General features: G+C 48.9%; 2 protein-coding genes across 3 annotated transcripts; one reads left to right on the top strand and one right to left on the bottom strand.

Annotated features, from left to right (window-relative positions):
• Positions 1-22,668: 22,668 nt before the first annotated feature.
• On the top strand, positions 22,669-24,517 carry LOC118936904 (basic salivary proline-rich protein 3-like). Its single transcript, XM_036934548.1, has 2 exons — positions 22,669-23,648; positions 23,830-24,517. Exons 1-2 carry the CDS (start codon positions 22,669-22,671, stop codon positions 24,515-24,517), a joined length of 1,668 nt encoding a protein of 555 aa, XP_036790443.1.
• Positions 24,518-29,048: 4,531 nt separating this feature from the next.
• Positions 29,049-56,193, bottom strand: smyd4 (SET and MYND domain containing 4). 2 transcript variants are annotated; one of them, XM_036989491.1, is made up of 10 exons: positions 55,845-56,193; positions 50,572-50,716; positions 38,152-38,241; positions 33,789-34,917; positions 32,052-32,345; positions 31,247-31,419; positions 30,854-30,998; positions 30,116-30,232; positions 29,904-30,027; positions 29,049-29,707 (listed from the first exon to the last, which is right to left on the bottom strand). In XM_036989491.1, exons 1-10 carry the CDS (start codon positions 55,976-55,978, stop codon positions 29,578-29,580), a joined length of 2,481 nt encoding a protein of 826 aa, XP_036845386.1. In that variant the 5' UTR covers positions 55,979-56,193; the 3' UTR covers positions 29,049-29,577. The 2 variants fall into 2 exon arrangements, with proteins under 2 accessions (XP_036845386.1, XP_036845385.1); XM_036989490.1 differs by having other exon boundaries at positions 30,854-31,001.
• Between the last annotated feature and the right edge of the window lie 15,896 nt (positions 56,194-72,089).

Below are 72,089 nucleotides of genomic sequence, written 5' to 3' on the forward strand. Positions count from 1 at the left end.
GTTGGGGAGGGGTGGGGATGCTTGGGGAGGGTTGGGGATGCTTGGGGAGGGTTGGGGAAGCTAGGGGTGGGTTGGGGAGGCTTGGGGGTGGTTGGGGATGCTTGGGGAGGGTAGGCTTGGGGATGCTTGGGGAGGGTTGGGGAAGCTAGGGGTGGGTTGGGGATGCTTGGGGAGGGTTGGGGATGCTTGGGGAGGGTTGGTGATGCTTGGAGAGGGTTGGGGATGCTTGGGGAGGGTTGGGGAGGGTAGGGGATGCTTGGGGAGGGTTGGGGAAGCTAGGGGTGGGTTGGGGAGGCTTGGGGATGCTTGGGAAGGGTTGGGGATGCTTGGGGAGGGTTGGGGATGCTTGGGGAGGGTTGGGGATGCTTGGGGAGGGTTGGGGATACTTGGGGAGGGTTGGGGAGGGTTGGGGATACTTGGGGAGGGTTGGGGATACTTGGGGAGGGTTGGGGAAGCTAGGGGTGGGTTGGGGAGGCTTGGGGGTGGTTGGGGATGCTTGGGGAGGGTTGGGGAGGGTAGGCTTGGGGATGCTTGGGGAGGGTTGGGGAAGCTAGGGGTGGGTTGGGGAAGCTAGGGGTGGGTTGGGGAGGGTTGGGGATGCTTGGGGAGGGTTGGTGATGCTTGGAGAGGGTTGGGGATGCTTGGGGAGGGTTGGGGAGGGTAGGGGATGCTTGGGGAGGGTTGGGGAAGCTAGGGGTGGGTTGGGGAGGCTTGGGGATGCTTGGGAAGGGTTGGGGATGCTTGGGGAGGGTTGGGGATGCTTGGGGAGGGTTGGGGATGCTTAGGGAGGGTTGGGGATACTTGGGGAGGGTTGGGGAGGGTTGGGGATACTTGGGGAGGGTTGGGGATGCTAGGGGAGGGTTGGGGATGCTAGGGTTGGGTTGGGGAGGCTTGGGGGTGCTTGGGGAGGGTTGGGGATGCTTGGGGAGGGTTGGGGATGCTTGGGGAGGCTTGGAAATGCTTGGGGAGGGTTGCGGATGCTTGGGGAGGGTTGGGGATGCTTGGGGAGGGTTGGGGATGCTTGGGGAGGGTTGGGGATGCTTGGGGAGGGTTGGGGATGCTTGGGGAGGTTTGGGGATGCTAGAGGTGGGTTGGGGAGGCTTGGGGGTGCTTGGGGAGGGTTGGGGATGCTTGGGGATGGTTGGGGATGCTTGGGGATGGTTGGGGATGCTTGGGGTGGGTTGGGGAGGGTTGGGGATGCTAGGGGAGGGTTGGGAATGCTAGGGGTGGGTTGGGGAGGCTTGGGGATGCTAGGGGAGGGTTGGGGAGGGGTGGGGATGCTTGGGGAGGGTTGGGGATGCTTGGGGAGGGTTGGGGAAGCTAGGGGTGGATTGGGGAGGCTTGGGGGTGGTTGGGGATGCTTGGGGAGGGTTGGGGATGCTTGGGGAGGGTTGGGGAGGGTAGGCTTGGGGATGCTTGGGGAGGGTTGGGGAAGCTAGGGGTGGGTTGGGGATGCTTGGGGAGGGTTGGGGAGGGTTTGGGATGCTTGGGGAGGGTTGGAGATGCTTGGGGAGGGTTGGGGAGGGTAGGGTTGGGGATGCTTGGGGAGGGTTGGGGAAGCTAGGGGTGTGTTGGGGAGGCTTGGGGATGCTTGGGTAGGGTTGGGGATGCTTGGGGAGGGTTGGGGATGCTTGGAGAGGGTTGGGGAGGGTTAGGGATGCTTGGGGAGGGTTGGGGATGCTTGGGGAGGGTTGGGGATGCTTGGGGAGGTTTGGGGATGCTAGGGGTGGGTTGGGGAGGCTTGGGGGTGCTTGGGGAGGGTTGGCGATACTTGGGGATGGTTGGGGATGCTTGGGGATGGTTGGGGATGCTTGGGGAGGGTTGGGGATACTTGGGGAGGGTTGGGGATGCTTGGGGAGGGTTGGGGATGCTAGGGGAGGGTTGGGAATGCTAGGGGTGGGTTGGGGAGGCTTGGGGATGCTTGGGGAGGGGTGGGGATGCTTGGGGAGGGTTGGGGATGCTTGGGGAGGGTTGGGGAGGGTAGGCTTGGGGATGCTTGGGGAGGGTTGGGGAAGCTAGGGGTGGGTTGGGGATGCTTGGCGAGGGTTGGGGATGCTTGGGGAGGGTTGGCGATGCTTGGGGAGGGTTGGGGATGCTTGGGGAGGGTTGGGGAGGGTAGGGTTGGGGATGCTTGGGGAGGGTTGGGGAAGCTAGGGGTGGGTTGGGGAGGCTTGGGGATGCTTGGGAAGGGTTGGGGATGCTTGGGGAGGGTTGGGGATGCTTGGGGATGGTTGGGGATGCTTGGGGAGGGTTGGGGATACTTGGGGAGGGTTGGGGAGGGTTGGGGATACTTGGGGAGGGTTGGGGATGCTAGGGGACGGTTGGGGATGCTAGGGTTGGGTTGGGGAGGCTTGGGGGTGCTTGGGGAGGGTTGGGGATGCTTGGGGAGGGTTGAGGATGCTTGGGGAGGCTTGGAAATGCTTGGGGAGGGTTGGGGATGCTTGGGGAGGGTTGGGGATGCTTGGGGAGGGTTGGGGATGCTTGGGGAGGTTTGGGGATGCTAGAGGTGGGTTGGGGAGGCTTGGGGGTGCTTGGGGAGGGTTGGGGATGCTTGGGGATGGTTGGGGATGCTTGGGGTGGGTTGGGGAGGGTTGGGGATACTTGGGGAGGGTTGGGGATGCTAGGGGAGGGTTGGAAATGCTTAGGGAGGGTTGGGGATGCTTGGGGAGGGTTGGGGAGGGTTGGGGATGCTTGGGGAGGGTTGGGGATGCTTGGGGAGGGTTGGGGATGCTAGATGAGGGTTGGGGATGCTAGGGGTGGGTTGGGGAGGCTTGGGGATGCTTGGGGAGGGGTGGGAATGCTTGGGGAGGGTTGGGGATGCTTGGAGAGTGTTGGGGTAGCTAGGGGTGGGTTGGGGAGGCTTGGGGGTGGTTGGGGATGCTTGGGGAGGGTTGGGGATGCTTGTGGAGGGTTGGGGAGGGTAGGGTTTGGGATGCTTGTGGAGGGTTGGGGAAGCTAGGGGTGGGTTGGGGAGGCTTGGGGATACTTGGGAAGGCTTGGGGATGCTTGGGGAGGGTTGGGGATGCTTGGGGATGCTTGGGGAGGGTTGGGGATGCTTGGGGATGGTTGGGGATGCTAGGGGAGGGTTGGGGAGGATAGGGTTGGGGATGCTTGGGGAGGGTTGGGGAAGCTAGGGGTGGGTTGGGGAGGCTTGGGGATGCTTGGGTAGGGTTGGGGATGCTTGGGGAGGGTTGGGGATGCTTGGAGAGGGTTGGGGAGGGTTGGGGATGCTTGGGGAGGGTTGGGGATGCTTGGGGAGGGTTGGGGATGCTTGGGGGGTTTGGGGATGCTAGGGGTGGGTTGGGGAGGCTTGGGGGTGCTTGGGGAGGGTTGGCGATACTTGGGGATGCTTGGGGATGCTTGGGGATGGTTGGGGATGCTTGGGGATGGTTGGGGATACTTGGGGAGGGTTGGGGATGCTTGGGGAGGGTTGGGGATGCTAGGGGAGGGTTGGGAATGCTAGGGGTGGGTTGGGGAGGCTTGGGGATGCTTGGGGAGGGGTGGGGATGCTTGGGGAGGGTTGGGGATGCTTGGGGAGGGTTGGGGAGGGTAGGCTTGGGGATGCTTGGGGAGGGTTGGGGAAGCTAGGGGTGGGTTGGGGATGCTTGGCGAGGGTTGGGGATGCTTGGGGAGGGTTGGCGATGCTTGGGGAGGGTTGGGGATGCTTGGGGAGGGTTGGGGAGGGTAGGGTTGGGGATGCTTGGGGAGGGTTGGGGAAGCTAGGGGTGGGTTGGGGAGGCTTGGGGATGCTTGGGAAGGGTTGGGGATGCTTGGGGAGGGTTGGGGATGCTTGGGGATGGTTGGGGATGCTTGGGGAGGGTTGGGGATACTTGGGGAGGGTTGGGGAGGGTTGGGGATACTTGGGGAGGGTTGGGGATGCTAGGGGACGGTTGGGGATGCTAGGGTTGGGTTGGGGAGGCTTGGGGGTGCTTGGGGAGGGTTGGGGATGCTTGGGGAGGCTTGGAAATGCTTGGGGAGGGTTGGGGATGCTTGGGGAGGGTTGGGGATGCTTGGGGAGGGTTGGGGATGCTTGGGGAGGTTTGGGGATGCTAGAGGTGGGTTGGGGAGGCTTGGGGGTGCTTGTGGAGGGTTGGGGATGCTTGGGGATGGTTGGGGATGCTTGGGGTGGGTTGGGGAGGGTTGGGGATACTTGGGGAGGGTTGGGGATGCTAGGGGAGGGTTGGAAATGCTTAGGGAGGGTTGGGGATGCTTGGGGAGGGTTGGGGAGGGTTGGGGATGCTTGGGGAGGGTTGGGGATGCTTGGGGAGGGTTGGGGATGCTAGATGAGGGTTGGGGATGCTAGGGGTGGGTTGGGGAGGCTTGGGGATGCTTGGGGAGGGGTGGGAATGCTTGGGGAGGGTTGGGGATGCTTGGAGAGTGTTGGGGTAGCTAGGGGTGGGTTGGGGAGGCTTGGGGGTGGTTGGGGATGCTTGGGGAGGGTTGGGGATGCTTGTGGAGGGTTGGGGAGGGTAGGGTTTGGGATGCTTGTGGAGGGTTGGGGAAGCTAGGGGTGGGTTGGGGAGGCTTGGGGATGCTTGGGAAGGCTTGGGGATGCTTGGGGAGGGTTGGGGATGCTTGGGGATGCTTGGGGAGGGTTGGGGATGCTTGGGGATGGTTGGGGATGCTAGGGGAGGGTTGGGGATGCTAGGGGAGGGTTGGGGATGCTAGGGTTGGGTTGGGGAGGCTTGGGGGTGCTTGGGGAGGCTTGGGGATGCTTGGGGAGGGTTGGGGATGCTTGGGGAGGCTTGGAAATGCTTGGGGAGGGTTGGGGATGGTAGGGTTGGGGATGCTTGGGGAGGGTTGGGGAAGCTAGGGGTGGGTTGGGGAGGCTTGGGGATGCTTGGGAAGGGTTGGGGATGCTTGGGGAGGGTTGGGGATTCTTGGGGATGGTTGGGGATGCTTGGGGAGGGTTGGGGATACTTGGGGAGGGTTGGGGAGGGTTGGGGATACTTGGGGAGGGTTGGGGATGCTAGGGGAGGGTTGGGGATGCTAGGGTTGGGTTGGGGAGGCTTGGGGGTGCTTGGGGAGGGTTGGGGATGCTTGGGGAGGGTTGGGGATGCTTGGGGATGCTTGGGGAGGGTTGGGGATGCTTGGGGAGGCTTGGAAATGCTTGGGGAGGGTTGGGGATGCTTGGGGAGGGTTGGGGATGCTTGGGGAGGGTTGGGGAGGGTTGGGGATGCTTGGGGAGGGTTGGGGAGGGTTGGGGATGCTTGGGGAGGGTTGGGGATGCTAGAGGTGGGTTGGGGAGGCTTGGGGGTGCTTGGGGAGGGTTGGGGATGCTTGGGGATGGTGGGGGATGCTTGGGGAGGCTTGGGGGTGCTTGGGGAGGGTTGGGGAGGCTTGGGGGTGCTTGGGGAGGGTTGGGGAGGCTTGGGGATGCTTGGGGAGGCTTGGGGGTGCTTGGGGAGGCTTGGGGGTGCTTGGGGAGGGTTGGGAATGCTAGGGGTTGGTTGGGGAGGCTTGGGGATGCTTGGGGAGGGGTGGGGATGCTTGGGGAGGGTTGGGGATGCTTGGGGAGGGTTGGGGAGGGTAGGCTTGGGGATGCTTGGGGAGGGTTGGGGAAGCTAGGGGTGGGTTGGGGATGCTTGGCGAGGGTTGGGGATGCTTGGGGAGGGTTGGCGATGCTTGGGGAGGGTTGGGGATGCTTGGGGAGGGTTGGGGAGGGTAGGGTTGGGGATGCTTGGGGAGGGTTGGGGAAGCTAGGGGTGGGTTGGGGAGGCTTGGGGATGCTTGGGAAGGGTTGGGGATGCTTGGGGAGGGTTGGGGATGCTTGGGGATGGTTGGGGATGCTTGGGGAGGGTTGGGGATACTTGGGGAGGGTTGGGGAGGGTTGGGGATACTTGGGGAGGGTTGGGGATGCTAGGGGACGGTTGGGGATGCTAGGGTTGGGTTGGGGAGGCTTGGGGGTGCTTGGGGAGGGTTGGGGATGCTTGGGGAGGCTTGGAAATGCTTGGGGAGGGTTGGGGATGCTTGGGGAGGGTTGGGGATGCTTGGGGAGGGTTGGGGATGCTTGGGGAGGTTTGGGGATGCTAGAGGTGGGTTGGGGAGGCTTGGGGGTGCTTGTGGAGGGTTGGGGATGCTTGGGGATGGTTGGGGATGCTTGGGGTGGGTTGGGGAGGGTTGGGGATACTTGGGGAGGGTTGGGGATGCTAGGGGAGGGTTGGAAATGCTTAGGGAGGGTTGGGGATGCTTGGGGAGGGTTGGGGAGGGTTGGGGATGCTTGGGGAGGGTTGGGGATGCTTGGGGAGGGTTGGGGATGCTAGATGAGGGTTGGGGATGCTAGGGGTGGGTTGGGGAGGCTTGGGGATGCTTGGGGAGGGGTGGGAATGCTTGGGGAGGGTTGGGGATGCTTGGAGAGTGTTGGGGTAGCTAGGGGTGGGTTGGGGAGGCTTGGGGGTGGTTGGGGATGCTTGGGGAGGGTTGGGGATGCTTGTGGAGGGTTGGGGAGGGTAGGGTTTGGGATGCTTGTGGAGGGTTGGGGAAGCTAGGGGTGGGTTGGGGAGGCTTGGGGATGCTTGGGAAGGCTTGGGGATGCTTGGGGAGGGTTGGGGATGCTTGGGGATGCTTGGGGAGGGTTGGGGATGCTTGGGGATGGTTGGGGATGCTAGGGGAGGGTTGGGGATGCTAGGGTTGGGTTGGGGAGGCTTGGGGGTGCTTGGGGAGGCTTGGGGATGCTTGGGGAGGGTTGGGGATGCTTGGGGAGGCTTGGAAATGCTTGGGGAGGGTTGGGGATGGTAGGGTTGGGGATGCTTGGGGAGGGTTGGGGAAGCTAGGGGTGGGTTGGGGAGGCTTGGGGATGCTTGGGAAGGGTTGGGGATGCTTGGGGAGGGTTGGGGATTCTTGGGGATGGTTGGGGATGCTTGGGGAGGGTTGGGGATACTTGGGGAGGGTTGGGGAGGGTTGGGGATACTTGGGGAGGGTTGGGGATGCTAGGGGAGGGTTGGGGATGCTAGGGTTGGGTTGGGGAGGCTTGGGGGTGCTTGGGGAGGGTTGGGGATGCTTGGGGAGGGTTGGGGATGCTTGGGGATGCTTGGGGAGGGTTGGGGATGCTTGGGGAGGCTTGGAAATGCTTGGGGAGGGTTGGGGATGCTTGGGGAGGGTTGGGGATGCTTGGGGAGGGTTGGGGATGCTTGGGGAGGGTTGGGGAGGGTTGGGGATGCTTGGGGAGGGTTGGGGAGGGTTGGGGATGCTTGGGGAGGGTTGGGGATGCTAGAGGTGGGTTGGGGAGGCTTGGGGGTGCTTGGGGAGGGTTGGGGATGCTTGGGGATGGTTGGGGATGCTTGGGGATGGTTGGGGATGCTTGGGGTGGGTTGGGGAGGGTTGAGGGTACTTGGGGAGGGTTGGGGATGCTAGGGGAGGGTTGGAAATGCTTGGGGAGGGTTGGGGATGCTTGGGGAGGGTTGGGGAGGGTTGGGGATGCTTGGGGAGGGTTGGGGATGCTTGGGGAGGGTTGGGGAAGCTAGGGGAGGGTTGGGGATGCTAGGGGTGGGTTGGGGAGGCTTGGGGATGCTTGGGGAGGGGTGGGGATGCTTGGGGAGGGTTGGGGATGCTTGGAGAGGGTTGGGGAAGCTAGGGGTGGGTTGGGGAGGCTTGGGGGTGGTTGGGGATGCTTGGGGAGGGTTGGGGATGCTTTGGGAGGGTTGGGGATGCTTGGGGAGGGTTGGGGATGCTTGGGGAGGGTTGGGGAGGGTAGGGTTTGGGATGCTTGGTGAGGGTTGGGGAGGGTAGGGTTTGGGATGCTTGGGGAGGGTTGGGGAAGCTAGGGGTGGGTTGGGGAGGCTTGGGGATGCTTGGGAAGGCTTGGGGATGCTTGGGGTGGGTTGGGGATGCTTGGGTAGGCTTGGGGATGGTTGGGGATGCTTGGGGATGCTTGGGGAGGGTTGGGGATGCTTGGGGAGGATTGGGGGTGCTTGGGGAGGGCTGGGGATGCTTGGGGATGCTTGGGGAGGCTTGGGAATGCTTGGGGAGGGTTGGGGATGCTTGGGGAGGGTTGGGGAGGGTTGGGGATGCTTGGGGAGGGTTGGGGATGCTAGGGGTGGGTTGGGGAGGCTTGGGTGGGTTGGGGAGGCTTGGGGATGCTTGGGGAGGGTTGGGGATGCTAGGGGTGGGTTGTGGAGGCTTGGGTGGGTTGGGGAGGCTTGGGGATGCTTGGGGAGGGTTGGGGATGCTAGGGGAGGGTTGGAAATGCTTGGGGAGGGTTGGGGATGCTTGGGGATGATTGCGGAGGGTTGGGGATGCTTGGGGAGGGTTGGGGATGCTTGGGGAGGGTTGGGGATGCTAGGGGAGGGTTGGGGATGCTAGGGTTGGGTTGGGGAGGCTTGGGGATGCTTGGGGAGGGGTGGGGATGCTTGGGGAAGGTTGGGGATGCTTGGGGAGGGTTGGGGAAGCTAGGGGTGGGTTGGGGAGGCTTGGGGGTGGTTGGGGATGCTTGGGGAGGGTTGGGGATGCTTGGGGAGGGTTGGGGAGGGTAGGGTTGGGGATGCTTGGGGAGGGTTGGGGAAGCTAGGGGTGGGTTGGGGAGGCTTGGGGATGCTTGGGAAGGCTTGGGGATGCTTGGGGAGGGTTGGGGATGCTTGGGGAGGGTTGGGGATGCTTGGGTATGTTAGGGGATGCTTGGGGAGGCTTGGGGGTGCTTGGGGAGGGTTGGGGAGGCTTGGGGATGCTTGGGGAGGCTTGGGGAGGGTTGGGGAGGGTTGGGGATACTTGGGGAGGGTTGGGGATGCTAGGGGAGGGTTGGGGATGCTAGGGTTGGGTTGGGGAGGCTTGGGGGTGCTTGGGGAGGGTTGGGGATGCTTGGGGAGGGTTGGGGATGCTTGGGGATGCTTGGGGAGGGTTGGGGATGCTTGGGGAGGCTTGGAAATGCTTGGGGAGGGTTGGGGATGCTTGGGGAGGGTTGGGGATGCTTGGGGAGGGTTGGGGATGCTTGGGGAGGGTTGGGGAGGGTTGGGGATGCTTGGGGAGGGTTGGGGAGGGTTGGGGATGCTTGGGGAGGGTTGGGGATGCTAGAGGTGGGTTGGGGAGGCTTGGGGGTGCTTGGGGAGGGTTGGGGATGCTTGGGGATGGTTGGGGATGCTTGGGGATGGTTGGGGATGCTTGGGGTGGGTTGGGGAGGGTTGAGGGTACTTGGGGAGGGTTGGGGATGCTAGGGGAGGGTTGGAAATGCTTGGGGAGGGTTGGGGATGCTTGGGGAGGGTTGGGGAGGGTTGGGGATGCTTGGGGAGGGTTGGGGATGCTTGGGGAGGGTTGGGGAAGCTAGGGGAGGGTTGGGGATGCTAGGGGTGGGTTGGGGAGGCTTGGGGATGCTTGGGGAGGGGTGGGGATGCTTGGGGAGGGTTGGGGATGCTTGGAGAGGGTTGGGGAAGCTAGGGGTGGGTTGGGGAGGCTTGGGGGTGGTTGGGGATGCTTGGGGAGGGTTGGGGATGCTTTGGGAGGGTTGGGGATGCTTGGGGAGGGTTGGGGATGCTTGGGGAGGGTTGGGGAGGGTAGGGTTTGGGATGCTTGGTGAGGGTTGGGGAGGGTAGGGTTTGGGATGCTTGGGGAGGGTTGGGGAAGCTAGGGGTGGGTTGGGGAGGCTTGGGGATGCTTGGGAAGGCTTGGGGATGCTTGGGGTGGGTTGGGGATGCTTGGGTAGGCTTGGGGATGGTTGGGGATGCTTGGGGATGCTTGGGGAGGGTTGGGGATGCTTGGGGAGGATTGGGGGTGCTTGGGGAGGGCTGGGGATGCTTGGGGATGCTTGGGGAGGCTTGGGAATGCTTGGGGAGGGTTGGGGATGCTTGGGGAGGGTTGGGGAGGGTTGGGGATGCTTGGGGAGGGTTGGGGATGCTAGGGGTGGGTTGGGGAGGCTTGGGTGGGTTGGGGAGGCTTGGGGATGCTTGGGGAGGGTTGGGGATGCTAGGGGTGGGTTGTGGAGGCTTGGGTGGGTTGGGGAGGCTTGGGGATGCTTGGGGAGGGTTGGGGATGCTAGGGGAGGGTTGGAAATGCTTGGGGAGGGTTGGGGATGCTTGGGGATGATTGCGGAGGGTTGGGGATGCTTGGGGAGGGTTGGGGATGCTTGGGGAGGGTTGGGGATGCTAGGGGAGGGTTGGGGATGCTAGGGTTGGGTTGGGGAGGCTTGGGGATGCTTGGGGAGGGGTGGGGATGCTTGGGGAAGGTTGGGGATGCTTGGGGAGGGTTGGGGAAGCTAGGGGTGGGTTGGGGAGGCTTGGGGGTGGTTGGGGATGCTTGGGGAGGGTTGGGGATGCTTGGGGAGGGTTGGGGAGGGTAGGGTTGGGGATGCTTGGGGAGGGTTGGGGAAGCTAGGGGTGGGTTGGGGAGGCTTGGGGATGCTTGGGAAGGCTTGGGGATGCTTGGGGAGGGTTGGGGATGCTTGGGGAGGGTTGGGGATGCTTGGGTATGTTAGGGGATGCTTGGGGAGGCTTGGGGGTGCTTGGGGAGGGTTGGGGAGGCTTGGGGATGCTTGGGGAGGCTTGGGGGTGCTTGGGGAGGCTTGGGGGTGCTTGGGGAGGGTTGGGGATGCTTGGGGAGGATTGGGGGTGCTTGGGGAGGGCTGGGGATGCTTGGGGAGGCTTGGGGAGGGTTGGGGATGTTTGGGGAGGCTTGGGAATGCTTGGGGAGGGTTGGGAATGCTTGGGGAGGGTTGGGGATGCTTGGGGAGGGTTGGGGAGGGTTGGGGATGCTTGGGGATGCTAGGGGTGGGTTGGGGAGGCTTGGGTGGGTTGGGGAGGCTTGGGGAGGGTTGGGGATGCTAGGGGTGGGTTGGGGAGGCTTGGGTGGGTTGGGGAGGCTTGGGGATGCTTGGGGAGGGTTGGGGATGCTAAGGGTGGGTTGGGGAGGCTTGGGTGGGTTGGGGAGGCTTGGGGATGCTTGGGGAGGGTTGGGGATACAGTTTGAATCGGACAGCAGCCAATCGAGTCCTTGCCAGCCAATGCCAGCTGAGAGTCCTTGGAAAGATGATCCCCAAATGATTATTTTTGAATATAAAGAATACGCTGTAGTCAACAAAAAACGGATTGCAACTTGCAAAACATGCTGGAAGAAAATGACAGACGGAGGCGCGACAATTTCCAACTTTGTTCGCCATTTGAAGCTGCACAAGGAACGGTAAGTCGTGGCTAATATAGCCGACAGCTATATCATTTATTACTTTACTAGTGTAGCATGTAGGTAACGTTAAATCAATGAGCCTCCACATAGTCAGTCAGTGCGGGGAACGTGATCATTGCACCCAGATTGAGCTACAACTGGCTGGGCAGTTGGTTTCCTAAATCCTGCCTGATGTTACTGCTGTTCCTAAAACCATTGACGTTAGCCTACTGTAACCACACACAGTGTGTGTGTGTTAAGATTGGGCAATTGTGTACGAGCCTACATCGCCTGATTCCGTCCCATTGCAATCCTCGATAGTCGATCACTATTGGGGGGGGGGGGGGGGGGTCGTTCTCATGGCAACCCATGTATTTCCATGGAAATATAACGTTTATTTGGAAAGTAATATATATCTTTTTAAAAGCATTCCTGATTTCCGTAAGTGTAATATACTAACTATTACTGAGATGGAGAGATGTGTGTTGACAGACCAGGACTATAGAGAGGGAGAGATGTGTGTTGCCAGACCAGGACTATAGAGAGGGAGAGATGTGTGTTGACAGACCAGGACTATAGAGATGTGTGTTGACAGACCAGGACTATAGAGAGGGAGAGATGTGTGTTGCCAGACCAGGACTATAGAGATGTGTGTTGACAGACCAGGACTATAGAGAGGGAGAGATGTGTGTTGCCAGACCAGGACTATAGAGATGGAGAGATGTGTGTTGACAGACCAGGACTATAGAGATGTGTGTTGACAGACCAGGACTATAGAGATGGAGAGATGTGTGTTGACAGACCAGGACTATAGAGATGTGTGTTGACAGACCAGGACTACAAGGTGAAAAGAAGGAGAACATGACTGAAATCCGACTTCCGCTCTATCCCGATCCCTCCGACACACACACCGAAGAGGAGAGGTTGGACCAGAGGGCAGCAGTACTGAGGCGTCCACAGAGTTGGCAAGTGTTTTTATTAGGGGGTATAATGCTGAGCGAGAGAGAGAATATTATTAGGGGGTATAATGCTGAGCGAGAGAGAGAATATTATTAGGGGGTATAATGCTGAGCGAGAGAGAGAATATTATTAGGGGGTATAATGCTGAGCGAGAGAGATAATATTTTTTTACCAGGGGATAGCCATCCTTGTTCTCTATCAATCTATCAACAAATCCACTCTGCATTACAGCTGGATGGAAAGACGGAGAGAGAGGAGGAAGAGATGGCTAGATAGACAGAGAGAGAAGATGAAGAGACTGGTAGATAGATGGAGAGAGAGGAGGAAGAGATGGCTAGATAGACAGAGAGAGAAGATGAAGAGATGGGTTTATAGATGGAGAGAGAAGATGAAGAGATGGCTAGATAGATGGAGAGAGAGGAGGAAGAGATGGCTAGATCATTTGTTAAATGTACTTATCTCTGTCACCAGTGATAAAACAAATGGCACTATACTAGACAGCATCCAGGTGGTGTCACCATAGAAAAAAACTGGCAGTTTAAATCTGAGCTTTTTAACTAGAGAGGGGAAGGATAGATGGATTGGTGGACACAGAGAGAGAGGGGAAGTGAGAGATGTATTGATGGACAGAGAGAGAGAGGGGAGATGGACAGAGAGAGAGAGAGGAGAGATGGATGGATGGACACAGAGAGAGAGAGGGGAGATGGATTGATGGACACAGAGAGAGGGGGAGATGGATTGATGGACAGAGAGAGAGAGGGGGAGATGGATTGATGGACAGAGAGAGAGGGGAGATGGATTGATGGACACAGAGAGAGAGGGGGAGATGGATTGATAGACAGAGAGAGAGAGAGGGGGAGATGGACAGAGAGAGAGAGAGAGGAGAGATGGATTGATGGACACAGAGAGAGAGGGGGAGATGGATTGATGGACAGAGAGAGAGAGGGGGAGATGGATTGATGGACACAGAGAGAGGGGGAGATGGATTGATGGACAGAGAGAGAGAGAGTGGGAGATGGATTGATGGACAGAGAGAGAAAGGGGGAGATGGACAGAGAGAGGAGAGATGGATTGATGGACACAGAGAGAGGGGATATGGATTGATGGACAGAGAGAGGGGAGATGGATTGATGGACAGAGAGAGAGAGAGTAGGGAAAGATGAGAGATGAACAGAGAGAGGGGGGGAGATGGATTGATGGACACAGAAAGAGAAGGGGGGATTGATAGATGGACAGAGAGAGATAGGAGAGAGATGGAGAGATTTACAGATGTACAGAGAGAGAGAGGGAAGAGATTTATAGATGGACAGAGAGAGAGAGGGGAGAGATGGAGAGATTTATAGATGGACAGAGAGAGAGGGGGGAGATTTATAGATGGACAGAGAGAGATGGACAGAGAAAGAGGAGGGAGAGTTGGAGAGATGGACAGAGAGAGAGGGGGAAGATTTTATCTACGTTTATTTCAGTACAGTGAATTAAAAAGGGGAAGGTCATTATGTTTTTTCGGCGGGGGACAAGGAGAGGCAGACCTATCCTTAGCAATGACCCATCGGCTGGTAGACATGACAGAAGTAGAGGGGAGACTTCAGCATGACCAGGTTGCAGTCCAAATAGTACCCAATGGGCCCTGGTCTAAAGTAACGCACTATAAAGGGAATAGGGTGCCATGGGGCTCTGGTCAAAAGTAGTGGACTATATAGGGAATAGGGTGCCATTTGGGAGTCCCAGACAGACACTCATTACTGGAGAAGGGAATGATTTAGAATGGCAGATCAGAGGCACGCGGGAAATATTATCATCTCTACTGGAAATATGATATAGATATTACAGGAACAGAATATAAAATGAAGAGAAGCAGAATATAAATAAGTAGAGATCACCAACGGAAATAAGTAGAGATCACCAATAGAAATAAGTAGAGATCACCAACGGAAATAAGTAGAGATCACCAATAGAAATAAGTAGAGATCACCAATAGAAATAAGTAGAGATCACCAACGGAAATAAGTAGATATCACCAATAGAAATAAGTAGAGATCACCAATAGAAATAAGTAGAGGTCACCAATAGACATAAGTAGAGGTCACCAATAGACATAAGTAGAGGTCACCAATAGACATAAGTAGAGATCACCAATATAAATAAGTAGAGGTCACCAATAGAAATAAGTAGAGATCACCAATAGAAATAAGTAGAGGTCACCAATAGAAATAAGTAGAGATCACCAATAGAAATAAGTAGAGGTCACCAATAGAAATCAGTAGAGGTCACCAATAGACATAAGTAGAGATCACCAATATAAATAAGTAGAGGTCACCAATAGAAATAAGTAGAGGTCACCAATAGACATAAGTAGAGATCACCAATATAAATAAGTAGAGGTCACCAATAGAAATAAGTAGAGGTCACCAATAGAAATAAGTAGAGGTCACCAATAGAAATAAGTAGAGATCACCAATATAAATAAGTAGAGATCACCAATGGAAATAAGTAGAGGTCACCAATAGAAATAAGTAGAGGTCACCAATAGAAATAAGTAGAGGTCACCAATAGAAATAAGTAGAGATCACCAATAGAAATAAGTAGAGATCACCAATAGAAATAAGTAGAGATCACCAATAGAAATAAGTAGAGATCACCAACGGAAATAAGTAGAGATCACCAATAGAAATAAGTAGAGATCACCAATAGAAATAAGTAGAGATCACCAATAGAAATAAGTAGAGGTCACCAATAGACATAAGTAGAGGTCACCAATAGACATAAGTAGAGATCACCAATATAAATAAGTAGAGGTCACCAATGGAAATAAGTAGAGGTCACCAATAGAAATAAGTAGAGGTGCTTTGAAAGGCTGGTCATGGTTCACATCAACACCATTATCAGATAAACCCTAGACCCACTCCAATTTGCATACAGATCCACAGAATCTCTATTGCATTCCACACTGCCCTTTCCCACCTGGACAAAAGGAACACCAATGTGAGAATGCTATTCATTGACTGCAGCTCAGCATTCAATACCCTAGTGCCCACGAAGCTCATCACTAAGCTAAGGACCCTGAGACTAAACACCTCCCTCTGCAACTGGATCCTGGACTTCCTGACGGGCCTCCCCCAGGTGGTAAGGGTAAACAACAACACATCCGCCACGCTGATCCTCAACACGGGGGCAACTCATGGGTGTGTACTCAGTCCCCTTCAGTACTCCATGTTCACCCACGACTGTATGGCCAGGCACGACTCCAACACCATCATTAAGTTTGATGACAACACAAGTGGTAGGCCTGAACACTGACAGCGATGAGACAGCCTATAAGGAGGAGGTAAGAGAACTGGCATGTGGTGGACAACAACCTCTCCCTCAATGTGATCAAGACAAAGGAGCTGATCGTGGACTAGAGGAAACGGCGTGCCAAACAGGCCCCCATTAACGTCAACAGGGCTGAAATGGAGCGGGTCGAGAGTTTCAAGTTCTATCATGGTCCAAACACACCAAGACAGTGGTGAAGAGGGCACGACAAAACCTTTTCCCTCTCAGGAAACTAAAAAGATTTGGCATGGGTCCTCAGATCCTCAAAAAGTTCTACAACTGCACCATCGAGAGCATCCTGACCGGTTGCATCACCGCCTGGTATGGCAACTGCTCGGCATCTGACCGTAAGGCGCTACAGAGGGTAGTGCGTATGGCCCAATACATCACTGGGGCCAAGCTACCTGCCATCCAGGACCTCTATACCAGGTGGTGTCAGAGGAAGGCCCTAAAAATTGTCAAGGACTCCAGCCACCCAAGTCATAGACTGTTCTCTCTGCAACCGCACGGCAAGCGGTACCGGAGCACCAAGTCTAGGTCCAAGATGCTTCTAGACAGCTTCTACCCCCAAGCCATAAGACTCCTGAACATCTAAATCAAATGGCCACCCAGACTATTACATTAACCCCCCCCCCCTGCCCTCTTTTACAACACTGCTACTCCTACTACTTACTACTACTGTTTATCATCTATGCATAGTCACTTCACCCTTACCTACATTTATAAATAACCTCTAATCTGTACCCCCTGCACACTGACTCGGTACCGGTACCCCCTGTATATAGCCTCCACATTGACTCTGTACCGGTTCCCCCTGTATATAGCCTCCACATTGACTCTGTACCGGTACCCCCTGTATATAGCCTCCACATTGACTCTGTACCGGTACCCCCTGTATATAGCCTCCACATTGACTCTGTACCGGTACCCCCTGTATATAGCCTCCACATTTACTCTGTACCGGTACCCCCTGTATATAGCCTCCACATTGACTCTGTACCGGTACCCCCTGTATATAGCCTCCACATTGACTCTGTACCGTAACACCCTGTATATAGCCTCCACATTGACTCTGTACCGGTACCCCCTGTATATAGCCTCCACATTGACTCTGTACCGTAACACCCTGTATATAGCCTCCACATTGACTCTGTACCGTAATACCCTGTATATAGCCTCCACATTGACTCTGTACCGGTACCCCCTGTATATAGCCTCCACATTTACTCTGTACCGGTACCCCCTGTATATAGCCTCCACATTGACTCTGTACCGGTAACCCCTGTATATAGCCTCCACATTGACTCTGTACCGTAATACCCTGTATATAGCCTCCACATTGACTCTGTACCAGTACTCCCCTGTATATAGTCTCCACATTGACTCTGTACCGTAATACCCTGTATATAGTCTCCACATTGACTCTGTACCAGTACTCCCCTGTATATAGTCTCCACATTGACTCTGTACCATAATACCCTGTATATAGCCTCCACATTGACTCTGTACCGTAATACCCTGTATATAGTCTCCACATTGACTCTGTACCAGTACTCCCCTGTATATAGTCTCCACATTGACTCTGTACCGGTACCCCCTGTATATGGTCTCCACATTGACTCTGTACCGTAATACCCTGTATATAGTCTCCACATTGACTCTGTACCAGTACTCCCCTGTATATAGTCTCCACATTGACTCTGTACCAGTGCTCCCCTGTATATAGCCTCCACATTGACTCTGTACCAGTACCCCCCTGTATATAGCCTCCACATTGACTCTATACCGTAATACCCTGTATATAGCCTCCACATTGACTCTATACCGTAATACCCTGTATATAGCCTCCACATTGACTCTATACCGTAATACCCTGTATATAGCCTCCACATTGACTCTGTACTGGTACCCCCTGTATATAGCCTCCACATTGACTCTGTACCGTAATACCCTGTATATAGCCTCCACATTGACTCTGTATCGTAATACCCTGTATATAGCCTCCACATTGACTCTGTACCGTAATACCCTGTATATAACCTCCACATTGACTCTATACCGTAATACCCTGTATATAACCTCCACATTGACTCTATACCGTAATACCCTGTATATAACCTCCACATTGACTCTATACCGTAATACCCTGTATATAACCTCCACATTGACTCTATACCGTAATACCCTGTATATAACCTCCACATTGACTCTATACCGTAATACCCTGTATATAGCCTCCACATTGACTCTGTACCGTAACACCCTGTATATAGCCTCCACATTGACTCGGTACCAGTACTCCCCTGTATGTAGCCTCGTTATTGTCATTGTGTTACTTTTTATTTTAGTCTACTTGGTAAATATTTTCTTCTTCTTGAACAGCACTGTTGGTTAAGGGCTGGTCAGTAAAGCATTTCACGGTAAAGTCAACACTTGTGGTATTCGGCGCATATTGATTTGATTTGACTCCAGCACATTTTCAGTTTCATGCGACAACCTCAACTCAAGACTATTTCATTAAATATCTTATTGAAACGGCAGTGAAGTAGAGGAATATTTTCAGCAGCGTCTGACTTCTCTCTCCTGGATGCTCTCCTGATCAAACTGTCCCGTTGTGCGTTTCACTGCCTCTGAACCCCCTCACCCCAAATAGATTGGAGTGTGTGTGCGGCGTGGAAGAGCCATGGACAGTGTGTGTGTGTGTGTGTCAGAGGAAGAGTGTGTGTGTCAGAGGGAGTTTTTTTTTGGTTTTAAAGGGCAGAGGGGCTATTAAAATTATCAGTGGGTGGGGTGTGATTACCAAGTCCTTCTCAAGCAATGGTATCCTCCCTAAGGGATGGGAAACGAAGCCACCAATAGTGGGTAAGACAGGACAAAACCCACCAATAGAGGGTAAGACAGGACAAAACCCACCAATAGAGGGTAAGACAGGACAAAACTCACCAATAGAGGGTAAGACAGGACAAAAGTATGTTCTGCCCCCAAGAACCACAACACCCAGGCAAAGGACTATAGTCCACCTACCTCAGAGTCCAGGACCTATAGAGACTATAGTCCCTACCTAACTCAGAGCCCATGTTAGCCCCTAGAGACTATAGTCTCTACCTAACTCAGAGCCCAGGTTAGCCCCTAGAGACTATAGTCCCTACCTAACTCAGAGCCCATGTTAGCCCCTAGAGACTATAGTCTCTACCTAACTCAGAGCCCAGGTTAGCCCCTAGAGACTATAGTCCCTACCTAACTCAGAGCCCATGTTAGCCCCTAGAGACTATAGTCTACCTAACTCAGAGTCCAGGTTAGCCCCTAGAGACTATAGTCTACCTAATTCAGAGCCCAGGTTAGCCCCTAGATACTATAGTCTACCTAACTCAGAGCCCATGTTAGCCCCTAGAGACTATAGTCTACCTAACTAAGAATCATGGCCCTATAGATACTATGGTCTACCTAACTCGGATTCCAGGACCTATAGATACTATAGTCTACCTAACTCAGAATCATGGCCCTATAGATACTATGGTCTATCTAACTCAGAGCCCAGGACCTATAGATACTATAGTCTACCTAACTCAGAGCCCAGGTTAGCCCCTAGAGACTATAGTCTACCTACCTCAGAGCCCAGGACCTATAGAGACTACAGCCCTAAAGACCAGAGCTCAGGACCTATAGAGACTACAGCCCTAAAGACCAGAGCTCAGGACCAATAGAGACTACACCCCCTAAAGACCAGAGCTCAGGACCTATAGACACTACAGCCCTAAAGACCAGAGCTCAGGACCTATAGAGAATACAGCCCTAAAGACCAGAGCTTAGGACCTATAGAGACTACAGCCCTAAAGACCAGAGCCCAGGATCTATAGAGACTACAGACCTAAAGACCAGAGCTCAGGACCTATAGAGACTACAGCCCTAAAGACCAGAGCTTAGGACCTATAGACTACAGCCCTAAAAGACAAGAGCCCAGAACCATCACAACCTTTTGGATAAGTAAGGCAAGACAAGATTTCATACAAATAACTCATCATTGATCTCTGTCATTCAATTGAGCATCCCATATTGCACCCTAATCCCTATGTAGTGCACTATAGATCGCTGCAGCTGTACATAGTCCATCTGCAAATAGCCCACCCACTCTACCTACCTCATCCCCATACTGTTTTTATTTACTTTTCTGCTCTTTTGCACACCAGTATCTCTACTTGCACATCATCATCTGCTCATGTATCACTCCAGTGTTAATCTGCTAAATTGTAATTATTCACTCCTATGACCTATTTATTCCCTACCTCCTCATGCCATTTGCACACACTGTATATAGACTTTATTTTTTCTACTGTGTCATCGGCTTGTTTATTGTGTTATTGGCCTGATTATTGTTTATTCCACGTGTAACTCTGTGTTGTTGTCTGTTCACACTGCTTTGCTTTAATCTTGCCCAGGTCACAGTTGTGAATGAGAACTTGTTCTCAACTGGCCTACCTGGTTAAATAAAGGTGTTCTCAACTGGCCTACCTGGTTAAATAAAGGTGTTCTCAACTGGCCTACCTGGTTAAATAAAGGTGTTCTCAACTGGCCTACCTGGTTAAATAAAGGTGTTCTCAACTGGCCTACCTGGTTAAATAAAGGTGTTCTCAACTAGCCTACCTGGTTAAATAAAGGTGAAATAAATGTTTTTTTTTTTTTTTTAAACTAGTTTTGACCAGGGCCCATATGGCTTTGTAATGTACCATATAAGGAATAAGGACACAGACCAGGAGATTCACCTCTCCAGGTGAACTCTGTGTCCAACCTTAGAAGGGTCAAAGTTTGTCGCCGAGCACCCGTATCTATAATGCATGGGTGTCATTAGGGAATGTTACAACGTGGCATTTTGGCGCAGTGATTGACAGGTGGAGGTCTGAGTCAGGATTGTCGTTAGTAACCATACCTGTCTATGTTACCGACGGTGACGCACGTGGGGTTATAGAATACACAGGTGTTACGGAACTGATCATTTAATTCACTATGTACAGGGTCACGTTAGCTTTTTCACAACGCAGGACCATCGAAGAAAGATACATCGCTAATTGACATTTACTGTAATTGAATCTGGCCCTGGAGGCAGCTCTGCAGAGGGGTCACTAGCTGGCACAGTCACAAAGTCATACAATCTGATTTTAAACCTAACCCACTAGGCTACCTGCCACAAAATGCAACATATTTGGCAGAATATGGCTGTGTTTTCATCAGATGATAACAGACGTGGAACAATATTTGGCTAGCAGCCTCACATACTATATACCTGGGTAAATGTACTGTACAGGTCAGTATCACTGAGAGTGACCTAGCTTAGCTCTAGACAGTCAGATATATACCTAGGTAAAGGTACTGTACAGGTCAGTATCACTGAGAGTGACCTAGCTTAGCTCTAGACAGTCAGATATATACCTGGGTAAAGGTACTGTACAGGTCAGTATCACTGAGAGTGACCTAGCTTAGCTCTAGACAGTCGTATTCTACCATTTACCCAGGTACATGTCTATGTCAATTCTCTCCTGGTTCTGTCTCTCACACCTGATGCACAAACACACACACATTCACGTACAGACATATCGACTCCTTCTCCCAACTCACACTCTTCTCACTCTACCTTCAACCCTCACCCTATCTCCCCAATCCCACTCCCAACCCTCACCCTGTCTCCCCCAATCCCACTCCCTCTCTTCCTGTCTCCCCCAATCCCACTCCCTCTCTTCCTGTCTCCCCCAATCCCACTCTTCCTGTCTCCCAACCCTCACCCTGTCTCCCCCAATCCCACTCCCTCTCTTCCTGTCTCCCCCAATCCCACTCCCTCTCTTCCTGTCTCCCCCAATCCCACTCCCTCTCTTCCTGTCTCCCCCAATCCCACTCCCTCTCTTCCTGTCTCCCCCAATCCCACTCTTCCTGTCTCCCAACCCTCACCCTGTCTCCCCCAATCCCACTCCCTCTCTTCCTGTCTCCCCCAATCCCACTCCCTCTCTTCCTGTCTCCCCCAATCACACTCCCTCTCTTCCTATCTCCCCCAATCCCACTCCCTCTCTTCCTGTCTCCCCCAATCACACTCCCTCTCTTCCTGTCTCCCCCAATCCCACTCTTTCACACTACAGATCTCCAGGTTTGTCACTCCCACACATGAACTGGCTTTTTCCACTTGGTTAAACATTTGTTACACACACACATTTTTACACAGTACGTGTGAGAATTAATCTCCATCGCTTTTAAACCCTCTGAGTCTCTACCATTGCCTCCCTCTTTCCCATTCCCCTCCAGTCCCTCTTTCTCCCCCCCCCTCTCTCATTCCTTCCCTCCCTTTCTCCCTCCCCCTCTTCCCCCCCCCATTCCCTCCCTCCCCCTCTCCCCCCCATTCTCTCCCTCCCCCATTCTCTCCCTCCCTCGCCTGGCTGGTATCCTTCTCACCAGCTGATTTGACTCATTTTCCTCTCTGACCTTGACCTCCCCAGCCCTCTGATTGGCAGCTCTCCATCCGCTCATCTCGGATTGGCAGGTGTCCCAGGAAACCATGCCCCTTTTTAAATAATCGTCAGGTTGTCTTCCTCGCCTCAGTGAATCGGCACCGTTTGCTCACTCTTCCTCTTCCTCTGACAGTTGTGATGACAGACTGAAACACAGACTTCAGCAGAGTCCCATACTTGTGTCATTTCAGACAAAGAGATCGCTGATGAGGTCATAAAGCCAAGGGAAGATATTATATTTACACTTTAATACATAAACAACGTTTAGAAACTACCATCAACACTATGTACATTTCTGGTCATTTAGCAGATACTCTCATCATCCAGAGAAACTGACAGTCAGTACATTCAACTGAGTTTAGTAGGAGAAAACAATGACGTCACAGCAACTAGATCCTACTGTATGACACTTTATTTGATTGAGACTTATCAGGGTTTGGGGTCAATTCCATTTCAATTCAGAAAAGTAGACCAAATTCCAATTCCACGTGTTCTTTAATTGAAAAGCATTGGAAGATAAATTGGACAACAAGAAAACAAAATGGTCTTGAGGGGAGGGGAGGAGAGGAGAGGAGAGGAGAGGAGAGGGGGGGGGAGGGGAGGAGAGGGGGGAGGGGAGGAGAGGGGGGGGGAGGGGAGGAGAGGGGGGGGGGGAGGGGAGGAGAGGGGGGGGGGGAGGGGAGGAGAGGGGAGGGGAGGAGGGGGGGGGAGGGGAGGGGAGGAGGGGGGGGAGGGGAGGAGAGGGGGGGGGGGGGGAGGAGAGGGGGGGGGGAGGGGAGGAGATGGATGAACCTGGAAAATTAAATATTGGTTCCAGTCAACAGCAATGGAGTCAAGAGGAGCACCCCCCAACACCCAGTCAAGAGGAGCACCCCCACCACCCAGTCAAGAGGAGCACCCCCCAACACTCAGTCAAGAAGAGCACCCCCAACACCCAGTCAAGAGAGAGCACCCCCCAACACCCAGTCAAGAGGAGCACCCCCCAACACCCAGTCAAGAGGGAGCACCCCCCAACACCCAGTCAAGAGGGAGCACCCCCCAACACCCAGTCAAGAGGGAGCACCCCCCACCACCCAGTCAAGAGGAGCACCCCCAACACCCAGTCAAGAGGAGCACCCCCCAACACCCAGTCAAGAGGAGCACCCCCCAACACCCAGTCAAGAGGGGGCACCCCCCAACACCCAGTCAAGAGGGGGCACCCCCCAACACCCAGTCAAGAGGGAGCACCCCCCAACACCCAGTCAAGAGGAGCACCCCCCAACACCCAGTCAAGAGGAGCACCCCCACTACCCAGTCAAGAGGGAGCACCCCCACTACCCAGTCAAGAGGGAGCACCCCCAATACCCAGTCAAGAGGGGGCACCCCCCAACACCCAGTCAAGAGGGAGCACCCCCCAACACCCAGTCAAGAGGAGCACCCCCCCCAACACCAAGTCAAGAGGAGCACCCCCCACCACCCAGTCAAGAGGAGCACCCCCCACCACCCAGTCAAGAGGAGCACCCCCCCCCACCCAGTCAAGAGGGGGAACCCCCCCCCACCCAGTCAAGAGGGGGAACCCCCCCCCACCCAGTCAAGAGGGGGAACCCCCAACACCCAGTCAAGAGGAGCACCCCCCCCAACACCCAGTCAAGAGGGGGCACCCCCCCCAACACCCAGTCAAGAGGGGGCACCCCCAACACCCAGTCAAGAGGGGGCACCCCCACCACCCAGTCAAGAGGGGGCACCCCCACCACCCAGTCAAGAGGGGGCACCCCCCTCACCACCCAGTCAAGAGGAGCACCCCCCTCACCACCCAGTCAAGAGGGGGCACCCCCCCCCCCCCCCCACCACCCAGTCAAGAGGAGCACACCCCCCCCACCACCCAGTCAAGAGGGAGCACCCCCCCCCCCCCACCACCCAGTCAAGAGGAGCACCCCCACCACCCAGTCAAGAGGGAGCACCCCCCACCACCCAGTCAAGAGGGAGCACCCCCCCCCCCAACACCCAGTCAAGAGGGAGCACCCCCCACCACCCAGTCAAGAGGAGCACCCCCACTACCCAGTCCAGAGGGAGCACCCCCACTACCCAGTCAAGAGGGAGCACCCCCACTACCCAGTCAAGAGGGAGCACCCCCAATACCCAGTCAAGAGGGAGCACCCCCAATACCCAGTCAAGAGGGAGCACCCCCCACCACCCAGTCAAGAGGGAGCACCCCCCACCACCCAGTCAAGAGGGAGCACCCCCCACCACCCAGTCAAGAGGAGCACCCCCACCACCCAGTCAAGAGGGAGCACCCCCACTACCCAGTCAAGAGGGAGCACCCCCACTACCCAGTCAAGAGGGAGCACCCCCCACCACCCAGTCAAGAGGAGCACCCCCCACCACCCAGTCAAGAGGAGCACCCCCCACCACCCAGTCAAGAGGAGCACCCCCACCACCTAGTCAAGAGGGACACCCCCACTACCCAGTCAAGAGGGACACCCCCCCACCACCCAGTCAAGAGGAGCACCCCCCCACCACCCAGTCAAGAGGAGCACCCCCCCACCACCCATTCAAGAGGGACACCCCCCCACCACCCATTCAAGAGGGACACCCCCCCACCACCCATTCAAGAGGGACACCCCCCCACCACCCATTCAAGAGGGACACCCCCCCACCACCCATTCAAGAGGGACACCCCCCACTTAGCCGTGTGAAGAAAATCATGGAGGACTCTTCACATGGGAAAAGTTCAACCCCATTGATTTGGAGGTAATCAGTGGCGTAGCACAGGTCCGCTCTCCACTCGTGTCTGAGCTAATCTCATGCTATTCTGCACATTTTGCTACGAGGCAGAGAGAAAACCATGTCGTTTTAAAGCCAACTTCCTGTGGTTCTAAACAGTTTGCCGTGGTTTGCATTGGGACCTGCTCTGGCTACGTTGTTGTTGTTGTGGTGTAACTGAGGGAGAGATTGCTAGCCTACCTGATGCTGTCGGTTGTTTCATCAACTCTAGGACTGTAATATATATAACATGAGAGCTGAAACAAATTTACTGATTTTATCTTTAACTTAACTTTTGTATAGACATTCTCTTTCTCTAAGCTCATCTAAAAAGGAGAGAGACCACCCCAAACAAACTTGATCTTATTAAACAAGCACCATTCGTCACAGTAGCCTGGTTCTCTACAAGTAGAGCAGAGGCAGTGTAATGTTCTCTACAAGTAGAGCAGAGGCAGTGTAATGTTCTCTACAAGTAGAGCAGAGGCAGTGTAATGTTCTCTACAAGTAGAGCAGAGGCAGGGTAATGTTCTCTACAAGTAGAGCAGAGGCAGTGTAATGTTCTCTACAAGTAGAGCAGAGGCAGTGTAATGTTCTCTACAAGTAGAGCAGATGCAGTGTAATGTTCTCTACAAGTAGAGCAGAGGCAGGGTAATGTTCTCTACAAGTAGAGCAGAGGCAGTGTAATGTTCTCTACAAGTAGAGCAGAGGCAGGGTAATGTTCTCTACAAGTAGAGCAGAGGCAGGGTAATGTTCTCTACAAGTAGAGCAGAGGCAGGGTAATGTTCTCTACAAGTAGAGCAGAGGCAGTGTAATGTTCTCTACAAGTAGAGCAGAGGCAGTGTAATGTTCTCTACAAGTAGAGCAGAGGCAGGGTAATGTTCTCTACAAGTAGAGCAGAGGCAGTGTAATGTTCTCTATAAGTAGAGCAGAGGCAGTGTAATGTTCTCTACAAGTAGAGCAGAGGCAGTGTAATGTTCTCTACAAGTAGAGCAGAGGCAGTGTAATGTTCTCTACAAGTAGAGCAGAGGCAGGGTAATGTTCTCTACAAGTAGAGCAGAGGCTGTGTAATGTTCTCTACAAGTAGAGCAGAGGCAGTGTAATATTCTCTACACGTAGAGCAGAGGCAGGGTAATGTTCTCTACAAGTAGAGCAGAGGCAGTGTAATGTTCTGTACAAGTAGAGCAGAGGCAGTGTAATATTCTCTACACGTAGAGCAGAGGCAGGGTAATGTTCTCTACAAGTAGAGCAGAGGCAGTGTAATATTCTCTACACGTAGAGCAGAGGCAGGGTAATGTTCTCTACACGTAGAGCAGAGGCAGTGTAATGTTCTGTACAAGTAGAGCAGAGGCAGGGTAATGTTCTCTACACGTAGAGCAGAGGCAGTGTAATGTTCTCTACAAGTAGAGCAGAGGCTGTGTAATGTTCTCTACAAGTAGAGCAGAGGCAGTGTAATGTTCTCTACAAGTAGAGCAGAGGCAGTGTAATGTTCTCTACAAGTAGAGCAGAGGCAGGGTAATGTTCTCTACAAGTAGAGCAGAGGCAGTGTAATGTTCTCTACAAGTAGAGCAGAGGCAGTGTAATGTTCTCTACAAGTAGAGCAGAGGCAGTGTAATGTTCTCTACAAGTAGAGCAGAGGCTGTGTAATGTTCTCTACAAGTAGAGCAGAGGCAGGGTAATGTTCTCTACAAGTAGAGCAGAGGCTGTGTAATGTTCTCTACAAGTAGAGCAGAGGCAGTGTAATGTTCTCTACAAGTAGAGCAGAGGCTGTGTAATGTTCTCTACAAGTAGAGCAGAGGCAGTGTAATGTTCTCTACAAGTAGAGCAGAGGCAGGGTAATGTTCTCTACACGTAGAGCAGAGGCAGTGTAATGTTCTCTACACGTAGAGCAGAGGCAGGGTAATGTTCTCTACAAGTAGAGCAGAGGCAGTGTAATGTTCTCTACAAGTAGAGCAGAGGCAGTGTAATGTTCTCTACAAGTAGAGCAGAGGCAGTGTAAAGTAGTGAATGAACATGTGTAGAATATCCCTGCTGAGAAAAACAAAACGGCATCGCTGGTGACCATCTGATACATACCTCTGTTTACGGGCTGGGGCTTGGGGAAGTGTATTAGTGGGGCTTGGGGAAGTGTATTAGTGGGGCTTGGGGAAGTGTATTAGTGGGGCTTGGGGAAGTGTATTAGTGGGGCTTGGGGAAGTGTATTAGTGGGGCTTGGGGAAGTGTAGTAGTGGGGCTTGGGGAAGTGTAGTAGTGGGGCTTGGGGAAGTGTATTAGTGGGGCTTGGGGAAGTGTATTAGTGGGGCTTGGGGAAGTGTATTAGTGGGGCTTGGGGAAGTGTATTAGTGGGGCTTGGGGAAGTGTATTAGTGGGGCTTGGGGCTGTGTATTAGTGGGGCTTGGGGAAGTGTATTAGTGGGGCTTGGGGAAGTGTATTAGTGGGGCTTGGGGAAGTGTATTAGTGGGGCTTGGGGAAGTGTATTAGTGGGGCTTGGGGAAGTGTATTAGTGGGGCTTGGGGAAGTGTATTAGTGGGGCTTGGGGAAGTGTATTAGTGGGGCTTGGGGAAGTGTATTAGTGGGGCTTGGGGAAGTGTATTAGTGGGGCTTGGGGAAGTGTATTAGTGGGGCTTGGGGAAGTGTATTAGTGGGGCTTGGGGAAGTGTATTAGTGGGGCTTGGGGCTGTGTATTAGTGGGGCTTGGGGAAGTGTATTAGTGGGGCTTGGGGAAGTGTATTAGTGGGGCTTGGGGAAGTGTGTTAGTGGGGCTTGGGGCTGTGTGTTAGTGGGGCTTGGGGCTGTGTATTAGTGGGGCTTGGGGAAGTGTATTAGTGGGGCTTGGGGAAGTGTATTAGTGGGGCTTGGGGAAGTGTATTAGTGGGGCTTGGGGAAGTGTATTAGTGGGGCTTGGGGAAGTGTATTAGTGGGGCTTGGGGCTGTGTATTAGTGGGGCTTGGGGAAGTGTATTAGTGGGGCTTGGGGAAGTGTATTAGTGGGGCTTGGGGAAGTGTATTAGTGGGGCTTGGGGAAGTGTAGTAGTGGGGCTTGGGGAAGTGTATTAGTGGGGCTTGGGGAAGTGTATTAGTGGGGCTTGGGGAAGTGTATTAGTGGGGCTTGGGGAAGTGTATTAGTGGGGCTTGGGGAAGTGTATTAGTGGGGCTTGGGGCTGTATATTAGTGGGGCTTGGGGAAGTGTATTAGTGGGGCTTGGGGAAGTGTAGTAGTGGGGCTTGGGGAAGTGTAGTAGTGGGGCTTGGGGAAGTGTAGTAGTGGGGCTTGGGGAAGTGTAGTAGTGGGGCTTGGGGAAGTGTATTAGTGGGGCTTGGGGAAGTGTATTAGTGGGGCTTGGGGAAGTGTATTAGTGGGGCTTGGGGAAGTGTATTAGTGGGGCTTGGGGAAGTGTAGTAGTGGGGCTTGGGGAAGTGTATTAGTGGGGCTTGGGGAAGTGTATTAGTGGGGCTTGGGGAAGTGTATTAGTGGGGCTTGGGGAAGTGTATTAGTGGGGCTTGGGGAAGTGTATTAGTGGGGCTTGGGGAAGTGTATTAGTGGGGCTTGGGGCTGTATATTAGTGGGGCTTGGGGAAGTGTATTAGTGGGGCTTGGGGAAGTGTAGTAGTGGGGCTTGGGGAAGTGTAGTAGTGGGGCTTGGGGAAGTGTAGTAGTGGGGCTTGGGGAAGTGTAGTAGTGGGGCTTGGGGAAGTGTATTAGTGGGGCTTGGGGAAGTGTATTAGTGGGGCTTGGGGAAGTGTATTAGTGGGGCTTGGGGAAGTGTATTAGTGGGGCTTGGGGAAGTGTATTAGTGGGGCTTGGGGCTGTGTATTAGTGGGGCTGATGAAAATTACAGGCCTCTCTCATCTTTTTAAGTGGGAGAACTTGCACAATTGGTGGCTGACTAAATACTTTTTTTGCCCCACTGTATATATAGATAGCAATATTGGGCCTATATGAATTGTAGCTACTTTTGAGGCACATGTTGTACTCTATTAACCCTGTAAAGACCATCTTTTTATTCAAAAAAATCTAAATGTATATACTTCTGCCTTCTCAAAAGGTCAACAGGTCACTGTGCAATAACGAGCAGTAATTTTCTCGAATGTCTAGCTAGCGATCTTTTGTTGTAGGCTAGTTTGCAGCAGCAGGTGTTATCGAAGAGGATGTTGTTGCTAATTTGTTAGCTTCTCCCTTTTTAAGAATAACTTTCAACAAGAAGTTCACCTTTTACTGCAGTGGGCTAAATCAGGGTCACAGAGTATTGATCTTAAATCTACTTTGAAACAAAAGTATACACACACACAAGTTTAAAACAAAACAAAGAAATTACACCTCTACCATGTCAGATATAAAGTTGAAATAAAAATTGTTGAGAAAATAAAAAAGAGCTGAAATTAAAATTGCATCCCGATATTACACCTTATATTCATCACAGAAAACGGAAATATAATTACAAAAATTAACAAACAAAAAACAAGACATATAAACACCGGAATTTCATTTATTTTTTATAAACTTCATTAATTAGGAACAATATGAAAAACATTCCACCCAGGAGGCTAAAGAGGGCACTTCTGATCATGGACTGCAGCAAAGGGCCCAGGTTCACCAGGTTCACCACTGTGTCTAGAACAGATTTAAAGGCTGTTCAGGTATTAGATGTTTCAACGAAGGAGTGGATATATTTGTCCTGGCCAAGCGGTTTTATTCACTTATTGATTGGAGGCTGATAATGTTTTTTTTTTACTCTGCTGGTCTTGGCAGGTCTCAGGAAGAAATGAAGAGTCCTCACAGTCTGAGACCGAGTCAAGACAGAGGACAAATGTGTCCTACACAGAGACAAGATTGAGAGACTCAAAGAGACCGGTCTCAAGTACTACAACACTCAATCAATCACTCACTCACTCCCTGCCTGTCTTACAACACCCCCTGTAGACAGTCCTACAACACCCCCTGTAGACAGTCCTACAACACCCCCTGTAGACAGTCCTACAACACCCCCTGTAGACAGTCCTACAACACCCCCTGTAGACAGTCCTCCATGGACTGTAGTTCCTGTACCTCAGGACAGTGGGGTCCACAGTGGAGGGACAGGAGTCTTCTGGCCCTGGAGATCACAGAGAGAGCTGGACCTGGGGAACCTCTGAGACAGAGGGAGAGAGGGGTAGAGAGGGGATGAGAGGTGAGGGGGGGAGATGGAGAGGTGGGTGGGGGGGCGGGGGGGGAGAGAGAAGAGCAATAAGGGGGAAGAGAGGTGGTGAGGCGGAGCCAGAAACACACAGCTGTATATGATTGGCCCTCTTCTCTGCCTCAGCCCATTCAGCGGGAGTTGTTCTCACCCATTGAAGTGTAGCTGTGCCAGTTTGAAGAGCTGACGTCCCAGTTCAATACTGTCCTGTCCGTACTGGGAACGGATGGCTAAAACACTACGCTCCAACTGGCACGCTGCCCCTCGCCACTCACCTACACAGAGACACAGAACACAGTCACTACAAGAACGACGAGAGCGCAGGTACGCACACACACACACACACACACCTGTCCTCCTCACCCATAGTGGAATATGCTCTGGCCATGGTATCAGCCAGTTGTCCCTGTAGAGAATGAGTCTCTTTCAGGAAGACACCAGCCTGAGACACTGCTCTCTGTAACAACATGACAGACTGGTCTAGAGCGAGTGAGGGGGAGGGGGAAGGAGGGTGGGGGGAGACAGGGAAGGGGAGGGAGGTTGGGGGGGGACAGGGAAGGGGAGGGAGGGTGGGGGGGGACAGGGAAGGGGAGGGAGGGTGGGGGGGGACAGGGAAGGGGAGGGAGGTTGGGGGGGACAGGGAAGGGGAGGGAGGGTGGGGGGGACAGGGAAGGGGAGGGAGGGTGGGGGGGGGGACAGGGAAGGGGAGGGAGGGTGGGGGGGGACAGGGAAGGGGACGGAGGTTGGGGGGGGACAGGGAATGGGAGGGAGGGTGGGGGGAGACAGGGAAGGGGAGGGAGGGTGGGGGGAGACAGGGAAGGGGAGGGAGGGTGGGGGGAGACAGGGAAGGGGAGGGAGGGTGGGGGGGGACAGGGAAGGGGAGGGAGGGTGGGGGGGGACAGGGAAGGGGAGGGAGGGTGGGGGGGGACAGAAGTGATAGGAGAGAGAGAGAGGTGAGGTTAGGAGGGCAGTAAGAGTTTCCCACCTTGTTCATCACATAAACAACATTGATCTCATGGGGAACACAAAACACATGTCCCAAGGAAAATGACATGACCAACATCTCCAACCACAGCCAGTCATATTCCATATCACACACACCTGGTCTGTCTGTCTCCAGGAGGTCCACTGCCTGCTCCAGCTGAACTCTGACCTCCTGCAGTCTGAGGTCCATTTCAGAGCGTGACACACGATGACCGCAAGACAACCGCACACACACGAACCACCCTGCACTGTCCACGCTGCACTGCTGAAACACACACACACACACACACACACACACACACACACACACACACACACACACACACACACGTGTTGATTGATTCATGAGGAATGGGATAGTTAGGCACCATCTACTCTGACTAGATTTTGGGGATGAATTACTAGTCTAAGTAAAAACAGAAGTGGGCAGATGAAATGTTTTACAAAATAGAAACATTTACTGAGAAGAAGATGGAGAAATGTATGTAATTAAAGATGAGAAACTCCCACCTTTACAGGTCCCTCGCACTTCCCACACTGCAGATGTGTTTCTGGCCCTGCCCCTCCGCCCTCTGGCCCCTCCCCCTGCTCCAGACTGCAGGCCTGACAGAGACACAGGAAGTGGTACTGCTCCTGTAGGAGTCGCCGACGCTCACACAACACCATCCTGCTGCTGTGAGGACCTGAGAGGGGGAGGAGGGGAGTGGGGAAATGGGGGAGGGTGGAGGTAGGCAGAGAATGAGATGGGGGGAGGGGTGTAGGGAAGTGATGGTGAGAGGTTGGGGGGGGGGGTTGGGGAGAGGTTGGGGGGGAAGTAAGGGAGGAAGTTGGGGAGAGGTTGGGAGGAGGTTGGGGAGGAGGTTGGGGAGGAGGTTGGGGAGGAGGTTGGGGAGGAGGTAGGGGAGGAGGTAGGGGGAGGTGAAGGGAGGAGGTGAGGGAGGAGGTAAGGGAGGTTAGGGAGGAGGTAAGGGAGAGGTTAGGGAGGAGATAAGGGGAGAGGTGTATAATGTTTAGGAGTATAAACATTGAAAAAGGAGATTCAGAAACTGAATCAGGAAACAGACAGAGGAAAAGAAACTGACGAAAGACTTGTCAGACAGACAGACAGACGAGAGACATACAGATGAGAGTGGTACAGACAGACAGACAGACGAGACAGACAGACAGATGAGAGACAGACAGATGAGAGACAGACAGATGAGAGAGGTACAGAAAGACAGAGACGAGAGACAGACAGAGGAGAGAGAGGTACAGAAAGACAGACAGATGAGAGAGACCGACAGATAGGAGGGAGACAGACGGATCTCTTCTTCACCGTAACAGTGGAGGACTTCCTGTCCAGGACAGATGTCTCTGGATGCTCTGATAGAGACAGCTACTCCAGCTGAGACGGAGACAGGAGCAGAACAGGCCTCAGGACCAGTAGAAACAGGCTCAGTGGAAACCAGAACATCAGTAGAGCCTCGGTCTGGTTGAGGTGAGACCAAGTGAGAGGTCCTGAAGTTGAGGCTTGTGTTGGGGCAGCAGGAGTGGTTTAGGATACTCAGTGTGGGGAATATTGCCGTGGCAATGCGCACTTCCTGGGTGGACTGCACCGCAGTAAAATCACCTGTAAAGGTCATGGGAAGGTCAAAAGGTCATTTTAAGGTCAGACAGGAAATGTTCTCTCCTATGCGTTTATAGAGTAGGTCTACCTCCAAAATGGCACCCTAATCCCTACATAACGCACTTGCGTTGAGTCCCATGGGCCTTTGCAGTAAAAAAAAACAGTGTGCGATATAGAGAATAGGGGCCCATGTAGAACACATCCACCAGACTAAGTAAGACAAAGACTCTAAACTGAAACAAAGGTTATCCATTATATTGACAAGATATTGTACTGTCTGTCTGAATGTCCATGAAAAGGCAGAAGGCAGGCGGGAACATTCTAACCAATGAGAAGGCAGGCGGGAACATTCTATCCAATGAGAAGGCAGGCGGGAACATTCTAACCAATGAGAAGGCAGGCGGGAACATTCTAACCAATGAGAAGGCAGATGCGCATGTGAACAGCAGCACAACTCAAGATATAAACCTGTTTTTCCTCAAAGTTGCAGCGGGGGTTGCCGCGGGGGAAGCCGCGGGGGAAGGCAACTTATATCAGTATATACGTAACAACCTAAACATTACGAAACTTCTATTAGATCACATAACAACGCACCGGTCACGTCGCGGGCGCCAGTGTTGCGAATTAAATTTAAACATACATGTTTTTATTCAAAAATTTGCACCCACACTGCATCTGCGTTGCTAAGCGCTGAAACCAGTTCTATTTGTGACACTGAGCAAGTCCTGCCTCTCCCATCTCCTCATTGGTTATACCCACGTGGGTGACTGAAAGATGAACTGAGTTCGGTCGGTCGTCATGGTAACTATGAGATGCCAATCGCCATATAAAGTCCAAAGAAGAAAAAGCCTGGAAGGAGGAGAGATGACTAGAAACGATTCGGTTGACCGTTTTATGTGTGGATTAATTGTCGGAGTAGAGGACCTTGTGCATTTCAGGTAAAATAACAACAATGTTTATATCCAAGGACAAATTAGCTAGCAACAGCAAGCTAGCTAAATAGGACAAATTAGCTAGCAACAGCAAGCTAGCTAAATAGGACAAATTAGCTAGCAACAGCAAGCTAGCTAAATAGGACAAATTAGCTAGCAAATGCAAAAAAGCTAGCAAGTGCAAGCTAACTAGCTAAATTGCCATAAATGTTTAATGCTTTTCGACCTGTCCCCAAATTAACATAATTGGTTCAGAGTTTGTTTTGATATTTGTGTGGGAGGGGGGGGGGCAAATCAATTTGAGCACGATAGTGCACCCGGTTTGGGTGTCAGAATTTAATTGCTAATTTGCTAGGTGAGGCTATGTTGACCAGATTCAACACCCTCTCATTGACCTCCATACAAAAACAATCTCCAGTCGGTCTGCTTCACACTTTATTATTGTGAGGACAGATTTTGGGGTGGAGTCAGGCCTCTCAGTTCACCTCTTCCTCTCTGACTGACTCACACTCACCTGTGTCTCTGAGCAGGCTCACTGCCTGGGCATTACATCTCAGCTGCAGCATGTGCCTCAGAGCTACACTTCCCAGCAGGCTTAGCTCCGGAGCCCAGCCCTCTCCATCCTCGGGGGCCCGCGATTGGTTACTGCACGTCATGCTTTCTGAGGCTCCTCCCCTCTCCCAGGACACAGGTGGAGGTCCCGCCTGGCGCAGCCGCAGGTAGAGCGTTGCTATGGTGACAGAGCACAAGAAGCACAGGCTGGGGGCGTGGCCATTCAGGTGAGGCAGCAGGTGGTAGACGCTCAGGTAGGAATCACCATGGTAATAAGCAGAGGGGTCGTTGACCTCCGGCTCAGTTGAGGTGGCTTCACTGGACCCAGAATTCTTCATCTTTGGGCGGATCTTTTCTGTGATTGGCTTAGAACTGGAATTATTGGCGCTAATCTTCTCTCTGATTAGTTTAGAATCATTATCTGCGTCTCTGATTGGTTCCCGTGCCTTCAGTACCTCCTTCACCCCCGCTTTTAACGCCACCCTCAGCGCCAGCTGTGACATCACTCCCGCAGTACTCAGCTCGGCTCCGATTGGACACTCCCAGCGATGATGCCACTCCCACGCGCCCCTCCGACACCCCTCTGAGCAGTAGCGGGCGTAGCTGCACCCCTCACATGGCACAGGGCTCACCGTCTCCCTCAAACACTGATGACAGTACCTCACCTCGGTCCCAAACACTCTTCCTGCTTCCTCAGTCTCCTCTCTTCTCCCTCCCCCCACCCCTGGTATAAGCACACAGCTGTAAGCCCTGTCCTCCAATATCACCTCTCCGGCCGCGATTCCCTTGGTGGCCACCAGGTGTCGCCCTTTTTCAGGGCTGAAGCACACGGACAAGCCAGGTGAGAGACACGACACGGAGGCACTCCCATTCTGCTGCTGGGAGTTTGGGGACTTTGGGTTGGGCTTTGTTGAGTTGGTCCTGCTACACACCCCCTCTGCCTGGTGCCCCGCCCCCTGCTTGGCGGTGGTTATCCCCTCTGTCCCGTTGGGGAAGTGGTTGAGGCACTGTGCCTGTCTGTCCTGTAGTTTGTGCTTCAGGTGACTTGGGTAGCCATGGTTCAGGGCTCTGTCGATGTCCTCGAGGCACTCCTGAGGAGAAGAAATACAATACAAAGATGGAACACACACGTTCACACGCAAGAACGAGGGCCCGCACGTAGTCACACACACACACACACACACACACACACGCAAGAACGAGGGCCCACGCGTGTAGTCACACACACACACACACACACACACACACACACACACGCAAGAACGAGGGCCCACGCGTGTAGTCACACACACACACACACACACACACACGCAAGAACGAGGGCCCACGCGTGTAGTCACACACACACACACACACACACACACGCAAGAACGAGGGCCCACGCGTGTAGTCACACACACACACACACACACACGCAAGAACGAGGGCCCACGCGTGTAGTCACACACACACACACACACACACACACACACACACGCAAGAACTAGGGCCCACGCGTGTAGTCACACACACACACACACACACACGCACGCAAGAACGAGGGCCCACGCGTGTAGTCACACACACACACACACACACACACACACACGCACGCACGCAAGAATGAGGGCACGCACGTAGTCACACACACACACACGTTCACACGCAAGAACGAGGGCACGCACGTAGTCACACACACACACACACACGTTCACACGCAAGAACGAGGGCCCACGCGTGTAGTCACACACACACACACACACACGCACACACGCAAGAACGAGGGCCCACGCGTGTAGTCACACACACACACACACATGCAAGAACGAGGGCCCACGCGTGTAGTCACACACACACACACACACACACACACACGCAAGAACGAGGGCCCACGCGTGTAGTCACACACACACACACACACGCACGCAAGAACGAGGGCCCACGCGTGTAGTCACACACACACACACACACACACACACACACACACACACACACGCAAGAACGAGGGCCCACGCGTGTAGTCACACACACACACACACACACACACACACGCAAGAACGAGGGCCCACGCGTGTAGTCACACACACACACACACACGCACGCAAGAACGAGGGCCCACGCGTGTAGTCACACACACACACACACACACACACACACGCACGCACGCAAGAACGAGGGCACGCACGTAGTCACACACACACACACACACACACGTTCACACGCAAGAACGAGGGCCCACGCGTGTAGTCACACACACACACACACACACACACACGCACGCAAGAACGAGGGCACGCGTGTAGTCACACACACACACACACACACACGCACGCAAGAACGAGGGCCCACGCGTGTAGTCACACACACACACACACACACACGCAAGAACGAGGGCACGCACGTAGTCACACACACACACACACACGTTCACACGCAAGAACGAGGGCCCACGCGTGTAGTCACACACACACACACACACACGCACGCAAGAACGAGGGCACGCGTGTAGTCACACACACACACACACACACACGCACGCAAGAACGAGGGCCCACGCGTGTAGTCACACACACACACACACACACACACGCAAGAACGAGGGCCCACGCGTGTAGTCACACACACACACACACACACACACGCACGCAAGAACGAGGGCACGCGTGTAGTCACACACACACACACACGCACGCAAGAACGAGGGCCCACGCGTGTAGTCACACACACACACACACACGCACGCAAGAACGAGGGCACGCACGTAGTCACACACACACACACACACACACGCACGCAAGAACGAGGGCACGCGTGTAGTCACACACACACACACACACACACACACGCAAGAACGAGGGCCCACGCGTGTAGTCACACACACACACACACACGCAAGAACGAGGGCCCACGCGTGTAGTCACACACACACACACACACACACACACGCAAGAACGAGGGCCCACGCGTGTAGTCACACACACACACACACACACGCAAGAACGAGGGCCCACGCGTGTAGTCACACACACACACACACACACACGCAAGAACGAGGGCCCACGCGTGTAGTCACACACACACACACACACACACACGCAAGAACGAGGGCCCACGCGTGTAGTCACACACACACACACACACACACACGCAAGAACGAGGGCCCACGCGTGTAGTCACACACACACACACACACACACGCACGCAAGAACGAGGGCACGCACGTAGTCACACACACACACACACACACGCACGCAAGAACGAGGGCCCACGCGTGTAGTCACACACACACACACACACACGCACACACGCACGCACGCAAGAACGAGGGCACGCACGTAGTCACACACACACACACACGTTCACACGCAAGAACGAGGGCACGCACGTAGTCACACACACACACACACACACACGCACGCAAGAACGAGGGCACGCACGTAGTCACACACACACACACACACACACGCACGCAAGAACGAGGGCACGCACGTAGTCACACACACACACACACACACGCACGCAAGAACGAGGGCCCACGCGTGTAGTCACACACACACACACACACACACGCACGCAAGAACGAGGGCACGCGTGTAGTCACACACACACACACACACACACACGCACGCAAGAACGAGGGCACGCGTGTAGTCACACACACACACACACACCTCAAAAAACAATATCTGAAATGGAAGTTAAGCAGTGTAATACTGAAGATGATATAAACTACTGAGAAGACACAGACTACTGAGAAGACGCAGACTACTGAGAAGACGCAGACTACTGAGAAGACGCAGACTACTGAGAAGACGCAGACTACGCAGACTACTGAGAAGACGCAGACTACTGAGAAGACGCAGACTACTGAGAAGACGCAGACTACTGAGAAGACGCAGACTACTGAGAAGACAGACTACTGAGAAGACAGACTACTGAGAAGACAGACTACTGAGAAGACGCAGACTACTGAGAAGACGCAGACTACTGAGAAGACTGGACGTAAGACAGACTACTGAGAAGACGGGACGACAGATATAAACTACTGAGAAGACTGGACGACAGATATAAACTACTGAGAAGACTGGACGACAGATATAAACTACTGAGAAGACAGATATAAACTACTGAGAAGACTGGACGACAGATATAAACTACTGAGAAGACAGATATAAACTACTGAGAAGACAGATATAAACTACTGAGAAGACTGGACGACAGATATAAACTACTGAGAAGACTGGACGACAGATATAAACTACTGAGAAGACAGATATAAACTAGTGAGAAGACTGGACGGAAGACAAGTTAGTGAGAAGTACTCATGTTCACCATGTTCCACTCACCCTGTAGCGCTGGAGGTGGAATAGCGCTGCAGAACGGTTGGCATAGCACAGAGAGAGCTGCTCCGAGCTCAGAGACGCATGACACACACCCTGCAGGAGAGAGGGGAGACAGGGAGGGGAGAGAGGGGAGAGAGGGGGGAGACAGGAAGGAGAGAGAGGGGGGGAGACAGGGAGTGGAGAGACAGGGAGGAGAGAGAGGGGGGGAGACAGGGAGTGGAGAGAGGGGGGGAGACAGGGAGTGGAGAGAGGGGGGAGACAGGGAGTGGAGAGAGGGGGGGAGACAGGGAGTGGAGAGAGGGGGGGAGACAGGGAGTGGAGAGAGGGGGGGAGACAGGGAGTGGAGAGAGGGGGGGAGACAGGGAGTGGAGAGAGGGGGGAGACAGGGAGTGGAGAGAGGGGGGAGACAGGGAGTGGAGAGAGGGGGGAGACAGGGAGGAGAGAGAGGGGGGAGACAGGGAGTGGAGAGAGGAGAGACAGGGAGTGGAGAGAGGAGGGAGACAGGGAGTGGAGAGAGGGGGGAGACAGGGAGTGGAGAGAGGGGGGAGACAGGGAGTGGAGAGACAGGGAGGAGAGAGAGGGGGGAGACAGGGAGTGGAGAGAGGGGGGGAGACAGGGAGTGGAGAGAGGGGGGAGACAGGGAGTGGAGAGAGGGGGGAGACAGGGAGTGGAGAGAGGGGGGAGACAGGGAGTGGAGAGAGGGGGGAGACAGGGAGTGGAGAGAGGGGGAGACAGGGAGTGGAGAGAGGGGGGAGACAGGGAGTGGAGAGAGGGGGGAGACAGGGAGTGGAGAGACAGGGAGGAGAGAGAGGGGGGAGACAGGGAGTGGAGAGAGGGGGGGAGACAGGGAGTGGAGAGAGGGGGGAGACAGGGAGTGGAGAGAGGGGGGAGACAGGGAGTGGAGAGAGGGGGGAGACAGGGAGTGGAGAGAGGGGGGAGACAGGGAGTGGAGAGAGGGGGGAGACAGGGAGGAGAGAGAGGGGGGAGACAGGGAGTGGAGAGAGGAGAGACAGGGAGTGGAGAGAGGAGGGAGACAGGGAGTGGAGAGAGGGGGGAGACAGGGAGTGGAGAGAGGGGGGAGACAGGGGGTGGAGAGAGGGGGGAGTCGAGAGAGGGGGGAGACAGGGAGTGGAGAGAGGGGGGAGACAGGGAGTGGAGAGAGGGGGGAGACAGGGAGTGGACAGATGGGGGAGTGGAGAGAGGGGGGAGACAGGGAGTGGAGAGAGGGGGGAGACAGGGAGTGGAGAGACGGGGGAGTGGAGAGAGGGGGGAGTGGAGAGAGGGGGGAGACAGGGAGTGGAGAGAGGGGGGAGACAGGGAGTGGAGAGAGGGGGGAGACAGGGAGTGGAGAGAGGGGGGAGACAGGGAGTGGAGAGAGGGGGGAGACAGGGAGTAGAGAGAGGGGGGAGACAGGGAGGAGAGAGAGGGGGGAGACAGGGAGGAGAGAGAGGGGGGAGACAGGGAGGAGAGAGGGGGAGACAGGGAGGAGAGAGAGGGGAGACAGGGAGGGGAGAGAGGGGGAGACAGGGAGTGGAGAGAGGGGGGAGACAGGGAGTGGAGAGACAGGGAGTGGAGAGAGTGGGGGAGACAGGGAGTGGAGAGACAGGGAGTGGAGAGAGGGGGGAGACAGGGAGTGGAGAGAGGGAGTGGAGAGAGGGGGGAGACAGGGAGTGGAGAGACAGGGAGTGGAGAGACAGGGAGTGGAGAGACAGGGAGTGGGGAGACAGGGAGTGGGGAGACAGGGAGTGGGGAGACAGGGAGTGGGGAGACAGGGAGTGGGGAGACAGGGAGTGGGGAGACAGGGAGTGGGGAGACAGGGAGTGGAGAGAGGGAGTGGAGAGAGGGAGTGGAGAGAGGGAGTGGAGAGAGGGAGTGGAGAGAGGGAGTGGAGACAGAGAGTGGAGAGACAGAGAGTGGAGAGACAGGGAGTGGAGAGACAGGGAATGGAGAGAGGGAGTGGAGAGAGGGGGGGAGACAGGGAGAGAGCATTATTTTTTTTTTTAAGGGGGTAGATCAGTTCTAATATTGCAGATTGTAGCTTCCATCAACGTAATTGTCTGCATCATTTCCAGTCCCCCATTTATTATGGGGTAAATATAAAAAATATATATATTACACACAAATATATATATTATATATATTACACACAAAATATATATATATATATATATATATATATATATATATATATATATATATATATATATATATATATATATATATATATATATATACACACACACACTACCGTTCAAAGGATTGGGGTTTGAAATCTCCTTGTTTTTGAAAGAAAAGCACTTTTTTTGTCCAATAAAATAACATGAAATTGATCAGAAATACAGTGTAGACATTGTTCATGTTGTAAATGACTATTGTAGCTGGAAACGGCTGATTTTTAATGGAATGTCTACATAGGTGTACAGAGGCCTATTATCAGCAACCATCACTCCTGTGTTCCAATGGCACGTTGTGTTACCTAATCCAAGTTCATCATTTTAAAAGGCTAATTGAACATTAGAAAACCCTTTTGCAAGTATGTTAGCACAGCTGAAAATGGTTGTCCTGATTAAAGAAGCAAAAAACTGGCCTTCTTTAGACTAGTTGAGTATCTGGAGCATCAGCATTTGTGGGTTCGATTAAAGGCTCAAAATGGCCAGAAACAAAGACCTTTCTCCTGAAACTCATGACTCTATTCTTGTTCTGAAAACTGAAGGCTATTCCATGTGAGAATAGCCTCCAAGAAACTGAAGATCTCGTACAACACTGTGTACTACTCCCTTCCCAGAACAGCACAAACTGCCTCTCACCAGAATAGAAAGGGGCGTGGGAGGCCCCGGTGCACAACTGAGTACATTAGAGTGAGACTGGTGTTTTGCGGGTACTATTTAATGAAGCTGCCAGTTGAGGACTTGTGAGGCGTCTGTTTCCAGCATCCCGGAGTCGCCTCTTCACTGTTGACATTGAGACTGGTGTCAAAAACAAGGACATTTCTAAGTGACTCCAAACTTTTGAACGGTAGTGATACCCAGACTATTTGCATTGCCCCCCCCCTCCCCCCCTTTCACACCACTGCTACTCTCTGTTATCATCTATGCATAGTCACTTTAATAACTCTACCTACATGTACATATTACCTCGATTATCTTGACTAACCTGTGCCCCCACAAATTGACTGTACCGGTACCCCCTGTATATAGTCTCCACATTGACTCTGTACCGGTACCCCCTGTATATAGCCTCCACATTGACTCTGTACCGGTACCCCCTGTATATAGCCTCCACATTGACTCTGTACCGTAATACCCTGTATATAGTCTCCACATTGACTCTGTACCGTAACACCCTGTATATAGCCTCCACACTGACTCTGTACCGTAATACCCTGTATATAGTCTCCACATTGACTCTGTACCGTAATACCCTGTATATAGTCTCCACATTGACTCTGTACCGGTACCCCCTGTATATAGCCTCCACATTGACTCTGTACCGTAACACCCTGTATATAGCCTCCACATTGACTCTGTACCGTAATACCCTGTATATAGCCTCCACATTGACTCTGTACCGGTATCCCCTGTATATAGCCTCCACATTGACTCTGTACCGTAATACCCTGTATATAGCCTCCACATTGACTCTGTACCGTAATACCCTGTATATAGCCTCCACATTGTCTCTGTACCGTAATACCCTGTATATAGCCTCCACATTGACTCTGTACCAGTAGCCCCTGTATATAGTCTCCACATTGACTCTGTACCGGGCCCCCTGTATATAGCCTCCACATTGACTCTGTACCGTAATACCCTGTATATAGCCTCCACATTGACTCTGTACCAGTACCCCCTGTATATAGCCTCCACATTGACTCTGTACCGGTATCCCCTGTATATAGCCTCCACATTGACTCTGTACCGTAATACCCTGTATATAGCCTCCACCTTGACTCTGTACCGTAATACCCTGTATATAGCCTCCACATTGACTCTGTACCGGTATCCCCTGTATATAGCCTCCACATTGACTCTGTACCGTAATACCCTGTATATAGCCTCCACATTGACTCTGTACCGGTACCCCCTGTATATAGCCTCCACATTGACTCTGTACCGGTACCCCCTGTATATAGCCTCCACATTGACTCTGTACCGTAATACCCTGTATATAGCCTCCACATTGACTCTGTACCGGTACCCCCTGTATATAGCCTCCACATTGACTATGTACCGGTACCCCCTGTATATAGCCTCCACATTGACTCTGTACCGTAATACCCTGTATATAGCCTCCACATTGACTCTGTACCGTAATACCCTGTATATAGCCTCCACATTGACTCTGTACCGGTACCCCCTGTATATAGCCTCCACATTGACTCTGTACCGTAATACCCTGTATATAGCCTCCACATTGACTCTGTACCGTAATACCCTGTATATAGCCTCCACATTGACTCTGTACCGTAATACCCTGTATATAGCCTCCACATAGACTCTGTACCGTAATACCCTGTATATAGCCTCCACATTGACTCTGTACCGGTACCCCCTGTATATAGCCTCCACATTGACTCTGTACCGGTACCCCCTGTATATAGCCTCCACATTGACTCTGTACCGTAATACCCTGTATATAGCCTCCACATTGACTCTGTACCGGTACCCCCTGTATATAGCCTCCACATTGACTATGTACCGGTACCCCCTGTATATAGCCTCCACATTGACTCTGTACCGTAATACCCTGTATATAGCCTCCACATTGACTCTGTACCGTAATACCCTGTATATAGCCTCCACATTGACTCTGTACCGGTACCCCCTGTATATAGCCTCCACATTGACTCTGTACCGTAATACCCTGTATATAGCCTCCACATAGACTCTGTACCGTAATACCCTGTATATAGCCTCCACATTGACTCTGTACCGTAATACCCTGTATATAGCCTCCACATTGACTCTGTACCGGTACCCCCTGTATATAGCCTCCACATTGACTCTGTACCGTAATACCCTGTATATAGCCTCCACATAGACTCTGTACCGTAATACCCCCTGTATATAGCCTCCACATTGACTCTGTACCGTAATACCCTGTATATAGCCTCCACATAGACTCTGTACCGTAATACCCTGTATATAGCCTCCACATTGACTCTGTACCGGTACCCCCTGTATATAGCCTCCACATTGACTCTGTACCGGTACCCCCTGTATATAGCCTCCACATTGACTCTGTACCGTAATACCCTGTATATAGCCTCCACATTGACTCTGTACCGGTACCCCCTGTATATAGCCTCCACATTGACTATGTACCGGTACCCCCTGTATATAGCCTCCACATTGACTCTGTACCGTAATACCCTGTATATAGCCTCCACATTGACTCTGTACCGTAATACCCTGTATATAGCCTCCACATTGACTCTGTACCGGTACCCCCTGTATATATCCTCCACATTGACTCTGTACCGTAATACCCTGTATATAGCCTCCACATTGACTCTGTACCGTAATACCCTGTATATAGCCTCCACATTGACTCTGTACCGTAATACCCTGTATATAGCCTCCACATTGACTCTGTACCGTAATACCCTGTATATAGTCTCCACATTGACTCTGTACCGTAATACCCTGTATATAACCTCCACATTGACTCTGTACCGTAATACCCTGTATATAGCCTCCACATTGACTCTGTACCGTAATACCCTGTATATAGCCTCCACATTGACTCTGTACCGTAATACCCTGTATATAACCTCCACATTGACTCTGTACCGTAATACCCTGTATATAGCCTCCACATTGACTCTGTACCGTAATCCCCTGTATATAGCCTCCACATTGACTCTGTACCGGTACCCCCTGTATATAGCCTCCACATTGACTCTGTACCGTAATACCCTGTATATAGTCTCCACATTGACTCTGTACCGTAATACCCTGTATATAGCCTCCACATTGACTCTGTACCGTAATCCCCTGTATATAGCCTCCACATTGACTCTGTACCGTAATCCCCTGTATATAGCCTCCACATTGACTCTGTACCGTAATACCCTGTATATAGCCTCCACATTGACTATGTACCGGTACCCCCTGTATATAGCCTCCACATTGACTCTGTACCGTAATACCCTGTATATAGCCTCCACATTGACTCTGTACCGTAATACCCTGTATATAGCCTCCACATTGACTCTATACCGTAATACCCTGTATATAGCCTCCACATTGACTCTGTACCGTAATACCCTGTATATAGCCTCCACATTGACTCTGTACCGTAATACCCTGTATATAGCCTCCACATTGACTCTGTACCGTAATACCCTGTATATAGCCTCCACATTGACTCTGTACCGTAATACCCTGTATATAGCCTCCACATTGACTCTGTACCGTAATACCCTGTATATAGCCTCCACATTGACTCTGTACCGGTACCCCCTGTATATAGCCTCCACATTGACTCTGTACCGTAATACCCTGTATATAGCCTCCACATTGACTCTGTACCGTAATACCCTGTATATAGCCTCCACATTGACTCTGTACCGTAATACCCTGTATATAGCCTCCACATTGACTCTGTACCGTAATACCCTGTATATAGCCTCCACATAGACTCTGTACCGTAATACCCTGTATATAGCCTCCACATTGACTCTGTACCGGTACCCCCTGTATATAGCCTCCACATTGACTCTGTACCAGTACCCCCTGTATATAGCCTCCACATTGACTCTGTACCGTAATACCCTGTATATAGCCTCCACATTGACTCTGTACCGGTACCCCCTGTATATAGCCTCCACATTGACTATGTACCGGTACCCCCTGTATATAGCCTCCACATTGACTCTGTACCGTAATACCCTGTATATAGCCTCCACATTGACTCTGTACCGTAATACCCTGTATATAGCCTCCACATTGACTCTGTACCGGTACCCCCTGTATATAGCCTCCACATTGACTCTGTACCGTAATACCCTGTATATAGCCTCCACATAGACTCTGTACCGTAATACCCTGTATATAGCCTCCACATTGACTCTGTACCGTAATACCCTGTATATAGCCTCCACATTGACTCTGTACCGGTACCCCCTGTATATAGCCTCCACATTGACTCTGTACCGTAATACCCTGTATATAGCCTCCACATAGACTCTGTACCGTAATACCCCCTGTATATAGCCTCCACATTGACTCTGTACCGTAATACCCTGTATATAGCCTCCACATAGACTCTGTACCGTAATACCCTGTATATAGCCTCCACATTGACTCTGTACCGGTACCCCCTGTATATAGCCTCCACATTGACTCTGTACCGGTACCCCCTGTATATAGCCTCCACATTGACTCTGTACCGTAATACCCTGTATATAGCCTCCACATTGACTCTGTACCGGTACCCCCTGTATATAGCCTCCACATTGACTATGTACCGGTACCCCCTGTATATAGCCTCCACATTGACTCTGTACCGTAATACCCTGTATATAGCCTCCACATTGACTCTGTACCGTAATACCCTGTATATAGCCTCCACATTGACTCTGTACCGGTACCCCCTGTATATATCCTCCACATTGACTCTGTACCGTAATACCCTGTATATAGCCTCCACATTGACTCTGTACCGTAATACCCTGTATATAGCCTCCACATTGACTCTGTACCGTAATACCCTGTATATAGCCTCCACATTGACTCTGTACCGTAATACCCTGTATATAGTCTCCACATTGACTCTGTACCGTAATACCCTGTATATAACCTCCACATTGACTCTGTACCGTAATACCCTGTATATAGCCTCCACATTGACTCTGTACCGTAATACCCTGTATATAGCCTCCACATTGACTCTGTACCGTAATACCCTGTATATAACCTCCACATTGACTCTGTACCGTAATACCCTGTATATAGCCTCCACATTGACTCTGTACCGTAATCCCCTGTATATAGCCTCCACATTGACTCTGTACCGGTACCCCCTGTATATAGCCTCCACATTGACTCTGTACCGTAATACCCTGTATATAGTCTCCACATTGACTCTGTACCGTAATACCCTGTATATAGCCTCCACATTGACTCTGTACCGTAATCCCCTGTATATAGCCTCCACATTGACTCTGTACCGTAATCCCCTGTATATAGCCTCCACATTGACTCTGTACCGTAATACCCTGTATATAGCCTCCACATTGACTATGTACCGGTACCCCCTGTATATAGCCTCCACATTGACTCTGTACCGTAATACCCTGTATATAGCCTCCACATTGACTCTGTACCGTAATACCCTGTATATAGCCTCCACATTGACTCTATACCGTAATACCCTGTATATAGCCTCCACATTGACTCTGTACCGTAATACCCTGTATATAGCCTCCACATTGACTCTGTACCGTAATACCCTGTATATAGCCTCCACATTGACTCTGTACCGTAATACCCTGTATATAGCCTCCACATTGACTCTGTACCGTAATACCCTGTATATAGCCTCCACATTGACTCTGTACCGTAATACCCTGTATATAGCCTCCACATTGACTCTGTACCGGTACCCCCTGTATATAGCCTCCACATTGACTCTGTACCGTAATACCCTGTATATAGCCTCCACATTGACTCTGTACCGTAATACCCTGTATATAGCCTCCACATTGACTCTGTACCGTAATACCCTGTATATAGCCTCCACATTGACTCTGTACCGTAATACCCTGTATATAGCCTCCACATTGACTCTGTACCGTAATACCCTGTATATAGCCTCCACATTGACTCTGTACCGTAATACCCTGTATATAGTCTCCACATTGACTCTGTACCGTAATACCCTGTATATAGCCTCCACATTGACTCTGTACCGTAATACCCTGTATATAGTCTCCACATTGACTCTGTACCGTAATACCCTGTATATAGCCTCCACATTGACTCTGTACCGTAATACCCTGTATATAGCCTCCACATTGACTATGTACCGGTACCCCCTGTATATAGCCTCCACATTGACTCTGTACCGTAATACCCTGTATATAGCCTCCACATTGACTCTGTACCGTAATACCCTGTATATAGCCTCCACATTGACTCTATACCGTAATACCCTGTATATAGCCTCCACATTGACTCTGTACCGTAATACCCTGTATATAGCCTCCACATTGACTCTGTACCGTAATACCCTGTATATAGCCTCCACATTGACTCTGTACCGTAATACCCTGTATATAGCCTCCACATTGACTCTGTACCGTAATACCCTGTATATAGCCTCCACATTGACTCTGTACCGTAATACCCTGTATATAGCCTCCACATTGACTCTGTACCGGTACCCCCTGTATATAGCCTCCACATTGACTCTGTACCGTAATACCCTGTATATAGCCTCCACATTGACTCTGTACCGTAATACCCTGTATATAGCCTCCACATTGACTCTGTACCGTAATACCCTGTATATAGCCTCCACATTGACTCTGTACCGTAATACCCTGTATATAGCCTCCACATTGACTCTGTACCGTAATACCCTGTATATAGCCTCCACATTGACTCTGTACCGTAATACCCTGTATATAGTCTCCACATTGACTCTGTACCGTAATACCCTGTATATAGCCTCCACATTGACTCTGTACCGTAATACCCTGTATATAGTCTCCACATTGACTCTGTACCGTAATACCCTGTATATAGCCTCCACATTGACTCTGTACCGTAATACCCTGTATATAGTCTCCACATTGACTCTGTACCGTAATACCCTGTATATAGCCTCCACATTGACTCTGTACCGTAATACCCTGTATATAGTCTCCACATTGACTCTGTACCGGTACCCCCTGTATATAGCCTCCACAATGACTCTGTACCGGTACCCCCTGTATATAGCCTCCACATTGACTCTGTACCGGTACCCCCTGTATATAGCCTCCACATTGACTCTGTACCGGTACCCCCTGTATATAGCCTCCACATTGACTCTGTACCGGTACCCCCTGTATATAGCCTCCACATTGACTCTGTACCGTAATCCCCTGTATATAGCCTCCACATTGACTCTGTACCGGTACCCCCTGTATATAGCCTCCACATTGACTCTGTACCGTAATACCCTGTATATAGCCTCCACATTGACTATGTACCGGTACCCCCTGTATATAGCCTCCACATTGACTCTGTACCGTAATACCCTGTATATAGCCTCCACATTGACTCTGTACCGTAATACCCTGTATATAGCCTCCACATTGACTCTATACCGTAATACCCTGTATATAGCCTCCACATTGACTCTGTACCGTAATACCCTGTATATAGCCTCCACATTGACTCTGTACCGTAATACCCTGTATATAGCCTCCACATTGACTCTGTACCGTAATACCCTGTATATAGCCTCCACATTGACTCTGTACCGTAATACCCTGTATATAGCCTCCACATTGACTCTGTACCGTAATACCCTGTATATAGCCTCCACATTGACTCTGTACCGGTACCCCCTGTATATAGCCTCCACATTGACTCTGTACCGTAATACCCTGTATATAGCCTCCACATTGACTCTGTACCGTAATACCCTGTATATAGCCTCCACATTGACTCTGTACCGTAATACCCTGTATATAGCCTCCACATTGACTCTGTACCGTAATACCCTGTATATAGCCTCCACATTGACTCTGTACCGTAATACCCTGTATATAGCCTCCACATTGACTCTGTACCGTAATACCCTGTATATAGTCTCCACATTGACTCTGTACCGTAATACCCTGTATATAGCCTCCACATTGACTCTGTACCGTAATACCCTGTATATAGTCTCCACATTGACTCTGTACCGTAATACCCTGTATATAGCCTCCACATTGACTCTGTACCGTAATACCCTGTATATAGCCTCCACATTGACTATGTACCGGTACCCCCTGTATATAGCCTCCACATTGACTCTGTACCGTAATACCCTGTATATAGCCTCCACATTGACTCTGTACCGTAATACCCTGTATATAGCCTCCACATTGACTCTATACCGTAATACCCTGTATATAGCCTCCACATTGACTCTGTACCGTAATACCCTGTATATAGCCTCCACATTGACTCTGTACCGTAATACCCTGTATATAGCCTCCACATTGACTCTGTACCGTAATACCCTGTATATAGCCTCCACATTGACTCTGTACCGTAATACCCTGTATATAGCCTCCACATTGACTCTGTACCGTAATACCCTGTATATAGCCTCCACATTGACTCTGTACCGGTACCCCCTGTATATAGCCTCCACATTGACTCTGTACCGTAATACCCTGTATATAGCCTCCACATTGACTCTGTACCGTAATACCCTGTATATAGCCTCCACATTGACTCTGTACCGTAATACCCTGTATATAGCCTCCACATTGACTCTGTACCGTAATACCCTGTATATAGCCTCCACATTGACTCTGTACCGTAATACCCTGTATATAGCCTCCACATTGACTCTGTACCGTAATACCCTGTATATAGTCTCCACATTGACTCTGTACCGTAATACCCTGTATATAGCCTCCACATTGACTCTGTACCGTAATACCCTGTATATAGTCTCCACATTGACTCTGTACCGTAATACCCTGTATATAGCCTCCACATTGACTCTGTACCGTAATACCCTGTATATAGTCTCCACATTGACTCTGTACCGTAATACCCTGTATATAGCCTCCACATTGACTCTGTACCGTAATACCCTGTATATAGTCTCCACATTGACTCTGTACCGGTACCCCCTGTATATAGCCTCCACATTGACTCTGTACCGGTACCCCCTGTATATAGCCTCCACAATGACTCTGTACCGGTACCCCCTGTATATAGCCTCCACATTGACTCTGTACCGGTACCCCCTGTATATAGCCTCCACATTGACTCTGTACCGGTACCCCCTGTATATAGCCTCCACATTGACTCTGTACCGGTACCCCCTGTATATAGCCTCCACATTGACTCTGTACCGTAATACCCTGTATATAGCCTCCACATTGACTCTGTACCGGTACCCCCTGTATATAGCCTCCACATTGACTCTGTACCGTAATACCCTGTATATAGCCTCCACATTGACTCTGTACCGTAATACCCTGTATATAGCCTCCACATTGTTATTTTACTGCTCTTTAATTATTTGTTTATTTTATTTCTTATTTTGTACTTAACACTTTTCCCCTTAAAACTGCATTGTTGGTTAAGGGCTTGTAAGTAAGCAGTTCACTTTGAGGTCTGTTGTATTCGGTGTCAATTCATAACCATGTCAATCGGTACATTGGGGGAAAAAAAGAGTGTTGATGAGAACACACACACACACCTGTGAGTAGTGCAGGACAGCCGCAGTGTAGTCCCTGGTTTTAAAGCTGCAGTTGCCCTCCTTCCGGCATCTGGCAGCTCGCTCCAGGTCCTTCTGGACAGGATCGTCCTTGGAAATGCCCGACAGAAAGTCCACGTCCTCTTGGCTGAAAGACAGTCAATGAAAAAAAGGGTGTCGTTGGACCTCATGTTTTCCATGTGTTTGACACCATTCAAACCCGTTCCAGACATTATTATAAGCCTCCCCTCAGCAGCCTCCTTGTGTTGCTACAGTAAGTGTACTTTTTTTTTTTTTAGGGATTCTTTGTCACTGATTAAAGGGCCATATGTTTGAAAAGTCATATTGTGATGATGCTAAGCTAAAAACACAGCGACGGGATTGTAGTTCACGTGTGATGGTCCTGGGCAAAGTTAATGGCTGAACACTTAGGGAGACGGGTCATAGCTAGAAGGGATCCGAGAAACCATACAGTAAACCCTTTCCTAACTTTAACCTACTGCGCAAGTTATCCTAACCCGCTGCCTAAATTAGTTATCCTAACCCACTGCCTAAATTAATTCCCCTAACCCTCTGACTAAATTAATTATCCTAACCCGCTGCCTAAATTCATTCTCCTAACCCGCTGCCTAAGTTAATTATCCTAACCCTCTGACTAAATTAATTATCCTAACCCTCTGCCTAAATTAATTCTCCTAACCCGCTGCCTAAATTAATTCTCCTAACCCGCTGCCTAAATTAATTCTCCTAACCCGCTGCCTAAATGAATTATCCTAACCCGCTGCCTAAATTAATTCTCCTAACCCGCTGCCTGTGTTAATTCTCCTAACCCTCTGCCTAAATTAATTCTCCTAACCCGCTGCCTAAATTAATTCTCCTAACCCGCTGCCTAAATTAATTATCCTAACCCGCTGCCTAAATTAATTCCCCTAACCCGCTGCCTAAATTAATTCTCCTAACCCGCTGCCTAAATTAATTCTCCTAACCCGCTGCCTAAATTAATTCTCCTAACCCGCTGCCTAAATTAATTCCCCTAACCCGCTGCCTAAATTAATTATCCTAACCCGCTGCCTAAATTAATTATCCTAACGCGCTGCCTAAATTAATTATCCTAACCCGCTGCCTAAATTAATTCTCCTAACCCGCTGCCTAAATTAATTATCCTAACCCGCTGCCTAAATTAATTCTCCTAACCCGCTGCCTAAATTAATTATCCTAACCCGCTGCCTAAATTAATTATCCTAACGCGCTGCCTAAATTAATTATCCTAACCCGCTGCCTGTGTTAATTCTCCTAACCCTCTGCCTAAATTAATTATCCTAACCCGCTGCCTAAATTAATTCTCCTAACCCGCTGCCTAAATTAATTCTCCTAACCCGCTGCCTAAATTAATTCCCCTAACCCCCTGCCTAAATTAATTCTCCTAACCCGCTGCCTAAATTAATTCTCCTAACCCGCTGCCTAAATTAATTCTCCTAACCCGCTGCCTAAATTAATTCCCCTAACCCGCTGCCTAAATTAATTATCCTAACCCGCTGCCTAAATTAATTATCCTAACGCGCTGCCTAAATTAATTATCCTAACCCGCTGCCTAAATTAATTCTCCTAACCCGCTGCCTAAATTAATTCTCCTAACCCGCTGCCTAAATTAATTCTCCTAACCCGCTGCCTAAATTAATTATCCTAACCCGCTGCCTAAATTAATTATCCTAACGCGCTGCCTAAATTAATTATCCTAACCCGCTGCCTGTGTTAATTCTCCTAACCCGCTGCCTAAATTAATTATCCTAACCCGCTGCCTAAATTAATTATCCTAACGCGCTGCCTAAATTAATTATCCTAACCCGCTGCCTGTGTTAATTCTCCTAACCCGCTGCCTAAATTAATTCTCCTAACCCGCTGCCTAAATTAATTCTCCTAACGCGCTGCCTGTGTTAATTATCCTAACCCGCTGCCTAAATTAATTATCCTAACGCGCTGCCTAAATTAATTATCCTAACCCGCTGCCTGTGTTAATTCTCCTAACCCGCTGCCTAAATTAATTATCCTAACCCACTGCCTAAATTAATTCCCCTAACCCGCTGCCTAAATTAATTCTCCTAACCCGCTGCCTAAATTAATTCTCCTAACCCGCTGCCTAAATTAATTCTCCTAAACCGCTGCCTAAATTAATTCCCCTAACCCGCTGCCTAAATTAATTCTCCTAACCCGCTGCCTAAATTAATTCTCCTAACCCGCTGCCTAAATTAATTCTCCTAACCCGCTGCCTAAATTAATTCCCCTAACCCGCTGCCTAAATTAATTCTCCTAACCCGCTGCCTGTGTTAATTCTCCTAACCTGCTGCCTGTGTTAATTCTCCTAACCTGCTGCCTGTGTAAATTCTCCTAACCTGCTGCCTGTGTAAATTCTCCTAACCTGCTGCCTGTGTAAATTCTCCTAATCTGCTGCCTGTGTAAATTCTCCTAAACCGGCTGCCTGTGTTAATTCTCCTAATCTGCTGCCTGTGTAAATTCTCCTAAACCGGCTGCCTGTGTTAATTCTCCTAACCCGCTGCCTGTGTTAATTCTCCTAACCCTCTGCCTAAATTAATTCTCCTAACCCGCTGCCTAAATTAATTCTCCTAACCCGCTGCCTAAATTAATTATCCTAACCCGCTGCCTAAATTAATTCCCCTAACCCGCAGCCTAAATTAATTCTCCTAACCCGCTGCCTAAATTAATTCTCCTAACCCGCTGCCTAAATTAATTCTCCTAACCCGCTGCCTAAATTAATTCCCCTAACCCGCTGCCTAAATTAATTATCCTAACCCGCTGCCTAAATTAATTATCCTAACGCGCTGCCTAAATTAATTATCCTAACCCGCTGCCTAAATTAATTCTCCTAACCCGCTGCCTAAATTAATTCTCCTAACCCGCTGCCTAAATTAATTCTCCTAACCCGCTGCCTAAATTAATTATCCTAACCCGCTGCCTAAATTAATTATCCTAACGCGCTGCCTAAATTAATTATCCTAACCCGCTGCCTGTGTTAATTCTCCTAACCCTCTGCCTAAATTAATTCTCCTAACCCGCTGCCTAAATTAATTCTCCTAACCCGCTGCCTAAATTAATTCTCCTAACCCGCTGCCTAAATTAATTCCCCTAACCTCCTGCCTAAATTAATTCTCCTAACCCGCTGCCTAAATTAATTCTCCTAACCCGCTGCCTAAATTAATTCTCCTAACCCGCTGCCTAAATTAATTCCCCTAACCCGCTGCCTAAATTAATTATCCTAACCCGCTGCCTAAATTAATTATCCTAACGCGCTGCCTAAATTAATTATCCTAACCCGCTGCCTAAATTAATTCTCCTAACCCGCTGCCTAAATTAATTCTCCTAACCCGCTGCCTAAATTAATTCTCCTAACCCGCTGCCTAAATTAATTATCCTAACCCGCTGCCTAAATTAATTATCCTAACGCGCTGCCTAAATTAATTATCCTAACCCGCTGCCTGTGTTAATTCTCCTAACCCGCTGCCTAAATTAATTATCCTAACCCGCTGCCTAAATTAATTATCCTAACGCGCTGCCTAAATTAATTATCCTAACCCGCTGCCTGTGTTAATTCTCCTAACCCGCTGCCTAAATTAATTCTCCTAACCCGCTGCCTAAATTAATTCTCCTAACGCGCTGCCTGTGTTAATTATCCTAACCCGCTGCCTAAATTAATTATCCTAACGCGCTGCCTAAATTAATTATCCTAACCCGCTGCCTGTGTTAATTCTCCTAACCCGCTGCCTAAATTAATTATCCTAACCCACTGCCTAAATTAATTCCCCTAACCCGCTGCCTAAATTAATTCTCCTAACCCGCTGCCTAAATTAATTCTCCTAACCCGCTGCCTAAATTAATTCTCCTAACCCGCTGCCTAAATTAATTCCCCTAACCCGCTGCCTAAATTAATTCTCCTAACCCGCTGCCTAAATTAATTCTCCTAACCCGCTGCCTAAATTAATTCTCCTAAACCGCTGCCTAAATTAATTCCCCTAACCCGCTGCCTAAATTAATTCTCCTAACCCGCTGCCTGTGTTAATTCTCCTAACCTGCTGCCTGTGTTAATTCTCCTAACCTGCTGCCTGTGTAAATTCTCCTAACCTGCTGCCTGTGTAAATTCTCCTAACCTGCTGCCTGTGTAAATTCTCCTAATCTGCTGCCTGTGTAAATTCTCCTAAACCGGCTGCCTGTGTTAATTCTCCTAATCTGCTGCCTGTGTAAATTCTCCTAAACCGGCTGCCTGTGTTAATTCTCCTAACCTGCTGCCTGTGTAAATTCTCCTAATCTGCTGCCTGTGTAAATTCTCCTAATCTGCTGCCTGTGTAAATTCTCCTAAACCGGCTGCCTGTGTTAATTCTCCTAATCTGCTGCCTGTGTAAATTCTCCTAAACCGGCTGCCTGTGTAAATTCTCCTAACCGGCTGCCTGTGTTAATTCTCCTAACCTGCTGCCTGTGTAAATTCTCCTAATCTGCTGCCTGTGTAAATTCTCCTAAACCGGCTGCCTGTGTTAATTCTCCTAACCTGCTGCCTGTGTACATTCTCCTAACCTGCTGCCTGTGTAAATTCTCCTAACCAGTTGTGTAAATTCCCCTAACCTGCTGCCTGTGTAAATTCTCCTAATCTGCTGCCTGTGTAAATTCTCCTAAACCGGCTGCCTGTGTTAATTCTCCTAACCTGCTGCCTGTGTAAATTCTCCTAATCTGCTGCCTGTGTTAGATCTCCTAACCAGTTGTGTAAATTCCCCTAACCTGCTGCCTGTGTAAATTCTCCTAAACCGGCTGCCTGTGTTAATTCTCCTAACCTGCTGCCTGTGTAAATTCTCCTAACCTGCTGCCTGTGTAAATTCTCCTAACCTGCTGCCTGTGTAAGTTCTCCTAACCTGCTGCCTGTTTAAATTCTCCTAACCTGCTGCCTGTGTAAATTCTCCTAACGTGCTGCGTGTGTAAATTCTCCTAACCTGCTGCCTGTGTAAATTCTCCTAACCTGCTGCTTGTGTAAATTATCCTAACCTGCTGCCTGTGTAAATTCTCCTAATCTGCTGCCTGTGTTAGATCTCCTAACCAGCTGTGTAAATTCCCCTAACCTGCTCCGTAATTTGCGTAAATTACCCGAACCTTTCCCGAAACAAAAACAGGATTCCTTCAAGCCATGGTCTGGAAGAAAGTAGAATGCCGCCTGGTGTTATTTTGCTAGCCAATGACATGCTGTATGCTAGAGAGACGTGCACGTATAGGCTACTCACTTTACTTGAGACAGGCCAAAATCAAAGACCTCATCTATGTCCAACAGGGACGAGAAGCATTTCTTCTCATCAAGAGTTAGTCGGCTCCACTTCTGTTCCACATGCTTTTGCCACTCGACACACGGCAGGTCCATTATGTGAAACTAACGTTACACTGTAGTTGGAGAGAAACTCATGTGCGCTTCGGTGGTATTTTCAGAAACTGCGTATCCATTTTGGTTATACAGACTGCTAGATCTCAATGTAAATTGGTAGTTGAGGCTCAAAATCAGCGCGCAGTTTCTCTTCTAACGGCAGTCATCGAGAATCCGGAAGTCGCGATGTGTTGACGTCACCGAAATTGAAAGCTCTCTCCTGGATTCTGCACACCGCGCCACGCACCGCAAGACCGGAAAATGAACTAAAGTTCCATGAAATCAGTGACAGTAACGGATCCGAATAGGTTTCCACTAGTTATCACAGCCACAAAGTTCTACCGTAACATTTCAGAAAACAGAAATTATATGTTTGGTCTTCATTTAAGGTTAGGATTAGTCATAAGGTTAGCAGTGTGAATAAGGGTAGGGTTAGTTTTTAAAATCACATTTTTAAGACTCCAAATATGAATGTCTATGGTCCAAATCGCGCAAAAAGCTTCAAAATAAAAGTCATCCGTTTCCTTACTTTGAACACAATTGGCCACAATGGTCCAAATCGCGCAAAAAGCTTCAAAATAAAAGTCATCCGTTTCCTTACTTTGAACACAATTGGCCACAATTTGTAGTATATTGTTTCTGCTTCAAAGATGCGTTCTGATTATCTGATCCTACCCTCCCATTTTCATGCAATTTTAGGAGGTACTGAGACTTATTGTTGAGTTGTGGGGTTATTTGGATGGCTACCGACTTGCCCTGGCTATTGATACAGAGATGTCTTAGCATCTATGTTATTTAAAATCAAATACAAAAATGACGTAGCTGCTGCCCACTCTACTCATTGACATGGAGGGAGACTTAATGTTGAACACTAAAGATATGATCGACATGTTAGAACTACACATTACATTGCCTCAAGAGCAATTTCATCTTCTGAGGTCTCTAACCCACAGATACTGGCTCAGACCAGTCATGAGGTCTCTAACCCACAGATACCGGTTCAGACCAGTCATGAGGTCTCTAACCCACAGATACTGGTTCAGACCAGTCATGAGGTCTCTAGTACACAGATACTGACTCAGACCAGTCATGAGGTCTCTAGTACGGTTCAGACCAGTCATGAGGTCTCTAACACACAGATCCTGGTTCAGACCAGTCATGAGGTCTCTAGTACACAGATACTGACTCAGACCAGTCATGAGGTCTCTAGTACACAGATACTGGTTCAGACCAGTCATGAGGTCTCTAGTACACAGATACCGGTTCAGACCAGTCATGAGGTCTCTAACACACAGATACTGGTTCAGACCAGTCATGAGGTCTCTAACACACAGATCCTGGTTCAGACCAGTCATGAGGTCTATAGTACACAGATACTGGTTCAGACCAGTCATGAGGTCTCTAGTACACAGATACTGACTCAGACCAGTCATGAGATCTCTAGTACACAGATACCGGTTCAGACCAGTCATGAGATCTCTAGTACACAGATCCTGGTTCAGACCAGTCATGAGATCTCTAGTACACAGATACTGGTTCAGACCATTCAGGAGGTCTATAAAACACACAGATACTGGTTCAGACCAGTCATGAGGTTTCTAATACACAGATACCGGTTCAGACCAGTCATGAGGTCTCTAACACAGATACTGGTTCAGACCATTCAGGAGGTCTATAAAACACACAGATCCTGGTTCAGACCAGTCATGAGGTCTCTAACACAGATACCGGTTCAGACCAGTCATGAGGTCTCTAACACACAGATCCTGGTTCAGACCAGTCATGAGGTCTCTATCACACATACCGGTTCAGACCAGTCATGAGGTCTCTAGTACACAGATCCTGGTTCAGACCAGTCATGAGGTCTCTAGTACACAGATACTGGTTCAGAACAGTCATGAGGTCTCTAACACACAGATCCTGGTTCAGACCAGTCATGAGGTCTCTATCACACATACCGGTTCAGACCAGTCATGAGGTCTCTAGAACACAGATACCGGTTCAGACCATTCATGAGGTCTCTAGAACACATACCGGTTCAGACCAGTCATGAGGTCTCTAGAACACAGATACCGGTTCAGACCAGTCATGAGGTCTCTAGAACACAGATACTGGTTCAGACCATTCAGGAGGTCTATAAAACACACAGATCCTGGTTCAGACCAGTCATGAGGTCTCTAACACAGATACCGGTTCAGACCATTCATGAGGTCTCTAGAACACAGATACTGGTTCAGACCAGTCATGAGGTCTCTAACACAGATACCGGTTCAGACCAGTCATGAGGTCTCTAGTACACAGATACCGGTTCAGACCAGTCATGAGGTCTCTAACACAGATACCGGTTCAGACCAGTCATGAGGTCTCTAACACACAGATACCGGTTCAGACCAGTCATGATGTCTCTAGTACACAGATACTGGTTCAGACCAGTCATGAGGTCTCTATAACACAGATCCTGGTTCAGACCAGTCATGAGGTCTCTATCACACATACCGGTTCAGACCAGTCATGAGGTCTCTAGTACACAGATACTGGTTCAGACCAGTCATGAGGTCTCTAACCCACAGATACCGGTTCAGACCAGTCATGAGGTCTCTAGTACACAGATACCGGTTCAGACCAGTCATGAGGTCTCTAACACACAGATACTGGTTCAGACCAGTCATGAGGTCTCTAGTACACAGATACCGGTTCAGACCAGTCATGAGGTCTCTAACACAAAGATCCTGGTTCAGACCAGTCATGAGGTCTCTAACCCACAGATACTGGTTCAGACCAGTCATGAGGTCTCTGGTACACAGATACTGGTTCAGACCAGTCATGAGGTCTCTAGTACACAGATACTGGTTCAGACCAGTCATGAGGTCTCTAGTACACAGATACCGGTTCAGACCAGTCATGAGGTCTCTAAACCCACAGATACTGGTTCAGACCAGTCATGAGGTCTTTAGTACACAGATACTGACTCAGACCAGTCATGAGGTCTCTAGTACACAGATACTGACTCAGACCAGTCATGAGGTCTCTAGTACACAGACACTGGTTCAGACCAGTCATGAGGTCTCTAACCCACAGATCCTGGTTCAGACCAGTCATGAGGTCTCTGGTACACAGATACTGGTTCAGACCAGTCATGAGGTCTCTAACCCACAGATACCGGTTCAGACCAGTCATGAGGTCTCTAACATAGATACCGGTTCAGACCAGTCATGAGGTCTCTAGTACACAGATACCGGTTCAGACCAGTCATGAGGTCTCTAACATAGATACCGGTTCAGACCAGTCATGAGGTCTCTAACACAGATACCGGTTCAGACCAGTCAGTGCTTTCAGGGTGTGTTCATTGTCATTGTCATAGGGACAATTGCAAATAATACTTCAAGGTACATTTAGGCCTAATTAAAAATACTACCGTGTTTGTTGATCAATTGATACATTTAAATAATAGTTACAATTGATCAACAAACACGGTTTAGCCTGCGCATCTTTTAGGCCTAAACTCATTGCCTCATTGCTAAAATGTCTTCTTATGGTTGTACATTCCTTTGGATCTTCTCTTTCACTGTGCTCAGTTGGGTCTTCATTTCCCCCGACATTAATTCTCTATGCTGTAGGCCTGTTTTACATTCAGTAATTAGCAAGAGCAAGACTGATTATTTTCCCCTAATAGGCCATTAGGCATAGTATAAAACAATTATCAAAATTAATGTCCTATAGCTTTTGTAGCCTATAGCTTTTCCAGGGATTTTTTTATGAGAAGAGGAATGGCCAATTTGGGAGAGGCTTGAGGAATGGCTTATTGCTGAGAGGCTTGTGTACCTGTTGGGAACGGGAACAGCTGGAAGAGAGGCTAGTGATGTGAAGCAGAAGTAAGAAGCTAAATACACTGTTAGCTAGATATTAGGACATTCATTAGATTACACCTCTGCTGTCTTCAACCAAGATCTCAGCGATCACTGCCTCATTGCCTGCATCCGTAATGGGTCAGCGGTCAAACAACCTCCTCTCATCACTCTAAAACGCTCCCTGAAACACTTCAGCGAGCAGACCTTTCTAATCGACCTGGCCGGGGTATCCTGGAAGGATATTGACCTCATCCCGTCAGTAGAGGATGCCTGGATATTTTTTAAAAATGCCTTCCTAACCATCTTAAATAAACATGCCCCATTCAAGAAATTTAGAACCAGGAACAGTTATAGCCCTTGGTTCTCCCCAGACCTGACTGCCCTTAACCAACACAAAAACATCCTATGGCGTTCTGCATTAGCATCGAACAGCCCCCGTGATATGCAGCTGTTCAGGGAAGATAGAAACCATTACACACAGGCAGTTAGAAAAGCCAAGGCTAGCTTTTTCAAGCAGAAATGTGCTTCTTGCAACACTAACTCAAAAAAGTTCTGGGACACTGTAAAGTCCATGGAGAATAAGAACACCTCCTCCCAGCTGCCCACTGCACTGAAGATAGGAAACACTGTCACCACTGATAAATCCACCATAATTGAAAATTTCAATAAGCATTTTTCTACTGCTGGCCATGCTTTCCACCTGGCTACTCCTACCCCTGTCAACAGCACTGCACCCCCAACAGCAACTCGTCCAAGCCTTCCCCATTTCTCCTACTCCCAAATCCATTCAGCTGATGTTCTGAAAGAGCTGCAAAATCTGGACCCCTACAAATCAGCCGGGCTAGACAATCTGGACCCTTTCTTTCTAAAATTATCTGCCGAAATTGTTGCCACCCCTATTACTAGCCTGTTCAACCTCTCTTTCGTGTCGTCTGAGATTCTCAAAGATTGGAAAGCAGCTGCGGTCATCCCCCTCTTCAAAGGGGGGGACACTCTTGACCCAAACTGCTACAGACCTATATCTATCCTACCATGCCTTTCTAAGGTCTTCGAAAGCCAAGTCAACAAACAGATTACCGACCATTTCGAATCTCACCATACCTTCTCTGCTATGCAATCTGGTTTCAGAGCTGGTCATGGGTGCACCTCAGCCACGCTCAAGGTCCTAAACGATATCTTAACCGCCATCGATAAGAAACATTACTGTGCAGCCGTATTCATTGATCTGGCCAAGGCTTTCGACTCTGTCAATCACCACATCCTCATCGGCAGACTCAACAGCCTTGGTTTCTTAAATGATTGCCTCGCCTGGTTCACCAACTACTTCTCTGATAGAGTTCAGTGTGTCAAATCGGAGGGTCTGTTGTCCGGACCTCTGGCAGTCTCTATGGGGGTGCCACAGGGTTCAATTCTTGGACCGACTCTCTTCTCTGTAGACATCAATGAGGTCGCTCTTGCTGCTGGTGAGTCTCTGATCCACCTCTACGCAGACGACACCATTCTGTATACTTCCGGCCCTTCTTTGGACACTGTGTTAACAACCCTCCAGGCAAGCTTCAATGCCATACAACTCTCCTTCCGTGGCCTCCAATTGCTCTTAAATACAAGTAAAACTAAATGCATGCTCTTCAACCGATCGCTACCTGCACCTACCCGCCTGTCCAACATCACTACTCTGGACGGCTCTGACTTAGAATACGTGGACAACTACAAATACTTAGGTGTCTGGTTAGACTGTAAACTATCCTTCCAGACCCATATCAAACATCTCCAATCCAAAGTTAAATCTAGAATTGGCTTCCTATTTCGCAACAAAGCATCCTTCACTCATGCTGCCATACATACCCTTGTAAAACTGACCATCCTACCAATCCTCGACTTTGGCGATGTCATTTACAAAATAGCCTCCAATACCCTACTCAACAAATTGGATGCAGTCTATCACAGTGCAATCCGTTTTGTCACCAAAGCCCCATATACTACCCACCATTGCGACCTGTACGCTCTCGTCGGCTGGCCCTCGCTTCATACTTGTCGCCAAACCCACTGGCTCCATGTCATCTACAAGACCCTGCTAGGTAAAGTCCCCCCTTATCTCAGCTCGCTGGTCACCATAGCATCTCCCACCTGTAGCACACGCTCCAGCAGGTATATCTCTCTAGTCACCCCCAAAACCAATTCTTTCTTTGGCCGCCTCTCTTTCCAGTTCTCTGCTGCCAATGACTGGAACGAACTACAAAAATCTCTGAAACTGGAAACACTTATCTCCCTCACTAGCTTTAAGCACCAACTGTCAGAGCAGCTCACAGATTACTGCACCTGTACATAGCCCACCTATAATTTAGCCCAAACAACTACCTCTTTCCCAACTGTATTGAATTTATTTATTTATTTTGCTCCTTTGCACCCCATTATTTTTATTTCTACTTTGCACATTCTTCCATTGCAAAACTACCATTCCAGTGTTTTACTTGCTATATTGTATTTACCTTGCCACCATGGCCTTTTTGCCTTTACCTCCCTTCTCACCTCATTTGCTCACATTGTATATAGACTTGTTTATACTGTATTATTGACTGTATGTTTGTTTTACTCCATGTGTAACTCTGTGTCGTTGTATCTGTCGAACTGCTTTGCTTTATCTTGGCCAGGTCGCAATTGTAAATGAGAACTTGTTCTCAACTTGCCTACCTGGTTAAATAAAGGTAAAATAAATAAATAAAATAAAGATAAATACAGTGTTAGCTAGATATTAGGACATTCATTAGCTAAATATTAGGGCTAAATATTCACCTGTCAAAGTGCAAGAAAAATAACTAACCAGATTATGAAATAGCAGGTCTTTATTGCTTTCCTCCAGGCCATTTAATCAAAGCTCCGCTATAATCAAATCCAACTGTAATTGTCACATGCTTCGTAAACAACAGGTGTAGGCTAACAGTAAAATGCATATTTATGGGCCCTCATCAACAGTGCAGAATACATTTTTTGAATAGTAGTAGGAGGTAACTGCCCGTAATTCACATAAAGACCACAAGATGTCACCAAATTATTTCCCCAACACTTTCTCTGGCTGTCACTGTTCTTGCTGAACAAAAGATGTTCTCGTGTCATCACAACTTTTGGAGATCAACTTAACTTAACTTAACTTTCAACTTAACCATTTTGTGATAAAGTTTAAAGTTTTTTTTAGAAAAGGTTGTAGATATAATCCAAATGAAGTTAGATTTTCTTTTTTTAATATACAAGTAAGGAAAGCCTTAAGATAAATCATACACGTGTTTAGAGAGAAATGTTTTGATTTTTTTTTGTAAATTAGTAATATGTTGGATGCGTGTGATGGGGGCAGTTTAGAAGGTCCAGAAAGGTATATTAGTAAGACCAGTGATGAATGTGTAAATCGGGAACACGAGAAGGTGATGAGGGAGTTCTGAGGTACCGGAAGGAATGAGGAGAAGAAGAAAAAACAACGTATATAATAAAGAATTGCTCGCATTTGCATAGTGGCAGTAGAGTAGAGGCGCGTACAGAAGTTGCACACATTTGGGAACATTTTTAGTAAGCCTAGTGTCCGGGTAAAACGTGTCTTTTAAAAATACACTTCATGCAATTCTACATGACTGGAGACTTCGGCAGAGTTCGAAATGACAGGCTACTTTGACACTGACAAACTGAGAACCTGAGCCATATTGTCTGGAGTCCATCAATAGCCTGTAGGCCTCGGTGTGTGGAGACACACATATTGTAGGCTACAATATGAGGAGGAAATGATAGTCCCTAAAACCTTTCCTGTTTCACTGACTCACCCAATGACGCGCAGCTCACTCACTGATGATGGCTGATTACGCTCCGCCAAAAAAACTATATTGTTTTATTTTGTAAAACAACATTTGGAAGTAGATAAAATATGTTGGTAGACTACAGCATAGCGTCTTCTCTTTTCAACAGGAGCCATTTGATTTCCAACTTGTCTTTTTTCCTCGATTGTAATTGAAATATTGCGAAAGGCCTATTTTGTCTGCATGCTGTTTGTTCACGCACAGATTTGCCGCGCGTTCCAGGCTGATGGCTGTTCCTTGTTATTGAGCTACAATCCACAGCTAGGTTATTTTCAAAAAAGTAGCTATTGATCCGCTGTCGCTAAATTATAGGCCTTCTCGTGGTGTAATAGGCTGTTCTGGGTGAATTAATTTCTTTCTGAACAGACAGCAGTAATTATATAACGTTGGCAAATGTATTTCAATTCATCAGGGGTGGTGCAGTTCCTTCAGAACCCTTCAGCTGATTCTATACGGAAATAGAATCCATGATTCTATACGGAAATAGATGAAGTGCAACGCTGGAGAGATGAGAGTTGCAGGCTCATGTATATCAGAACAGAGAGATGAGAGATAGACATGAGCCTGCAACTCTCATCTCTCTGTTCTGATAGACATGAGCCTGCAACTCTTGTCTCTCTGCTCTGATAGACATGAGCCTGCAACTCTCATCTCTCTGTTCTGATAGACATGAGCCTGCAACTCTTGTCTCTCTGCTCTGATAGACATGAGCCTGCAACTGTCATCTCTCTGCTCTGATAGACATGAGCCTGCAACTCTCATCTCTCTGCTCTGATAGACATGAGCCTGCAACTCTCATCTCTCTGCTCTGATAGACATGAGCCTGCAACTCTCATCTCTCTGTTCTGATAGACATGAGCCTGCAACTCTCGTCTCTCTCTGCTCTGATAGACATGAGCCTGCAACCGTCATCTCAGTTGCTGGCTCATGTCTATCAGAGCAGAGAGATGACAGTTGCTGGCTCATGTCTATCAGAGCAGATAGGGAGAGAGATCATAGAAAGTCAATTTCATTCTAGTTATGTAAAAGACATAGCTGTCTGTTTGAACTATTGTCAGACAGGTCGGACACACATACATACCCCACAAGACATGCCACCAGAGGTCTCTGCCACAGTCCCCAAGTCCAGAACAGACTTTGGGAGGTGCACAGTTACTACATAGAGCCATTACTACATGGAACTCTATTCCACAGTACTACATAGAGACATGACTACATGTAACTCTATTCCACAGTACTACATAGAGCCATGACTACATGGAACTCTATTCCACAGTACTACATAGAGACATGACTACATGGAACTCTATTCCACAGTACTACATAGAGCCATGACTACATGGAACTCTATTCCACAGTACTACATAGAGCCATGACTACATGGAACTCTGTTCCACAGTACTACATAGAGCCATGACTACATGGAACTCTATTCCACAGTACTACATAGAGCCATGACTACATGGAAATCTATTCCACAGTACTACATAGAGCCATAACTACATGGAACTCTATTCCACAGTACTACATAGAGCCATAACTACATGGAACTCTATTCCACAGTACTACATAGAGCCATAACTACATGGAACTCTATTCCACAGTACTACATAGAGCCATGACTACATGGAACTCTATTCCACAGTACTACATAGAGCCATGACTACATGGAACTCTATTCCACATCAGGTAACTGATGCAGCAGATAAAAATACACCTTATGGAACAGCGGGGACTGGGAAGCAACACAAACATAGACACAGACACATGCATACAAGCACACGATAATCTATGCACTATACAAACACGTACAAATTGATTTTGGTGTTGTAGATAAGTGTTAGTAGAGTAGGGGCCTGAGGTCACACACTTAATGTGTTGTGAAATCTGTTGTGAAAGCTTTGTAATGTTTTTTCAAATTTCATAATTGCCTTAATAATATTGCTAGAAGAGCTAATGGGGATCCAATACAAATACAAGCGCACTTCTCACACAGCCACCCATTGGTCTCACATACTTCTCCTTAATGCAACCGCTGTGTCAGATTTCAAAAAGCTTTACGGAAAAAGCAAACCATGCTATAATCTGAGATGGCGCTCAGAAAACAAGTAAAATTATCCACCATGTTGGAGTCAACAGAAATGAGAAATAACATTATAAATATTCCCCTACCTTTGATGATCTTCATCAGAATGCACTCCCAGGAATCCTAGTTCCACAATAAATGCTTGATAATGTCCATTATTTATGTCCAAGTAGCTACTTTTGTTAGCGCGTTTAGTACACAAATCCAAACGCTTGTGCAGGTCAGGCAAAACGTTGGACGAAAACTTCTAAAAGTTATATTACAGGTCTTAGAAACATTTCAAACTAACTACAGAATCAATCTTTAGGATGTTTTTATCATACATCTTCAATAACGTTCCAACCGGAGAATTCCATTGTCTGTAGAAAAGCCATGGAACGCAGGTCGCTATCATGTGAATTGCGCATGACCAGGACATGGCTCTCTGCTAGACCAGTGACTCAAAGAGCTGTCATCCGGCCCCACATCACAGTAGAAGCCTCATTCAAGTTTCTAAAGACGGTTGACATCTAGTGGAAGCCCTAGGAAGTGCAACTTGATCCATATCCCACTGTGTATTCAATAGGGGCTGGGTTGAAAATCGACCAACCTCCGATTTCCCACTTCCTGTTTGGATTTCTTCGCTGGTTTTTGCCTGCCATGTGAGTTCTGTTATACTCACAGACTGTTTTAGAAACTTCAGAGCTTTTTCTATCCAATACTAATAATAACATGCATATATTAGCAACTGGGACTGAGGAGCAGACCGTTTACTCTGGGCACCTCTGTGCACCTTTCATCCAAACTACTCAATACTGCCCATGCAGCCATAAGAAGTTTAATGCTGTAACCTATTTTACATTCAGCAAGCAAATAAGCCTTTAGTAGGCTAAAGAAAATAAGTCAAAATAAGCTTTTGTAGCTTTTCTTGGGACTGGACAAGATTTAAAATGAATAGCTATGGCAGCGGAAAAGGCCAGGTGCGTAATTGCGCATCAGAACTCAAGATGTAGCCTATAGACTAAATTAGAAGCATATGCATAATAGCACATAGTTCATACGCTCAATGTTAGGCTTTAGTACTGCAGTGGAAATAAGTGATGACATTATGAAATGGCAGATCTGCAGTGGTGGGGCATCAGCGCTCACCTAAATAGCCCTCAATGCCAGTGGGTGAAATAAGTTATCATTGGTTTTAGTGTAGAATAATGTAAGGTGTTGTGTGTTGTCGGAGGTGCGTCTTGGTCAGTTTAGCTCGGAAAACACTGCCCTCGGCTACCTGATCCTGCCTAATGGGCAGGGCCGCATGTGGGGCTTAATTATATAATTATATTTAGTATCCATATGAATTCAATAGCATTTCTATGTGTCATGAAGAGGTATCATTTAACTTTTATTGTGACGTAAACACATCCAGTCATGAGGTTTTAATCTGACTTTCAAACATTCACTTCAAAGGGCTCCTTTACTAGGTTACCCTCGCTCGTTCATCCACTGACAACAAATATCCACTTCAAAGGGCTCCTTTACTAGGTTACCCTCGCTCGTTCATCCACTGACAACATATATCCAGCCTCCAAACAGTTGTGAACGGAAAGAGACCTCACACAAAAACAACAAAAAGTGTGATGACATTAGGCGCTTGACATTAGGCCAGAATTAATGCCCCCACTGCTGTCTGCGCGCCTCGGTGTTGGCCGCTCATCTCTGCTTTGGCAAATCTCAGTGTTCCCACATGACACTTTGAAGATGCAACACTAAACAATACTCAACACTAAACACAACACAACACTAAGCACAACACAACACTAAGCACAACACAACACTAAGCACAACACAACACTAAGCACAACACAACACTAAGCACAACACAACCTTAAGCACAACACAACACTAAGCACAACACAACACTAAGCACAACACACAACACTAAGCACAACACTAAGCACAACACAACACTAAACAATACACAACACTAAGCACAACACAACACTAAACAATACACAACACTAAGCACAACACAACACTAAGCAATACACAACACTAAGTAATACACAACACTAAGTAATACACAACACAACACTAAGCAATACACAACACTAAACAATACACAAAACTAAGTAATACACAACACTAAGCACAACACAACACTAAACAATACACAACACTAAGCACAACACAACACTAAGCACAACACAACACTAAGCACAACACAACCCTAAGCACAACACAACACTAAGCACAACACAACACTAAGCACAACACACAACACTAAGCACAACACTAAGCACAACACAACACTAAACAATACACAACACTAAGCACAACACAACACTAAACAATACACAACACTAAGCACAACACAACACTAAGCAATACACAACACTAAGTAATACACAACACTAAGTAATACACAACACAACACTAAACAATACACAACACTAAGTAATACACAACACTAAGCAATACACAACACTAAGTAATACACAACACAACACTAAGCAATACACAACACTAAACAATACACAACACTAAGCACAACACAACACTAAGCAATACACAACACTAAGTAATACACAACACTAAGTAATACACAACACAACACTAAGCAATACACAACACTAAACAATACACAACACTAAGCACAACACAACACTAAGCACAACACAACACTAAACAATACACAACACTAAGTAATACACAACACTAAGTAATACACAACACAACACTAAGCAATACACAACACTAAACAATACACAACACTAAGCACAACACAACACTAAGCACAACACAACACTAAACAATACACAACACTAAGTAATACACAACACTAAGTAATACACAACACTAAGCACAACATAACACTAAACAATACACAACACTAAGTAATACACAACACTAAGCAATACACAACACTAAGTAATACACAACACTAAGCACAACACAACACTAAGCACAACACAACACTAAACAATACACAACACTAAGGACAACACACCACTAAACACAACACATTTTATACCATACCCCCAAGACATGCTAACCGCTCACCATCACAATAACAGGGGAGGTCAGCATTGTATATCATAACCCCAAGACATGCTAACCTCTCACCATTACAATAACAGGGAAGGTATGATATTTCTGACTCTAACTTTCTCACTCATCGTTATTCACGATTAATTGATGGATTATAAAATGATTATGGTAGCATCCACATGGTAGTGTTTAGAAATATATTATCTTCTTTTTTTACAATAGAAGTGACTCCAAAATGACAGAATAGATTATTTATCATTCATTTCTATTGGGCACAAATTCATCTGAAACACATCCAAAACAAATGCATCCAACAAATGTGTATTAGCGTCCTCAGCTTGATGTAGCACCATAAATATGGGACCAAATACACACATATTGTAATGTCACGCCTGGTCCCGCTCTCCCTCTCTGGCACTCGGGAGCTTTACGCACACCTGTCACCATCATTACGCGTATCAGCGCTTCATTGTCATCCCCGTGTCAGCATTAATGTTGATTCCGTATCCCGTTCCTGTCCGTATCCCGTTCCTGTCCGTATCCCGTTCCTGTCCGTGGTGATTAAATGTTCACTCCCTGTGCCTGCTTCTCGTCTCTACTTTCAATCCTTAAATGTAAGTGAATTCGTCACAATAATTTTGGTCGTCTAAAATTTAGGGACTATGAACAAAAAGGTGCTGCAATTTCTAAATGGTTCACCCAATATGGATGAAAATACCCTCAAATTAAAGCTGACAATCTGCACTTTAACCTCATAGTCATTGTATCATTTTAAATCCAAAGTGCTGGAACACAGAGCCAAAATAATGACAACTTTCGGCGTCCCAATACTTTTGGGGCTCAATGTATGCAGAGACAGGGCAATACCATTATGACATTATTGACATTATTGGAACAATATGATAGTGTCTGTCATGGAACTATTATTGTCAATGTTCAAATCCAGATATAGGAGGGCTCTTTTACAGAAAAATACAAAGAAAATACAGAGAAATGCAGAGAATAAATAGAGAAATACAGAGAAATACAGAGAATAAATAGAGAAATAAAGAGAAATACAGAGAATATATAGAGAAATACAGAAAAATACAGAGAAATACAGAGAAATACAGAGAATGAACAGAGACATACAGAAAAATACAGAGAATAAACAGAGAAATACAGAGAATAAACAGAGAAATACAGAGAAATACAGAGAAATACAGAGAAATACAGAGAATAAACAGAGAAATACAGAGAAAATAAAGAAATACAGAGAAATGCAGACAATAAACAGAGAAATACAGAAAAAATAGAGAAATACAGAGAAATACAGAGAAATACAGAGGATAACCAGAGAAATACAGAGAATAAACAGAGAATAAACAGAGAAATACAGAGAAATACAGAGAAATACAGAGAAATACAGAGAATAAACAGAGAATAAACAGAGAAATACAGAGAAATGCAGAGAATAAACAGAGAAATACAGAGAATAAACAGAGAATAAACAGAGAAATACAGAGAAATACAGAGAATAAACAGAGAAATACAGAGAAATACAGAGAAAATAGAGAAATACAGAGAAATACAGAGAATAAACAGAGAAATACAGAGAAATACAGAGGAAATAGAGAAATACAGTGAAATACAGAGAATAAACAGAGAAATACAGAGAAATACAGAGAAATACAGAGAATAAACAGAGAAATACAGAGAATAAACAGAGAAATACAGAGAAATACAGAGGAAATAGAGAAATACAGTGAAATACAGAGAATAAACAGAGAAATACAGAGAAATACAGAGAAATACAGAGAAATACAGAGAATAAACAGAGAAATACAGAGAATAAACAGAGAATAAACAGAGAAATACAGAGAAATACAAAGAATAAACAGAGAAATACACAGAAATACAGAGAATAAACAGAGAAATACAGAGAAATACAGAGAATAAACAGAGAAATACATACAGAGAATAAACAGAGAAATACAGAGAATAAACAGAGAAATACAGAGAAATAAAAAGAATAAACAGAGAAATACAGAGAATAAACAGAGAATAAACAGAAATACAGAGAATAAACAGAGAATAAACAGAAATACAGAGAATAAACAGAGAAATACAGATGATGAACAGAGAAATACAGAGAAATACAGAGAATAAACAGAGAAATACAGAGAAATACAGAGAATAAACAGAGAAATACAGAGAATAAACAGAGAAATACAGAGAATAAACAGAGAAATACAGAGAAATACAGAGAAATGCAGAGAATAAACCGAGAAATACAGAGAATAAACAGAGAAATACAGAGAAATACAGAGAAATAAAGAGAATAAAAAGAGGAATAGAGAGAATAAACAGAGAATAAACAGTGAAATACAGAGAATAAACAGAGAAATACAGAGAAATACAGAGAAATACAGAGAAATACAGAGAAATACAGAGAATAAACAGAGAATAAACAGAGAAATACAGAGAAATACAGAGAAATACAGAGAATAAACAGAGAAATACAGAGAAATACAGAGAAAATAGAGAAATACAGTGAAATACAGAGAATAAACTGAGAAATACAGAGAAATACAGAGAAATACAGAGAAATACAGAGAATAAACAGAGAAATACAGAGAATAAACAGAGAATAAACAGAGAAGTACAGAGAAATACAGAGAAATACAGAGAAATACAGAGAATAAACAGAGAATAAACAGAGAAATACAGAGAAATACAGAGAAATACAGAGAATAAACAGAGAAATACAGAGAAAATAGAGAAATACAGTGAAATACAGAGAATAAACAGAGAAATACAGAGAAATACAGAGAAATACAGAGAATAAAAAGAGAAATACAGAGAATAAACAGAGAATAAACAGAGAAATACAGAGAAATACAGAGAATAAACAGAGAAATACAGAGAATAAACAGAGAAATACAGAGAAATACAGAGAAATACAGAAAAATACAGAGAAATACTGAGAATAAACAGAGAAATACCGAGAATAAACAGAGAAATACAGAGCAAGGTTGAAATATAACCATTCCCCCACCACACAACATTATGTCTGGACGTGTATATAAAAACAGCATGTTCCAGTATGTTTGTGAGCGGTGAATGTGAAGGTTAGTGGACAGAGTGAGACTGTCTGTGCTCTGAATGTGTTTCTCACCATGTAGATGATGGGCTTCAGCAGCTTGTTGCTATGGCAGCCGGGTCCCCAGGCAAGCATGGGGTCAGAATGTCATCCGTCATTAATTGACTGTTGGCACGAGATGGACCCAGAGTACCATCACGGGATGGACCCAGAGTACCATCACAGGATGGACCCAGAG

The sequence above is a fragment of the Oncorhynchus mykiss genome, chromosome 10 (genome assembly GCF_013265735.2).
Source record: "Oncorhynchus mykiss isolate Arlee chromosome 10, USDA_OmykA_1.1, whole genome shotgun sequence".
Lineage (NCBI taxonomy): Eukaryota > Metazoa > Chordata > Actinopteri > Salmoniformes > Salmonidae > Oncorhynchus > Oncorhynchus mykiss.

Bases quoted from the DNA above. Each gene is read 5' to 3' on its own strand.
- LOC118936904 (XM_036934548.1), top strand. From the start codon at position 22,669: ATGGAGTCAAGAGGAGCACCCCCCAACACCCAGTCAAGAGGAGCACCC. The intron at 23,649-23,829 runs GCACCCCCCCCC...CCCAACACCCAG, and splicing joins CACCACCCAGTCAAGAGGGG to TCAAGAGGGAGCACCCCCCA.
- smyd4 (XM_036989490.1), bottom strand. From the start codon at position 55,978: ATGGACCTGCCGTGTGTCGAGTGGCAAAAGCATGTGGAACAGAAGTGG. The intron at 38,242-50,571 runs GTGTGTGTGTGT...TCTCTCCTGCAG, and splicing joins CTGTCCTGCACTACTCACAG to GGTGTGTGTCATGCGTCTCT. The intron at 34,918-38,151 runs GTGAGTGGAACA...TCTTCTCCTCAG, and splicing joins TCCACCTCCAGCGCTACAGG to GAGTGCCTCGAGGACATCGA.